General features: G+C 31.8%; 5 protein-coding genes across 7 annotated transcripts; 2 read left to right on the forward strand and 3 right to left on the reverse strand.

Annotated features, from left to right (window-relative positions):
* Positions 1-1,624: 1,624 nt before the first annotated feature.
* On the reverse strand, positions 1,625-4,401 carry LOC132744760 (N-acetyllactosaminide beta-1,6-N-acetylglucosaminyl-transferase-like). Its single transcript, XM_060733541.1, has 3 exons — positions 4,133-4,401; positions 2,393-2,631; positions 1,625-1,935 (listed from the first exon to the last, which is right to left on the reverse strand). The coding sequence occupies exons 1-3, from the start codon at positions 4,399-4,401 to the stop codon at positions 1,625-1,627; spliced, it is 819 nt and encodes a 272-aa protein (XP_060589524.1).
* Positions 4,402-8,038: 3,637 nt separating this feature from the next.
* LOC132744750 (beta-1,3-galactosyl-O-glycosyl-glycoprotein beta-1,6-N-acetylglucosaminyltransferase-like) lies at positions 8,039-15,799 on the forward strand. 2 transcript variants are annotated; one of them, XM_060733531.1, is made up of 4 exons: positions 8,039-8,509; positions 10,433-10,709; positions 11,098-11,336; positions 11,675-15,799. In XM_060733531.1, the coding sequence occupies exons 2-4, from the start codon at positions 10,441-10,443 to the stop codon at positions 11,998-12,000; spliced, it is 834 nt and encodes a 277-aa protein (XP_060589514.1). In that variant the 5' UTR covers positions 8,039-8,509; positions 10,433-10,440; the 3' UTR covers positions 12,001-15,799. The 2 variants fall into 2 exon arrangements, with proteins under 2 accessions (XP_060589514.1, XP_060589513.1); XM_060733530.1 differs by lacking the exon at positions 8,039-8,509 and having other exon boundaries at positions 9,649-10,709.
* Positions 15,800-20,796: 4,997 nt separating this feature from the next.
* On the reverse strand, positions 20,797-28,844 carry LOC132744751 (N-acetyllactosaminide beta-1,6-N-acetylglucosaminyl-transferase-like). 2 transcript variants are annotated; one of them, XM_060733532.1, is made up of 4 exons: positions 27,863-28,844; positions 26,116-26,166; positions 23,656-23,894; positions 20,797-22,651 (listed from the first exon to the last, which is right to left on the reverse strand). In XM_060733532.1, exons 1-4 carry the CDS (start codon positions 28,678-28,680, stop codon positions 22,326-22,328), a joined length of 1,434 nt encoding a protein of 477 aa, XP_060589515.1. In that variant the 5' UTR covers positions 28,681-28,844; the 3' UTR covers positions 20,797-22,325. The 2 variants fall into 2 exon arrangements, with proteins under 2 accessions (XP_060589515.1, XP_060589516.1); XM_060733533.1 differs by lacking the exon at positions 26,116-26,166 and having other exon boundaries at positions 20,798-22,651.
* Positions 28,845-36,984: 8,140 nt separating this feature from the next.
* Positions 36,985-39,742, forward strand: LOC132744761 (beta-1,3-galactosyl-O-glycosyl-glycoprotein beta-1,6-N-acetylglucosaminyltransferase-like). The gene is made up of 3 exons (XM_060733542.1): positions 36,985-37,889; positions 38,221-38,459; positions 39,432-39,742. Exons 1-3 carry the CDS (start codon positions 36,985-36,987, stop codon positions 39,740-39,742), a joined length of 1,455 nt encoding a protein of 484 aa, XP_060589525.1.
* A 5,377-nt stretch (positions 39,743-45,119) lies between these two features.
* Positions 45,120-62,207, reverse strand: LOC132744753 (rho-related GTP-binding protein RhoE-like). Its single transcript, XM_060733536.1, has 4 exons — positions 62,020-62,207; positions 47,792-47,901; positions 46,789-46,920; positions 45,120-46,101 (listed from the first exon to the last, which is right to left on the reverse strand). Exons 1-4 carry the CDS (start codon positions 62,195-62,197, stop codon positions 45,856-45,858), a joined length of 666 nt encoding a protein of 221 aa, XP_060589519.1. The 5' UTR covers positions 62,198-62,207; the 3' UTR covers positions 45,120-45,855.
* Positions 62,208-64,107: the final 1,900 nt, after the last annotated feature.

Genomic DNA, 64,107 nt, shown 5'->3' on the forward strand with positions numbered 1-64,107 from the left:
AACTATACAAGTTATGACGATATAATTTAGTATCACATATAGCAAATTATTACATAGTCATGATATCTAAATGCTGTCAGTAAGTGTGAGAAAGATCATCCGATATTACTTATCTATCAATTGAAAATGATTAATGTTCTATAACAAATTATTATTATTATTTATCACATACAGGACATGTGTATACTAAATCACTTATAACTCTGCCAACAGTTCTTAATATTCTATAAACAAAAAATATACAAATGTACAAACAAATAATTTCTATTGATTTATTAATATTTGAAATTCTTATGAAAAAAAAAACGTTTTGTTTTTTTGTAGAAGAAACCCCTTAAAGACCTCAAGACACTTGATTGGAAAAAGACTTGCTCGGACTAGTTCTGCTTGTCAGTCTTGCCGTCCATCGAACTTTCAGTTGTAACTTTGCGAAATCTAATGCCTTGTAATAACTTGTATCGACTCGCAGGTTTTTCAGATACTCTTCCCGTGTTTGTTCTTCTTCTAAGCAGTAGAGTGTTAAATGTTCAAAGTCAAGATTAAATTCATTTACAAATAATTCTTTACCATGGTAAGCTTTGTGTAGGTCTTCTTCTCCAATTATGCATAATATATTTTCCTCTGCATCGATCAATACTAGAGTATTTCCAGATAATGAAACGTAGAGAAAGATGTTAAATTCGTTTGTCTCCGCCTTGACTTTAAATTACAGTCCGACCCCGGTTATTCGACAACCCATTATTCGAATACCCGGCATTATCCGAAGTAGATCGGCGGTCCCGTTTTTATCTCTATATAAATCAATATAAATACGAGCGTATTATTCGAAATGCATTATCCAAATACCTCCTATTTTTCGAAGTAAAATTTCGGTCCCGATTATACAATTATGAAAGAATTTCACACCTATTATTCGAAGCAAGCCTAATTATTATTCGAAGCCAGACTAATTGGCGCAGATCCACTCGCTGACCGGGCGACTTGTGAAAAATATCAACAGTCATGCGTGTATTTAGACAATCATGATAATAACTCTTTGTGTGTTCTTTAATCAGCTTTAATTACCGAAAATGAAAAGCAATGCACCGTGTTCGATTTTGTAACTGTTATTGCAATAATTTTCATACATACAGTATATGTAAATTTGTCAAAACATCCAAAACATTTTTTTTTCATTAATTGTAACGCTACATGAGAGTCTGTATCCTAATCGAAAATACCAGAGTTTAGCTGTAAATACCGTAGTGACAACACGGCCATTATCAAGGCTTTGCGCGAAACGAAACGATACATAATGTAGAATAAAATGCAAGTATTTATGTTTTTAATGTCAATACAACAATCTTTTCTTTAATATATTTTTCTCAATTGATTACAGGAAGTAAGTGTGTTGTAAAAGGTAGTTTTGCTATGATATTAGTCTAAGTGGGGTAGTTTTCGTCTATCACAATATTCCGATTTCGATTATTCGAACCCACCGATTATTCGAAGTAAATATTCAGTCCAAGGCACTTCGAATAAACGGGGTTGGACTTTAGTTATACATTGAACTGATAACATTTGTGCTCTTAAATAACAATTAAGGTTTAATTGTTTTGTCAGAAACGAAGATATCACATGTTCATCACACTTTCAGTTGTAACTTTGCGTAATCTAATGTCCTGTAATAACTTGTATTGACAGGCAGGTCTTTCATATACTCTACCCATGTCTTTTCATATAACACTTCTTCTAAGCAGTCTAGTGCTATATGTTCAAAGTCAAGATGAAATTTATTTACAAATAATTCTGTACTATTGTAAGCTTTGTGTAGGTCTATTAGTCCGATAATGCACACTTCTCTAACAAATTTTCCATTGCATGGTATACGACCAGGATATTGCCAGATAACGTAACGCAAAAAGTATGGTTTTAAATCGTATGCTTCCGCCTTTCCTTTAAAAAATTATTAAAAGTATCATCAATTATTCGTTATAAAACTTATGTATATTTTGTTTTTATAATAAACCAATAATAAACAAAATTGTCAATAAGCCGAGTAAAAATCCATCGAAAGACAACAACATACTTTATTTTAATTTATCTATTCGAATATTTATACTGTGCATAAGATTGCTTTTGTATAATACATATAGAGAATAAAGAAATAAAACAGACTTGTAGATAACTATATGTGGAATGTTTCAAGATATAATCAATGTTAGATGGCCTTACATATTAAAGATACTCATATCGATATTCTTTCATTTATTGAACTTTTCGTAAAACGAGACATTTTAGATCATGATTTTTTTTTTTTTCAAAAATTAAATATGAAGTCTTTTTAATAAATAATTGTTAAATCATAAATTATAATACTTACAAAACCTACTTTTTTGAATTTTTAACTTACCTGTAAAAGAACCTTTGATTCCTAGATGTGGGTTATGGTTCAAGGATGAAAAGTAAAACTCATCTGGTATTTTAGTTTGCTTTAACCAAACTAAAAAGTCAAGAGACCTTTGATCATGAAGACAGAAATCAACAAAATATCTGTTAACAGCGACATGCATGGATCCCTTAGCAAGTGTAATATTATGAGGTGGGGGTGACTTAGCCATTTTATATCGTTTTGCAAAGACAGTCCTTGCTCTGAAAATAAAGAATAAAATACTTGAAGACGATAAACAAATCTTTTGGAACATTCACATAATATTTGTAAAGGTACACTGGATTGTCTTACAAAGAATTTTATAGTGTTCTATTGGAAACTTCCAAATGCATTCGCGTGTATATATATTGTCTTTGGAACCATTTAGCGTGAAATTAAAATAAATCGACGTGTTAGGACCTTTGATATATGATTACAAAGTCAACAAAATAGTTCTTTTAAATTTTGAAGTCATCCGTGGTGTAGCAATTTACATTCAAAGTATGTATTTTGTTATTTTGTACATGAAGTGTCATTTCTGATTAAGGTTGGTTTTTGTGTATCTTTGCAGGGTGGAAGGTTTTAGGAAGTATTATGTACCAAAATACAGCTTAGTTGTTATATTGATTATTTAACAATTATTACACAAGTAAAAACCTGCAGAAAGTCACCAATGGCTAATGTATTATTTTTGTGCAAATTTTACTTGGATGCATCGAATTCCATAATTACAAATGTATTCTCAATCGTATCTGTGTTGGTCAAAATCAGCACATAGCAATACTGAAATAAACTTTTAAGCAGTCACAAACACTTTGTTAATCAAAATTGAATAGGGGAGATCCCCAGAAGACGTTGTAAATAACAGCAAACAAAAATATAATGTGAAAATCGTAGGGTCGGATTATGGAATCAGTTTATATGAGTGTATTGAAACTGAAACTATTCACACACCCACTATCATAGACTTACGCACAATTCAATCTACAACAAAAGTTCTGGAATCATTAGAAACTATAATGAATTTAAGATACAAAAACAATACAAAACAAAGTCGAACAATCGGTGACAACTAGATATCAAATGACATTATTTTCCTGATAGCGGAACCCGTAAAAGGGCTTTTATTTCTTAAAACCAAAATCTTGCACTTTCCCTTATCTTTATTTAAATAAAGTCCCCAAAATACATGTATCTTTTTTTACCAATACCCCACTTTTAATAAAAAGCAAACATTGTATTTTTTTTGTGTTTTTGTCAACATAATGAATGTTGGTAAAATAAATCATTATGTTATTGCACACCTAAGAACAAACGTTGGTGACATTCAAATTTAAAACTTCACTCTTCATAGATGATGAGCCAGTAGTATAACGTTTGATGCGTGGCATTTGGGGTATGGTTTCTTTACAGTGAATACTGAAGATTAAAGTGATATTTTGATTTGTAGGGTGCAAGAAAATGCATGCCATGCAAACCACTATATCTAGCTTATCCTGAATGGAAGCTGTATTACTGTATGTTATTGAGGGGAAAGTCATTATTGTCAAACCGCGTGATCAGTAAATGCACAAGGTTGAAACATAATTCAAATTTCCAGACTTCAACATTTACACCTCACACTGCAAGCTTCAGAAATCTATGTACACACTAAACACTATGATGTGTGAAGTCTGATATCTGAATGTCACTACTGGTGTTTCGTTCAAACGTTACACTTACTTTTCAGCATTACCACTAACTATATTGGCACCGTCTAATTCTTTTAAAATAGCGACAATCTGACGGTTGGTCTTCAGCGGAAATTCTTGTCCTGTGAGATTGATGTAGTATTTCCAATTCTTATATAGCCAAAGAGTTTTCATGCAAGCCAATTCTGCGTTTATTAATGAAATGTTTCCCCATTTCACATCAATAGATTCATTGGCAATAAACACATTTGATAAGCAATTTGCAATATTTCTTAAAGTTCTTTGGTCATTCTTAGACATCTTAAAATCTATATGAAGGCAGTAGAAGTTATGAGGCCTGTATATTAAACGTAAAAGACGTTCTGTCAACTCAATGTCTGTATAGGTCAGTATTGAAAAAGCAAGAGGAAATTCATATTCATCTTCAGACAGGGGATGATTGATGTAACCCCTTTCATGCCGAAATTTAGAACAATTTCTTGTAATATTCAAATAAAACGTTGTTGTTAACTTCTGTCTTTGATGTTCTAAAATTTCTCATTAATCTTTTAGACTTTGTTATCTCATTTTGATCATTTTTTAAAATCTTAAGACAATTTACTCCATCATAATTTTTTATCCTTTGATAGTTTTTCATGTACACATATTTTCGAAATTCAACGATCTCTTGATTTTTAATTTTGTGTTGACTGCTTTTTTTTAAAACTTTTTATTATATCTACATTCCGATCAGCTCCGGAGGAATTCCTTATTGGTTCAGTGTTAATCCTATTGACGTGTTTTGAGAATTCAGAAATCTTTTTCAAATCATCATAGTTTCTTTTTCTCTCTTTTATCCTTTTTGCAGTATTTAATTGAACTTCAGCCGTTGTATTGACGGGGTCATGATTAGTCAGATTCACATTCTTTCTTTTTTCGCTATCATTTTCACCTTGTCGTCTAGTTATTTCCTTCATTACAGACCGATTCTGATCACCATATAATGGTGTTAATGGTATTATTTCAAAGACATGTAAACAGAAGAACACTAAAGTGATGGAACATAAAATTTCAAAGATAGCAGAATAGTTTTTCTGTCTTGATATATTCCAGGATTTCATTTGAGTCAGTTAAATGTATAAAACACGAAATACTCAATTTTTAAGGCATCAGAATAGTTTTCCTGTTTTGATATATTCCAGCCTTTATGAGTCATTTAAATAAGATAAAGACGAAATATTAAATGTTCAATGTATTAAAGTTAAAGCGGGGAAAGGTATTAGGATACAACACATGTTGTATCGAAGTTCTTAGGCATTTTTTAATTGATTATGTAACAGCTTTGAATACAAATATGTAACAGTTTAGTTCAAAATATTTTTATAAGATAGGATTCTCATAAACGGGGGATATATGTGGATAGAATATACAAGGTATCGTGTTTATCTTTGATTATTTGATATAACTTAACTTCTGTTTATGATAACTGCAATTGAATATTGTGTAAATGGTAAGCTTCAAAATGAATCTGAGTCAAATATTTACATTTTAGATTAATTTGATACAAAATGAATAAAGGGTTTTTTTTTAGTTCACCATGCATACATTCTTTTTAAACTTTTATTCATTGTCCAATGGCTTGAATTTGAGAATACATTGTGATTCTTTTTTATAAATGAAGATCACAAAAATAACAAATGATTTTGGAGATTTTGTTAAACATGTAAAAATATCTTAAAAGGAAGCAAGGAAATAACAAAGTACAGGAAAATTGCAGATTCGGTTGATTGTGTCTTTTCATAAGGGATAATGAAAAAAGTGAAACGTTAAACCACGTTCACTAGCACTGGCTTAAGCTGTATTCAATTTTCAGCACTTAAAGTGCTGGAATCAATATGACAACAATGACGTGATTTAAGGGGCTGCAGGTTAGGCAAACAATCAAGCCCGTGGCCGAGTGGTTAACTCGTTGGACAAGTAAATGATTGCTGGCCGCATGGGTTCAAACTGCGTCTGGGACAAACCGTTGTTTCATTGAACGAGAAACTTTGCATGCATTGCTTAGTACTGGTTGGTTTCAGGACCAGATTTGGGAGTGTTCCAATAAGCTTATTGCGTCTGACACAATCGAACTATAATAAATTTATATAAACTTTACTGACAGACAGGAAAGATTACAATTTGAGCATATTTCTCTGAATACTTCTTTACAGTTGATGATAAGAGGTACCGGTATTACAGGCATTAAACTCATAAAATCTCGTCAATTTTAGCTAAAACTACAATTGTTCCGATTTTTTTTTACCATCGGTTTGATTAGTACTTTATAGTGATATTTTTTGATTATATGTGAACTTGTAAAACACAGAAGACTGCTTTTAAAATCTTGTTTTTCCCACATGTTATAATAAACCGATGAACAAATTTATCTTATGTATGCATATTGAACAAATAAAGTTTTACGAAGATACTCTCAAGTCCAGACATAATATAACTGCTAAGAACTATTATCTAACATTCTATGTTTAAGCACAGTATGCCGAGTTATCGATATGGGGAAAAGTGAACAATATGACATGAAGGTAAAATCGCAGGGAACACATACGTTGAGTATAAATATACTTTTTATTAGGACTCAATGCATATTATATCAGAATTCAGAAATCACATGTACCTGTTTTATTATCTTTTTACAGACACACTTTCATTGACCATGTTAATGATACGACCGTGCTGAATCTGATATCTTAATGAGAAGCTGTTATCATCAATAGATGGCTGTCTACAGTGTGTGCTTGTCAATATTGGGTATTTTAGCACTTGATATCTTCTTTGGCAAAAATTAAAAATATTCTACAAAAAGATAATGATTACAATAGCACAGTTGCAATAGCGAAGAATTCTACGATGATGCCATCAATCGAAAGAACAACTACATGGCTTACAATCGACCAATACGAATAAAAACTTTACACAAATTATGCTAAAAAATGAAATAGAAAATTAGAGCTGAAAAGTCTCAAAGGAAATCAGATTTTTAAGGAAAAAAATTACTTCAGAATTTTACTTTAATAGTACACGTAACTGCTCTTTGTTTCGTGACACGAGAAGCTGTATATATACAGCAATCACAAAAACATGAATTTTCAGCTGCATTTTAAGTACATGTATATACTGACATTGAACAAGTTGAAAGATTTTTAAGTATCATGTATAGACCTCAAAACTACTATTGCATTCACATATATATAGGAGGGTAAATAGCTTTAAGACACATTTCAAATTGTTTCAAAAAAGTGTTTATTACAAAAGACAGTATGAGAGGAGTTTACACCATTTTAAGCAGAACATGAATTTATGAACATTTTATAGTTATTTTACAAAGGGAAGTATTACATCAATTTATCAGGGCAGGAATTTCATTGAATGACAAACCATCAAATTGTTTCAATCCTAAAAGAACTTAACGGTGCAAATATCGTCAAAAGATCATTAAGAAGGTATAGGTTTTTTTTTACTTTTAGATACGAATAAATCTGAAAACTTCATTATTTTTAGTACTTAGAAACACAATGTCATAACTGAAACGTTTTGAGTCTGTTCAGAGCTGTACCATCGATCGTTAGTGCCGAATACACAATATCATTTATCTTTCGTACCAAATACACTATATCAAAATACTTAATACCGTATTTAATGTACCGTTTAATGGGGTTTATCATAAGTCCCGAATACACAATACCATATATCATATGTACCAAACTCACTGTATCATTTCTCATAAGTAAAGAAAACACTTCATTTCATATCCTATAAAATATAATCAATTCACTTAAACATTTGAACTACGCGATGTTCCAATATAAATAATTATATAATATTTAATAATTATTAGATATAATCTCGTTTTTATTTCCAGAGTCCAAAATGTTTATATCAAATCCATATCGTACCCGTTATATTCCATAGTCCAAAAGGTTCATATCAAATCCATACAGTACCCCATCTAGTCTCGATTTCATTTTTTGTGAGTTCAAAATCCATATTAAACATTAATTGTAAGTTAAGTAATTGTAATCGCTAGCGCCACGTTCAGTATAGTTTTGACAGCTCTGTACCCGTCAAAGAGAATTAAGCATTTTAACTTAACAATGTATAATAAGCTCTTTATCAATAAGATTGTTTCAACTCCTTTTTCAGAGGGAGGAAAGTTTCAGATAGCCTTCATAATTTTTCGGAGATTGTTCCGCCGCATAAGATCCAAATTGTTGTAGGATCAATGAATATTAGATAATTGTTGATTTCTGCATACACGACAAAAGAGCAAAGGAATTCACAGAATGGCTCATTGGGACAAAGGTTCCGGAGGAAATCATTTTTTCTTCTTTGAATTATAATCCACATCTTGGAATCCCAGGATCATTTCTTGGTAAGTAAGAAAATATAGAATTGTAACTAATGGGCTTATTATATAGAGTGTACTTTTCTTAAATTGCAATAATTACATATATCTGTTTGTTCAGTATAAGTTCGAAATATGATACTAAATAAAATACTTCACCAGTATCGTACCCTTGAGAAAAATTTAAGCAGCTAATATTCAAGACTTAAAGAGAAGTTGATAGTAAATGTGAAAGAAAAAACATGCCCTAAATGTGTAGTGCATTTTAGGGATATTGTCATCAATTCATGATGGAATACAAATTCAAAAGATTATTTTTTGCAACACGTTAACAAGGAGTAAACAAATGTTTATGATTAATGATTTACATTTCAACTATGGATTATGCGTTTGATTAAATTTTCATTTAATTCTGAATTTTTATATGAAATCAAATTTGGAAAGTGTCACTAAAGATTATCAAATACAATATATAATTAATTGTTATATTTAAGTTGTGTACTAAAACCCATTCAATGAAAATATAATTTGATTGTATGCATTATTAATAACAGTAAATATATATTCTAGTGGTGATTAAAACAGTGGGTGGATCCTATATGGAAATTAAATCTAAAAATAATTATATATCGATATTGATATATTAGCAAAATAAAAGCTATTTACAGAAAATTAATATTTTATGAATAGTTTATTCCTTGGATTTTGGCTATGTCATTTAAAATTAAGTAAATGAAAGAAATAATAGCAATTGGAATTTGAATATTACATATGTACAAAATAAAAAAACATGTCATTTTTACTTAATATGAATTGTGTATATAAGCAGAGACCTATTGCTTGGAGCCATTCTTCATTCATGTTTCCCCACATGTTCCTAGTGTGAGATATTGTCATGTAAACCTATTATGGAGAATTAAATGCATATTTTGCACTGAAAACTTGTACAGGGCTTACAAAAGCTTTGCTTTATTTGCTTACCAATTTGATATGCACTATGATCCTGTAGCTCTGTACAGTTGAGAGGTATATCTTTAAATTGTTTCTGGGTATTGGAAACCGTATACGTAACATGAAGTGTGTTTAATTATCATACGTGAAAAATTTGTTTATAAAAGTTTGTCTTTTGACAACAAAATTGATTTTAAAGTGCATTCTCAAACAAATAACAAGTTACACACTGACGGGAAAACATGCAGAATAAATGTGCAAGTATTACGTCTCTGGTGGCAGAATTCATTGTGTTTATCTCACTGTTAAATATCCAAATCTGGTATGAACATTAAGGGGATATATAAATGGAAAGGATGAAATGTTGATGGAAATATTCAAATTGATTGAACTTTGAAACAACTATGGCAACAAATGATATAACTGTTCTTTGTAAAATCGTAAAATATTTACCGTTTATGGTCACAAGAGAAGACTTATGTAAATTATCAATTATTTTGCTCATTTCTATATTTTCACAGTCTATTTGGTATCTTAAAGAACAAATATACTTTGAAAAAGCAACCGATATTTTCTCACAGAAATTAAGTCGAAAAACGTTTGACGTAGAAATAAGCAAAGAGAAAACAATTGAGTTAGCACAGGACGCAAAGTACCGAAACGACATTTTTACAAAATACTACCGACCAATCAGAAATTCAGATGGTGTTAATTGCTCAAAACTTATACATAATGACAGATATGAGATATTAAAAGCAAAGACAATAATGAATTCTGGTCATAACGCGAAATTATATCTTAACTCGGACTTTTTCTTAAATATAACGCGTAGCTGCTCTTTTTTTCGTAACATGAGGGGGTATATACAGCATCCCCTTTCAGAAGAAGAACGTACATTTCCCATTGCTTTTTCTATTCTTGCTTATACTGACATTGAACAGGTGGAAAGACTCCTGCGTCTAATTTACAGACCTCAAAATTACTATTGTATTCATATAGATCTCAAGATGCGTCCAGCAGAAAAAACAGCTTTAAAAAACATTGCCAGTTGTTTTAAAAATGTGGTTATTGCTAAACAATCAGTTAATGTCACTTGGGGAAATTTCTCACTCTTACAAGCAGAATTAGTGTGCATGGAAACACTGTGGCCTTTTAAAGCTTGGAAATATTACATGAATCTGGCTGGACAAGAATTTCCTTTGAAAACTAATCGTTATATTGTGGCAGCTCTCAAGGCTTTAGACGGGGCAAATATTGCGTCAGGAAAAGAAGTAGCGTAAGAGCCATTTTGTTTTAAAAATAGATGTATTTTTAACGTGGACTAACATTGCTATTTAAAGATTAAAATTAAAATTGTAATAGTATTTACTTTCTTGATGCAATGGAAGCTATGGTTCCAATTAACTATGTATTTTGTATTTGTACCAGATATATATTCAACAAGTAAACAGTTCCTTATATATGTTGTTTTTATTCATATGAATATGTTTTATCGATTAAATGCTTTTAGAAATATTCAATTTGTTCCCGCATTTTAGTATGATTTTACAATAAAAAAAGTTCAGGTTAATTATTTCTTTAATAAATGTACGAAGTTTTATCTTATTAGCTTCTTAACAGTTAAGCAATAGATATAACAAAAATGCATAATTTTTGAAATTCAGGAATACACCACAGTTGCAGGCTCGAATCGCTATGAAACAAACGCCTGCGCCCCATGGTATAAGGGTTACTTCTGGGTCAATGCATATTGCAGCCAATAGGTTCTTTGTCGATTTCTGTATTCATGATACAAGAGCACGTGACTTTTTAGAATGGTTGAAGTCAACACATATTCCGGATGAACTTTTCTTTTCTTCAATAAATTACAACCCACATTTAGGTATTCCAGGTACCTACCTTGGTAAGTACTAAAAAAATATGGTAGCTAGTGTTATGTATATAAGGTACTTCCCATTATTAGATATAATGATTATTTGTCGTGAACAGGCACACTCATACTGAACAGCTCATTTTTATCCGGAGGTCTCATATTTATACGATTTCTTTTTTTCTTTATTTCTTCAATTTCATTATCTTTTAAATCAATAATTGTATTCTTGTTTTATACCCTACAATATGACGAGATAAGCAGTTTCGTATTTAAATGGTAAACACAAGCTTGGGAATTATTTCATTTTATCACTGTAATGATTGAAGCGTTTTTCTCTTTTGACCTATATGACAACATATATGTTTCAGGTAAAGTTGCTGGGTCTCCACTTAGGAAATTATTTCTTCGTTATGTTATATGGCACGGGCAAAATAACAACATGTGTCGAGGATTTTTTGTCAGAAATGTGTGCATTTTAGGTGTTGAAGATTTATCAAAGGCTTACAGTGGTCTTCACTTATTTGCTAACAAGTTTCATCTAAATTTTGAGCATTTTGCACTGGACTGTTTAGAAGAAGTATTATATGAATTGACTTGGGGGGAATTTGTTGATGATATCCATATTAATGCTTCATATTACAAACGTTTAGATTACGTCACAAAGCAATTAAAAACTAACGGAACATATTCATAACTAACAATTGCTGATTAACGCCAAATCGTATTTGCAAATGTAAATGCACATATGCAAAATAAAATCGCGAAGAAACGACAAACTTTGACTTAGTATTCACATGTTTGCATTATCAAGGATAAAAAGTGAACGACTGACGAAAGAAAGGCGTGCTGTGTTTGTAATGTCGCAGCAAATATGAAAATATGCTAAACACAAAGATACGAAAAAGTCTAAGTTTGAAGTATTTTCGAATGTTTTTACATTGTTGCGATTTCCTTTTTTTTTCATTGTTACACCGTTGCATTTTGCGTTTGTTAGTACATGTACAAGGGCATGGGAACATTAAATGCAACGGTGAAAGCTTATAAAATGTGAAAAAATATAATTGTAATGGTTAACTTCATTATTCCTTTCGATAAGACATAAGACATATTTAAAATTTTCACATGCGTTACCTTAACGCAAAGATGCGACAAGGCATCACTAAAAAGAAGCGAAAATATAAAACACTGCGAAATAACAACAATACGACAATGCGCAAAAGCAAACAAATAGTATTGCCAAAAAGCGAAACAACGCAAAAGCAGTAACGAGAAATGGAATTATACGAACAAAAGAAAGAAGAAAAATGCAAAAACAGGTTGCATTTTATCAATAGTTTTTGCCTTATTTGTCATCTTTGTATTTACGCGGAATACGACATGGATTCCTACATCAATTGTTTAAGAAACTATTAAAGTATTACAATATCATCTCTAATTTATTCCATTTAATTTTATATACATATAGTTATAATATGACAAATTACATGTAATTAGAAGTAATACAGAATTTCGACTCAAAAATAACAATAAACAAATGAGTTTTCAATTTCAATTTTAAAGTGTGTATGCTATATTTTGTTAACTGGTTAATTAACTGTTTTCCATAAATCTGTACATACATTTATATTTTAAATCTAATTATAATAGTCCATCCTACCTATTGAAATACAATATAATGATTTCTAGTTTTTAGTACTAGATATTCAACTTACACGACATTTATATTGTATATATGGAGTCGCCATATGATATATATATATATTGTGTTGGTGCGAAGTAAAACCCAACCAAAAATGATGACATAATAATAATTTGGAATATGATTAAAAAATATGTTTTCATCTTATTAGATATATTGTCTTGCTTTGTTATTTATATATTTTTTAGAAAAATAAATGTTTATAGCTATATCAAACTATCTCTTTCTCTAAATTTTTCATTTACACATCTAGAAATGGGGAGATCCTTGGCAAGCATTGAACGTTGCAGACTCGGTTTAAATGAGTATAACATAACTCAAGGCCCTGTCACCAGATTAAACAGACACAAAATGTGCTGGGAACAATGATCCCAATGGAGAAGAGAAATGTAACAACAGTGTAGTGAAAGTATAGGAACACTTTTTAAACAGCTACCATACCTAATATAGTGAGGCATAGAATCTGAAAAAAGGTGATCCAATGAACGTTTGTAAAGTTTATCTAGTTGATTTCTTGTCATAATTTACGATTCTTATTATTATACATGTATCTGATATTCATAATATGTTCAAACACAATATATCATTGCAAAGCTGTTGTCAAGAGTGATTTTTTTTCATATTTTTATCTTTTTATTTTATGTTTGTTTAAGCGGCACGAATCTTATGAAATTCATTTTGATATCAGTTTAAAGATATTTTGCTAAACTTTTATTTGTATTTTTATTTCATGTTGCAAGTTATAAAAATTTAAGTGCATCAAAGAAAAAAACGAGAATAAAGATCAACAAGGCAAATGCAACGTTCACAGGATTCAATCCCCCGACACACTCAAGCAGGGCACCCAGAAAGCACCAAACCAAAACCGGGAGTTGACATAAGGGCGGCGAAAGGAAAGGTACAAGTAATGTGTGAAATAAAAAAAAACTTAAACGGGCCAACGTGGGAATTAAAGAGATAAGGGCTGTAAGGGTGAAAAAGGAGGGGGTAGCGCCAATCCAACAAGACAGACATCACAAAACATGGAAACATTCAAAACAGGTAACAATACAGACATGAAAAACACACTTTTGTTTTATTTAACTACGACGTTATTTATATTGTGACATCGCGGTAATTGTTTTCTATCAGGTTCGTGCCGTTGCTATATATATTGAGAGAAATAAAGAAGCAAGTATCTAGAGGGAAGCAAGTCCTGAAGCGCAGCAAGTAAAGAAGTACAGCATGTCAAGAAGCGCAGAAAGTCCTAAAGCGCAGCGAGTCAAGAAGCGCAGCAAGTCAAGAAGAGCAGCGAGTCTAGAAGAACAGCGAGTTTAGAATTGCAGCGAGTCTAGAAGTGCAGCAAGTCCCGAAGCGCCGCATGTCTAGAAGTGCAGCAAATCTAGAAGCGCAGCGAGTCAAAAAGCACAGCGAGTCAAAAAGCACAGCATGTCCAGAAGCACAGCATGTCCAAAAGCGCAGCAAGTCCTGAAGCGCAGCAAGAAAGGCATTAGTCCCTCTGTCAAACAAGTCCCTTTCAAGTCAGCTTAAGTAGTAGACCCACACACACTAACGTCTGACAGCTGTATGTAACTTCAGATATACTTGTAAAATTACTCTCAAATCACATTTATCAAGTTTTCATTTACAAATATTAATTAATATAAAACATTTCAGCAAAGAATTTTCATTTTTTATGGGCTTTATTTTGAGTCTTAACTTAGTATGCATAATATATAAACAAATTATATATAAATGATATATAGACCATTGTTTCATAAACATTTGTAAGTTTTGATTCTGCAATTATTATAAAACGTGACAGACACATGATATACTGTTGTTCGCTCACGCTCATTTATTCACCTTTGCCTTTTCCAGCTCTCAAGCAGTTATTTGCATCATATACAAACTTGCCAGTTGTTGCAAAAAAGTGGTAGCAAGACTTTATCTGTTTCTTGGATATCGATTTAAGAAAAACCGATGATTCGAATAGCCGCTATGACTTTAAAGTAAACTAACACATCTAGGCATTTTAATAATACATTTACACATAAATATCAGATATATTCATTACAAAACGTGAAAAATTAGTATAAAAATATATACACATGTAAATGATTACAGGAAACAGCCTTAAATATTACTTTAGTATAGTTTACAATGTTTTGTCTTATTATAAATGCTTCTCGTATCAATTTGCATAGTTCAATTACTACAGAATAGTTTACAGATTGCATAAGTTCTATAAATTTAACAACACTTGGTCTGTAAAAATAAAATTTGTTAATATAACGTTTTCGGATTTGATTGTATGATGACCAAATACAAATAAAATGATATTCATCGTCTATGTCACCACTGTTACAAATCGTACAGTGCCTCCTTTGGTTACGTTCAATTTGAAATTCTTTACTTTTACTAAAACCTAATATCTCGCTTGCATAATGTAACACGTTACATGTTAAATGGTTTGACATATGGTAGGTTTAACAGTTAACTTAAATACTTTGGTGTCAAAAGATGTGTTGAAGTATATACTGTGGCAAAGCTAAGATATTAGTGAAATAAATTTTAAAAGCGGACATTAAATTAAAACAAACTAGCGGTTTAAAAACTGTTTTATGTGTATTGTTTTAGCATAACCCATTACTGCAAAAATGGCTGTTTTCATTGAAAAGGCTCAATTTGCTATAAAAACTATAAAAGATGCTTTATTATTCACCAAACTTGGCACAAATGTTGACTGAACCATAGCCTTTGTAACATCATACTCAATCATAAATTTCCTGTTACCATGGGAACGAGGGGACATAAAAAAACTGCCAAAAATTACTATTTTGCGTTTATTTTTTTTTCTATCCAAACTGATTTCAAAGTGCGTGCTGCATCTTCTCAATGGATTGAGATATTGTCATAGACTTTTCAGCGTTGGTTACACGCTACCTTATAATTGACTTGAGACCAATTTAAGTCTCTCACAATTCCAAAATTTTCTTGTCGATGAGGGAGACTGCTGTCCCCTTCAAACTCCTAAGAAGAAGTTGCACATTCCCTCTGGCACCCCCTGATGTATCTTTCTGATATAGAGCAGTGTGAAAAATGTCATCAACTGATCTGCTGATGCCCGTTTAAATTAGAGAAAGGTTTATATAACTTTTTGGCCTCAATCGCCCTATAGATTTTAACGAAACTCTATAAAAATGATCATTTGGAAGTTTTTTTCTATAGTTGCTAAAATTGTACCGGAGAACTCAATAAAATAGCTGCCAAAGCTAAAAATGGGTCAACAACACATCTCCTCTTTAACTATCTGTTAAAAATTATTAGTTATGAAACAACATGCTTAAACTAAAACAATATTGCATGATTTTCTATAAAAAAAATCCCTAGATTGTTCCGGTCTGCAAAATGACTGTCAGACTGTCAGAGGTGAAAAAAGAAAATCCTGTAAACGATATCACCTTAACTTTTGATGAAATTATACATAAATGTTGGTAGGATGGCCGTCTTTAAAACCCAGAGCTAGAAATAGAAAATCGTTTAAAAGACATCTCCTCCTTTTAACTTTTGATGACACTATACATAAATGGTCGTTTGATTGACCTCTTTAAGAAATGCTCAAATGGTTCCAGTCTGCTGGTCAAGATTGCCGCCAGAGCTTTAAATAAAAACTGAACAATAATTCTAGTCACCATTTCAAATTTGTTCAGTGTAAATATACTTTGTTTAGAGACCATTTCGTAACAATCTTATGAACGTATCAATTCAACAAATTAATATTTTTAGTAAACCATCCCCTGCCCACTAAATTTGTAAAATTGTTTGTACCAATGTTCAGAAAACTCAACTTTTTTCACGTCAAACATTGGAGTTAAACAGGGAGATCCCAGTTCCAGTCTGATGTTCTTATTTTTCGTAAATGACATTCTTTTGAATATAAATAATAACATAGACGGCATCGACGTCAAATTATATGTATTGCTTTTTGCCGATGATGCTGTCATTTTTACAGAAACACCACATGCATTACAGTCAATACTTAATGACTTACAATTATACTGCGGTCTGTGGGATTTAAGAGTAAATACATCTAAAACAAAAATAATGATTTTCGAAAAAGGACGAAAAACAACGCATTCTTTCATTTTTAATAACGTAGTGTTAGAAATCGTGGATTCGTTCAAATACTTAGGAATAACCCTATCTAAAACGGCAACTGGAATAGAACACAAAAACACATAGCAAAACACTCTCTATATGCACTTCATAATTTACTTATCATTTATAAGCAATTGAATCTCATAAGAAAAATGTAACTTATTCGATAGTCTTGTTGGATCAATTTTGAATTATGGCTCAGAAATATTTGGATACCATAGTGCAAATGATATAGAAGTTATTCATAATAAATTCATGCGAAAAATATTACACGTTCGTAAAAGTACAAACCTTGTTGCATTATATGGTGAATTAGGAAGGTATCCTATGATGATAAAGCGTAAAATAAATTTAACTAGATTTTGGATACGAATATTAAAATCAGATGATAAAACATTACTTAAAATGACATACAATATGCTTAAAGATGATTGGCTTAATTGGGTCGGACATGTTCAACAAATTTTGGATGAAATAGGTACTAGTATGTCAAACATTTGGCTATCCAAAAATGCTGACATCGTATCTTTACAAATTATTAAACAAAGATTAATTGGTATATATAAACACTCATGGGATGCTGATATTAGAGCTTCAAATAGATCACAGTCATATAGCTGGTATAAGAAAGAATTAAAAGTAGAACGATATTTAAATGTAATACCAAATAGTAAATTTAAAATAGCACTGACAAGATTCCGACTATCATCCCATGATTAAATGATTGAAAAAGGAAGACATTTAAATATTCCCAGAAATGAAAGAATATGTTCAAATTGTAATATGAATGTTATAGAAAACGAGTACCACTTTCTTTTAGTATGCCCAAAATACACTAACTTAAGAAAAACCTACTTCAATCCATATTTTTGCCATTGGCCTACTAAGTAAAAATTTATCTCACTTATGAATTTAGACTCTGTTAAAAGTATTTTGAATGTCAGCAAATTTATATACAAAGCTTTCTATATGCAATAATTCTTCTTTACTCCAAAACGAATTTCATTATAATAACCTGATGTTTACTGCTTTGTTTTCTTTTAAACTTTTGTAAGTATTTTAAGTTAATGTAAACACAATGAAATTGATCTCAATATTTGAATTATTTTACAAAATGTATTCAATTAACACAAATGTTGCTCGTAACAAGAGAAAATATTCTTTGTCATATGTTTTACTATAGAAATGACACAACAGATAAATGATAATGATGAGAAATATTGATAAGGAAATACTTTAAAAATCAATTATGTTCACTCTGTTAAAAATAATTTAATATTAATTTGTATAAATCATTTGTATATAATTCTCTGTTAACCATGTACTTGCCCTTACATGTTTGTATTATATATTGAAATGGCTATAAATGTTGTAACATTTAATGCTGAATAAATATTATGTTATGTTATGTTTTGATAATGTAATCTTGAACTATCTACTCAGATGGGCGATTTAGGGCCATCATAATCCTATAACAACTTGCAGCTTATAAATATTTCAGACAGTCCTTATATTTTCATACGATTCAAAAATCAAATACGATCGCCATACGACCAAATACGGTTTAAGTATTGCTGACACGGTATATGCATCACACGGAATTAAGCCTCTACCTCAAATATTACGTGACAACGAAAACCACAACTACCTGCTGCCACCTTCAATTTAGATCTACCCAAAGTACTTTTGCTGCATCATACTAGAATGTATCCAAAGAAGAAGGTTCCCATGCAAACAAGGAATGCAAGAATGGCCATCCAGGCCCGCCGACAACTACAACCTTCTTCACCCTGCCGAGCCTGGTGAGCAGGGGGACTCACCAATGTCTATCAGTCTTATCATGATTTCTAATTCCCTTATCCTGTCATCTGTTGCATCTGGCATTGTTTTATATAACCAATATTCACATATATAGGTGTTCTTCGTTGAAAGTTTGAAAATGTACGAAGCCAAGCCATCAGAATGGGTCAATTTATAATAAAACATACACGAATATGTGATAATTCGAGCATAACTCGAACAAAAGTCGGCGGGACCCTATGTTAACCCTGTGAAAGTCGAGTAAATCGAGTAAAAGTCGTGTTAAATCGTACCAGGCCGTACTAGACCGTACTTGGAACCGTGCAACAATCGTATGTATTCTGATGCAAATCGTGTTCAAACCTTGCTTGACCGAGTATATCCGTCCTTTATTCGTACGTGCTCGTGCTTCATTCGAGTCTAACTCCTACCAACTAATCCCCAGGCACGGTTGGAGCTAAATACTCGTACCAGTCAATCCGTGTATAACCGAGTATACCGTATGGGAACCGTGTGCCCACCCGTGTTTTGTGTGAGACGGGCTTAAATGTTAACACAATGAAATGGATCTCAATATTTGAATTGTTTTACAAAATGTATTCAATTAACACAAATGTTGCTCGTAACAAGAGAAAATATTCTTTGTAATATGTTTTACTATAGAAATGACACAACAGATAAATGATAATAATAATGAGAAATATTGTTAAGGAAATACTTTAAAAATCAATTATGTTCACTCTGTTAAAAAATAATTTAAGATTAATTTGTATAAATCATTTGTATATAATTCTCTGTTAACCATGTACTTGCCCTTACATGTTTGTATTATATATTGAAATGGCTATAAATGTTGTAACATTTAATGCTGAATAAATATTATGTTATGTTATGTTTTGATAATGTAATCTTGAACTATCTACTCAGATGGGCGATTTAGGGCCATCATAATCCTCTTGCAGCTTATATTTCAGACAGTTTATATTTTATATAAAATAATGCATTTAGTATTGACTAATGCATGAATTAATGTACGTAACGACTTTTTTGGTCGGATCCAGCGAATAATCGACCTAAATAAAATTTTAGCAAGATAGTTTTGCGTAATTTATAGGATACAACCATTCAAATAAGGTAAACGGAACTAAAAAAATAAATGCAAGAAGAATTGGCTAAACCTTATTTGAATGATTAAGGAGGGACACATTTGACACAGACTAGCAAATATCGGATACTAACCCAGTTTCTCCAGACAGCATGAAAGAAACTAGTCAATATCTAGACAAAAAAACTCCATTTTCAAAAATAAAACGCACGTCAGCAAGGTAACATATGTATCTGTCAAGGTACGCATGCGGACGAAAGAAACGTACAATGTATTTAGACTTTTTTTCTCTATCAGTTATCTGTTATGATGCAGCTCAGCTCTTTAGTTTTTTTTTGTGTTGTAATCACGTGTTTATCTCAAATTTACTTCGATATTTTGACAATATATTCATATTTAAAGAAATGTACAGTAACTAGGAAGGTACATTGATTGGTTGTGTTTTAAACGCATGAAGACTTGGATCAATACATTTAAGTACAGTAAAGTTAAGAAATGTGATCTTGTTTTCTACCTTTTCTGACACATTCATTATATGACATCAATCATAACGCCAGAGGAATCAGATAAATATCTATTCTTTTATAAAAAAAACAATTAAGCGTATTTTGTTGTGAACGTGCCTTTTTGGTGTGTGCGCGTGTGCGCGCGCGCGCGCGCGTGTGTGTGTGTGTGTGTGTGTGTGTGTGTGTGTGTGTGTGTGTGTGTGCAGTTAATTCCACTTGGATGAAAACTATTGGGTTTTAAGGTTCATTTCTGTTCTTTTCCAATTTCCTCCGTAACCTAGTAATAGAGCATTTTATACAAATAAAACACCAACTGGAACGAAATTTGAAATAAAACTGAACATAAGAAAAGTATGTTTGGTATAAAAAGGGAGGTAAAAAAGAACTGATGGTTGTCGTGAATTGTCATATCAATATACCAAAACGACAGCGCTTACACAAACTTAATATTATATTTATTTATTTTATTCTTTATCAAAGGATCATCAATGTGAAACAATATATACAACATATCATAAATATAAAGCATATTAAAACATAATTAAAAGAGCACATTGTCACTATCTACATTATACGAGATTAATGATATGATAGCAAAGTTGTTTTTTTCCATTTTTTAATTCCATTGTTTGTTTAGTCTTTACTTTACATTATAAAATTAAATCGCTTCGAAATATAACTATAAATAATTTACATAATTTAAAGAAGTAACTATGGCTTTGTTGCCAAAAACAACATGAATAAAATATGTGCATTTCGCATCAAACAAAATCTCCAACACTCTTTAATCCACAAATAACTTACAAAATACTAAGTAAGATAAAATTCAAAAGAATGGTAATAATATTGAACTTAATTTACATACATATATTCAATAAATCGGGATTTAGTAAATATATTGTGTATAGTACCATCATATAATTTTTAATTTATGATTGATGACGCTCTTGTAAGAAAATAGTTACAGGTTCCCCTCGGGACGGATATTCAGATCCGAACCGCAACATATGACAGATATTATTAATCCGTATCAGTTAATATAATTTTATTAGAAAAAATCTACGGCAATTTTAGCCTAAGCAGCGTAATAATGTCATCCTAAATATAAAACTCATTCACAAAGGCGCTACAATGACGTTATTACTATATTACAACGATATCTTTTTTTCCATCCATTCTGACATGCTTAATAGAGTTAATCAAGATGCATTGTACTACATTGAGCGTATAAATAATTTTCCTGACGTCGCTTTGGTTTTTTGACATTATATCCCATGTCATAAGGCGTGCAAACCTTCGAAGACATTTTTAATTTTGCGGGTCAGTTATAACCTTCTGGCCCTACTCTGTCGTAAATTGATATCTTAATATTGCATATCTATTTCATTAGATAATAGCCTGAAGCGGTTTAGAATGATTTATTGAACACTGGCACGCAAAGTTAAATTGTTGAAAATTTGATTAGAAAAATTATCTCATTTATGAAAAATTGGATGAACTATTTCTTCTTATTATTTCTTATTGTTAAATAACTATCATACCTTAGCGACATAAAGGTGCAAATAGAACAACTCAATAAGAAAATCGGCAGCGGAAATAGCTTCCGCTTGAAAATATAACGTAAGTTGGTTCCCTTATTTTGTCATGTTAGAATTGAAATGATATCGGTCTCAACAGTGTTTATTGACTACTTTACTCAGGTCTGGAGATTTGATGCGGAGGAATTGACTTCGAAGGCCGTGTTATTTCTTAATCATAACTGCAAGGGTTTATGAATATATTTCGTTAGATTTCAGTTGCATTTTAACATAATGTAAATGTTTGTAATAAGAAGCATCAATATGGATATCATCAACAAATTCTTTCCACGTCAACTCATATAACACTTCCTCTAAACAATCCAAAGCTAAATGTTCATAACCGAGATGAAACTTGTTAACAAATAAATCCATACCATTGTAAGCTCTGTATAAATCTTCGACACCAAGTACACATACATTTCTCACATAATAGCCATGGCAATTGCCATCTCCTTTATTTCCCCAAATGACAAAACGAAGAAAAAATGGTTTCAGACAAGACGTTCCATCTTCTCCTGCAAGAAATACATCAGTTTTTAACTTCCCTCGAAATCGATGGAATTCAATCGTGTTATATAAAAGATGAAAATCATTTATATGATTAAAGAATTCTTGTGCTTGCACAAACAGAAAGAAACCAGTATCCAGTGTTAAACATAAATGTGAAATAACAAGAATACCTTCATCAATGATGGATGCTACCAACGTAGTACACTGAAATTCTATAACTGTGTGAGTGAAAATGATGAAGATGGAGAAACATTTAAAATGTCAATTTTGAAAGTACACTTGGTGGAGTTATAATTTTCACACACTTTATTCCTCTTTATGTATATGATATTTGTAAAAATCTTCAATAAAATGCTAGTTAAAAAGCTTTGTAGTTGTGTTTTGAACAAAAAAATTAACACCTGAATGTTCTATGAAGTTAAGCTGCCTATGAGAATATCCGATGAATTCCATTGAAAAATAGTCCAGACAACAAAAACATTGGGTGCACAGACATCTAGTACGGACATAATTTCAGAACAGGCAAATTAAAGCACGGACGGAAAAAGCAGAGGATATACGCAAATCAATTTGAGAACATAAACATTGTAGTTGAATGATTATCATTCAGTTTAACTATTTGACCAATTACTTATTGACCAATTATCAGTGCTTATCTTTTTCATCTGTTGCTTCTAGGTAATTTGTACAGTGACAGCGATTAAGTATTGTGTATGGAAGTCAAAATACTACTTGGTGTACATTTTGCTACGTTTATGACGAATTATTTCACATTTATCACTAATTTCATTAGGTTACAAGCATCTTACACACTCTAAAATCATTATTTACATGTTATGAAATTCATATTTGACCTTTCTATAGAAGTAAAACTTCCTTCGTTTCTGAGCCATAATGTGCTTTTAAAATAAATACATTTTGAATATATTTTAAAGTGAATGGTAATGTAAAATGTATAAAATACATAATAATTTGTCTAGTTTTACACAATACCTGAATCAGTACTTACCAATATAGGAACCTGGTATACCTAAATGAGGATTGTGATTAAGTGAAGAAAAGAAAAGTTCATCGGGAATCCGCGTTATTTTTAACCATTCTAAATATTCACGTGCTCTTGTGTCGTGAAGACAGAAGTCTACAAAGAACCTATTTGCGGCAATATGCATTGATCCTTTAGTAATTTGAATACCATAAGGTGGGGGCGTCTTTTTCATACCAATTCGCTTCTGCATGCTAACGTTTGACCTGAATTGAAAAGTTAGAAACATCAACTCAGCTGCATTTTGATATACGATAAAACTCCAAGGCTGCAATCATAATTTGATAGTAATTTCAGCCAGATATTGATAACTAGGGTTGGTTTACAAACGTTTACTGTATTTATCATTTAAAAAGTTTAATATACTATGCTATATACTAGTAAAATAACTGCATCTAGAACTACGTGTATAATTCAATGGATTATATAACAGGAAGAGGTGCTCTAAAATATGAGGAGACAGTAATTGAAGCAGTAGTCACAAGCTTCATGCTTATTTTTAAAGAATTATTGAAAGCAAGATATTTTGAAGTGACCAAAGAAAGATTTTTATCATTGCAAACATTGCTTTCAATCCATGTAAATTACTAAATTACTAAAAAAAAAGACGTCAAAATAAGCAAAATATTTGCCCCGAATGTGTTAGCCACGCATGTGAAATATAATAAATAATAAAAAAATCAACCATGTAACGCACTAAATATTTGAATTATTACTAGAAACTTCAATGTTTTTACTTTTCTTAAATTCTATTTAATTTTTAGTTTGGTCTTCTTTAAATATTTATTTTACTCATCTTGAGGCATGCATCTTTATTGTATAGAAAATATACACCGTTCCTAATTTAGCCATTTTGAGTGCATTTATGAAATTGCTGTTCATACAGCGCCGATCACTAGAATTAGTAGAACTCAAAAGAGTTGCCACAAGTGAGTTAAATTATTCATAGAATACAACTGCCTTTTAGTAATTTATTAAGGTTTTGGATGCAACTGAGGCAAAGAGTTCTCGAAGTGATTTGACTCGATAATATCTTTCACAAACATGTGCAAAATCTTTGCATACGAGAAATAAAGCATCAACTCTTGTTAAAAGGTAAGAGTGAGTGACTGTAGTATCTTAATAAAAAAACTTAATTATGACGTTAAAGAGAGATAGAGATGGTGATTAAACAAGACAAGGGATAATATCAGGAAGTTTGTTAAATACAGCTTTGTCCAAATTTCTATTTCATTCAGAAGAAAGAAGTTTACTTATTGAGGGTTTAAAATAACTGTTTGGTAAAGATAATTGCATGCTTTAAATGGTGTCATTCCCGCACACATGTTTGAATTAATAGCGTTCTTAGGACAACGTCATTTTGTCGTTATGAATGAAGTTATGAATTCATACGCTACTGCGGGCAAAAAAGTAATTAATGAAAATAGTTTTTATTAATTCTGTTCGAAATATAATGACCTATAACATGCAAGGAAAAAATCAAACACGGACTGTCGTCTCAGACAAGAAAATTTATCTCTCTCGTAACTGTTTTGCAGAAACTGAACAGAGCCTCGTTACCGCCGTAACACTTACCCTCTAGTAAGTTATTCCGGTCTGTATCGGCAGCCGGTGTAAGATTCTTTAACTCAAGTTCTCTTCATTTCTAAACGTTGCTGAATTATTGTAATAAATTCGTCTACAGTCAATCAAAATTTAAATCATTTCAATGGCAAAATATATTAAAATAGCAATCATCATAGTATTGCAAGCAATCCATTCAACCCTAGCAACATTCTGAAGGGCCATGAAATATGCCATTGAAAGAATGATTGATTGACATGTCTTTTCGAGTTGTTAGTTTGTTTGTATCATAGTAATGCGTTAAGTTTCCCTACCTAGTAAGGGAATTATGTTCATACAACAGATAGTCAAATTATCCAGTTTGCTCAGGATGAATACATTTAACTAATGTTCCAACTTTTCTCTATTTTAAGTTCATTCGTTGGAAAAGTAAAAGTGATCTCAGGAAACAGTTTTTAGGAACAGACAGACAGACGAACTCTGGGGGTAACATTTTAAAAATCCCTGGTTGTTACTAGAAATAATATTTTTAAAAGCAAAATTCTGAAACTAAATAGAAGAGAACACTTGAAATAAAGATACTAGACTTATTGACATTGTCATACATGATGTGAGTGTAACAAAGAACAATAATTTTAAGTTTAAAGAAGATACCATTTATAGTCACCAAGAAGAAAACAAGAACATTGTTTCATGAAAATTCAGGGGGTGGGGGAGGTAGTTCAAATAATTTTTGTGTTAGAGTTGTAAACCTTGTCACATATGATGTTGTTGATGATCAGAAACATATATTTGAAGTTTGAAGTAAATACCCTCAGAAATAAAAACATATAGTAAAAAAGCGTAAAAACATGAATCACAAACCTTGACGAGGTCGCCGACGCTTGGTGAATAGGACAGCTCTCATTATATTCCCTATAGTCAAGATGAAAATGGTTTATACAAACTCCATACTGCTATCTAATATTATTTCAAGTTTCATAAAAATGTTTATCACATACCCGTGCCGATTTTGCGACTCCGTAAATATGGTATTGCACGGCCGTGAATATATTTTGACGTGACGTCATTAGCGCTAAATGTTAGCTTTTTACTATAGGCGCGTCAATGAAAAATGACTCTTATTTCATTTTAAACTGTCTTTATTTTGGGTATGTGATAAATAAAATATTAAATTCATGTATGTTCATTACTGAATTTATTGAACTCGTCGAATAATAAGATATTATGCTCGCCAGAGGCTCGCATAATATAATTTTATTCAACTCGTGCATTGAACTTACACTCATTCAATATCCTCTATTTTCGTACTTTTTATGTAATCGCAAATAGTTATTATATTTGCCATATGTAAAACCTATTTGTTGCCATTGCAACCAAATTTTTCAACATAGGAAGTAAAGAAAATGGCGTGCATAATCTCTAGACTGCCAATTTTCATAAGAATATTTTCAGTACTTTTTGCGTTATCACGGGATCCAGTTTTGTAGACAGACGGACAGACGTAGGACATGCCAACATTTAGGTTTATGTGCTTTTTCTTGGATCTTTATGTGGCACTTTTCCACATAAACCAGTAAAAAAAAAAATTAACCAGTCGGTTTATTGGATGATTATCTTCTTTTTTAAGTAAGATTATAGACGGAATGAAGCTCAATAACCATTGGATGTTTGCCCGGACGACAGACTGACAGACGGAGGCCACTCCGGTTAATCCAGTAGGCGGCTAATTAAATGATTAATAGTTACGCCTGGTCAGACTGCATGGATATCATGGCTGACAAGGTTTAAGACTGACGGCAAAGGCTAACTGCGTTTAGTTCCGAGAGAATATGGTAAATTTTAGTCAATATCGCACTATTGGTGTCACCACTGATTTATATTAAGATAGTGTTACTCACAAAAGGTAAAGTGGAGCGTGTTATAACAACACGTGTTCATTACACTGTAAAGTGTCTCTCTGGAAAGTTAATGTAAATTTTCATACTTAAGAAACTTTCATCGTTTAGGAATTCATAGAGAAAATTTTCAGGTGCTGTTTACAACCAATCAATAAGTTATGAAAATAATGGTTGAAAAAGAAAATTATGAAAGGTAAAATTAAAGATGTTGCAGGCTCGCTTTGATGGACGGCAGTGATTAGTGCAAGCCATCTACGCCTCATAACAAGGGCTAAAGCAGAATTCAATATAATAGAAAAATACAGAATCGCTCCCGAAATGACAAAACTGAAAATGTTGCAGGCGGTTTTAGCCTGTTCATGGATATTCAGGTATAAAAATTATGAAATGTATATTTACAGACAAATAGAGACAGAAAAAAAATCATAAGAAATTTTTTTTAAAGCACAACATGCATTCTTGTTATATGTATATCCATTATAAAAATATGGTATACATGTAATTTATAAATGACCAAAGTTTCGAAAATCTTAAAAGGCGGTTATGTTCCCTCAGGGGCAATGAAATATAAAAAAAAGTATAGACTGTAGTCGTAGTAGACCCTATGAGAAGGGCGATGATAGTGCAACATCTCTAACAACAGTGACACGACATAAGCGTTTCTCAATTCTTTTCACGAAATGTGTTTAAAAATGACTAATTATTCTTACGTCTTCCTGTTCCCTTGTACCACATTTGCCCCATTTAAAACTTTGAGAATTGCCACGATTTGTCGATTAGTTTTCAAAGGAAATTCTTGCCCAGCAAGGTTTATATAGTATTTCCAAGCCTTAAAAGGCCACATAGTTTCCATGCATACTAATTCTGCTTCTAATAGTGTAAAGTTTCCCCATGTTACATCAATGGATTTTCCAGCAATAAACACATTCGATAAACAATAAGCAATCATTTTTAAGGCTTTCTTTTCAGTCGGGCTCATTTTAGAATCCATATGTATACAATAGTAATTGTGGGGTCTATATATAATACGTAAGAGTCTCTCAATTTGCTCAATATCGGTATATGCAAGTATTGAAAACGCAATTGGAAATGCACGTTCTTCTTCAGTAAGGGGATGCTGTATATAACCCCTAGTTTTACGAAACAAAGAGCAGTTACGTGTAATATTTAAATAAAAGTCTGAAGTTAGATTAGATTTTGTGTTACGACCAGAACTCATTATTGTCTTTGCTTTAAATATCTCATATTTATCATTATCTATAAGTTTTGAGCAATTAACACCAAATGAATTTCTGATTGGTCGGTAGAATGAGTCATAAACGTGCTTACGATGCATTGCATCCACAACTTCTGTCACTTTGTCTAATTTTGTCTCAAACGGATTTCGGCTTCTTAAATATTTCGAGGAAATATTTGAGATTATTGATTTTTTTGTATAATCATCAGAATATGATAATATCAAAAATGAAAATATTACTCCAAATGCAAGTGAATATGTTAATGATACCAAAACAAAGAAAATTTTCATTTTAAGATACACTATTTTCCTTATAGTTTCATATCTTTTAGTCTAATTCAATATTCAATAGTCCAGTTATGTATAATTTCACTATCAAATCTATTTAATTGTAGTATCCGTAGATTTGGATAATAACCTGAGCACAACATTTCAAAGACATTTTGCAGCCAGATTTAAATTCATATTGCTTTAGAAAAAAGCATGTCGTGTAGCATCATAAACGCTCGTCAACTATAGATTTCCTTGAACAGATGGCTGATGCATATGAAAATCAATACTTCATGTTTCTTTATCAGTAAATAAGCTTTACGTTTACAGCAGATAATTCATAATAGAAAATTTAAAGCAATTTTATTAATCGCAATTAAACTATCAACTTAACTAGTGATGATTTATTGTCATGGTTTAAAATACCCTGTATGTTGTAATAAAGGATGTAACAACATTTAAGTGAAATTTTATATATAGGTATATATATTCTTCTAAAACAATTTCCAAACATCCAAGAATATGTTAAATATGCACTGCAAAAGTTTATACGCATTACAAGTAATCATTAAACTATATGCATTAATTTCTTCTTGGACTTTATCAAAATAAATTTCTAATTGTCTCCCTTTATTTACATAGAATGCAAATTCGGTAATATAAATAATGTTTCTTAGAACTTACAATATTGATAAATCTTTATTTGATTATCATATTTATGATATAAAACCATAAAAAATGAGTTACTAGATCTTTAAAGTTTTAAATTCTAGAATATGATGTGTTACTCATCTTGTCAATAAGAAAATAAAAAAGCTGCATCATATCTTAATATAGGATACTTATAAACTTACAAACGTATTAAAATGTCTAAGTTTACAATCTTATATTGGCCTTTTGGCCTGAAATCAGTGTGACAAGTAGGTGACATGTAGAACTCATCAGGGTCTTCTCACATATGATATTTCAGTGTTATGGCTTTTTAGTATTGACGTTAATGCCCATAAGCAAAAAGCAAAAATAAATAAACCTGACGCCGACGAGTGGGTCATGACAATAACTCCACTATTTCACTTCAAAAAGTAGAGCTAAAAATAAATACAGTTTCATTTACTTTACACGTTTTTCTTTAAAGTATCTGCAAATGACATGTCCGCGCTATCAGAACGCTCATCACATCACCCTCTTAAAAACAAATAATAACCTGCACGAGTAGTGCAAACACAATAACAGTGGCCCGCGCAAGAGAACAGAAAAAAATGTTTACAATTTACATGTACACACATGCTCAGTTCTGATATACTAGTATTATAACTCTATCAACTGAAAATTAGCTTTTTTAATGAATTCAGCGACCATGCTGCCTTAAATTTTGACATTTCGTGTAACTCGGTCAACGCAAATTGTTCAAAAGCATTTAATTACGAGTATATTAAATGGAGTGATAATGATAAAGAATTATATCGTTCTGGAATTATAGCAAAATTGCCTGTTTTAAATGATATATTATTGAAATGTAATGTAAATGATGTAAATAGTGTAAATAATACGGTGAATTTATTCACAAGTGCTGTGAGGGAAGTGGCAGATCCTCTTTTTTTAAAACATGGTTGTACATTTCCAAGATTTGATGTAACTGAAATTGATGATTCCTGTAAATGGTTTGATTTAGATTGTAGGGAAACAAAACAATTGTACAAAAATGCATTAAAACAGTTTAATATGTCACACGCAGAGACTGATAGATTAGAATTAGTTCAACGTAAAGCTAGGTATAAATATGTTGTTAAGAAAAAACGTCGTTCTTTTAAATGGCAACAAACTAAAAATTTTGAAAATTTAAAAAAGAGTAAACCACGTGATTTTTGGCGCTATTTTAAAAAGAAACAGGGACGTAATAATTGTGAAATACCTTTGCACGATTTTAAAACATATTTTGAAACTATGTTCTCTGAAGTAAATTTTCCTTGAATGAAAGAGCAGAAGATATTAACAATGATTTTAATGATTTTAACCCTGTTTTTTCTGAATTAGATGGAAATATTACTTTACAGGAAGTACTTAAGGCAATTTCTATGCTTAAACGAAATAAAGCGGCGGGGATAGATAATCTTTTAAACGAATATTTTATAGAAGCAAGTAATATTTTGTCTGGACATATAACAGAACTATTTAACAATATTTTAGAATCTGGCATTTTCCCCGAAATCTGGACAAGAGGTTGTATAATACCATTACATAAAAAAGGAAATAAAGAAAATGTACACAATTACAGAGGAATAACTTTATTAAGTCATCTTGGTAAATTGTTTACTAGTATTTTAAATCAACGAATAACTAAATGGTGTGATGAAAATAATGTTATCTCTGATTAGATGCGCAGTTTGGTTTTAAAAAAGGTAGTTCGACTACAGAAGCTGTTTTTATATTGCATTCTATAATTGAAAAATATTTGAACCAGAATAAAAGATTGTATTGTGCTTTTATTGATTTAAAACGCTGTTTTGATTCTATATACAGGAATGCACTTTGGTTTAAGATGTATTATACTGGTTTGAATTGTAAATTATTAAGAATAATAAGAAGTATGTATAGCTCTGTTAAATCTTGTGTAAAGTCCTGTGGTAACTATTCTGATTTTTTTTTATATTTCGATTGGATTACGTCAAGGGGAGATAATTTCCCCAGTTATGTTTTCCTTGTTTTTTGAAGACCTAGAACTTTATTTGCAAAATAACTTAAATTCTGGTATAGGTCTTCAAGACATTTGCCTAATTTTACTTTTGTTTGCTGATGATATGGTATCAATTGATGAAAATCCTCTGGATCTTCAAAATACATTACATAAGCTTCATGAATACTGCAATAAATGGGGATTAGAAGTTAATGTAAACAAAACCAAAATCGTAGTTTTTCGTAAGAGAGGTGGTTTAAGAGCAGGAGAAAACTGGTTATATGGTCAAGATAATATAGAAATTGTAAATGATTTTAATTATCTAGGTGTCACATTGAATTATACAGGAAATTTTAACTTAAATACTCAAACTTTATATGGTAAAAGTTTAAAAGCCCTAAATAATTTAGTGGCAAATTTGAAAAAATATGAAACAAAACCAAAAATAGCCCTACAGTTGTTCGACTCTTTTATTGGTTCTATTTTAATGTATGCAAGTGAAGTATGGGGTTTTCACAAATCAAAAAAGTTAGAAAATATTCATTTGAAATTTTGTAAAACTATTCTTGGTGTTAGAAAATCTACTAGTAACGTAGCTGTGTATGGTGAACTTGGAAGATATCCGTTGTATATAAACAGATATGTTCGAATTGTGAAATTTTGGTTTAAGATAATAAGTTCAAGTAATATTATTATAACTACAATTTTTAATTCATGTATGTCTGATATAAATATAGGGTATACAAACTGGTTTGCAAATGTACGAAGTCTTTTAGAAAAATACGTTTTTTTATGTATGGTTAAACTATTTAAGCGTTAATCAAAATTGTTTTATTGTCATTTTTAAACAGAGATTAATAGATGAATATTTACAAGAATGGAGAGCTAGTATAAATTGTAATGATGTATTATTTTTATATAAATCAGTAAAGAACAGTTTTGAAATGTCACCTTATTTAGAAAATATTGTATCAAGAAAATTAAGAATAGCTTTGACAAAACTGCGTATTTCAGCTCATAATCTTAGAATACAGACAGGTAGATATTCACGTGAAAGAGTAGAGCGAAATTTAAGATATTGTTTAATTTGCAATACAAATGAAATTGAGGACGAGTTCCATTTTGTGTTTAAGTGTCCTGCATATGAAAATTTAAGAAATATATATATTAAGAATTATTATAGAAATAGACCAAGTATGTTTAAGTTTACTCAATTATTAAAAAGTGATAAAAATAAAGAAACAATTATGCTCTGTCAATATATTAATGAAGCTTTCAAACTACGATATCAGATTATTAATGCTTATTAATATGTATTTCAACCTACTTTTATGTATACCTAACAGGTCCAAACTAATGAAAAGTTTTATTGTGTTTACTACTGTGTATGTAATAGCCATTATCCTTTAATATTTGTGTCACAACTCTATTTTGTTTCGTCCATCCAATATAATTATTATGTTTACTTTCATGTCATTGTATTTTTCATGTCATTATATATGTATGCTTGTATATATGTTAATCACGAGAAACTTATAGTTTAAGTGAAATAAACGTTCTTCTTCTTCTTCTTCTTCTTCTTATAAACTTACAAACGTATTAAAATGTTTAAGTTTACAATCTCATATTGTCGTTTATAGCAGAAAAAGATTTGTAAAAGATATGTCTTAATCAAGAGTTGTCGGTACGACGACGTGCTCGACTATATACAGTGTCTGATAATAAAAGATGAGACAGGACAAAGTTGAAAGCAAAGAGCCATTATGTCTAAATCAATGTAAAACTTAAGGGCCTTGGATAGTTTCATCCTTTCATTCTCCGAAATAAGTTTCATCCCATTCCCTTCAGTTGTTTTGGAGATACAAGCTTGCACACAAAAACTTAAACACCAAAAATTCCGGCGCCGATGAGAGCTCTCAAGTCGTCTTCGAATAACCGAGCTATAGATCGGGTAAAGTGATATTTACTCAAGATTTGTAAAAACAAGGGTTGATTTACAAAAATTGATACTATTACTGATATAATGTCTTTGACAGTGAAATAAACCGATTTGTGTCAAAATAAAATTAAAGAACGATTAAAATAGGGGAAATTTAAGTATTGATAGAGTATAAAATATTGTTTCCAATATCCTCCTGAACTGTAATATATTTTTTTCTTAAACATGTAAAAGTGTTTAACATGATCATTAAAATTGTTCCTATAACAAAAATATTGAATTTAGAAAACTTCTGTGTACAACCACTGTTTTGGGAGCTTTAGGTCCGTAAAAAGTAATTGGTAATCTTCATCTTCACACTATCGAACATAATTTGTAAGTTAAGCGAGAGGTGATGAAACAACCATGTTAAGAGGTTAAAAGCTTTATCTTATGAAATATTTTCATAAAATGTATCAACAGTAAAATTACATTTTTTTCAATAACCTTATGATTCTCGTAAGAACTGTAAACAATAAATGTCTCCTTTATTTAACACACAAAAAATATATATGCATGAAGAAAATATAAATGCTGGTATTTAAAGTAGAGCTTTAACCGTTAATCTTTAACCATGACTTCGTGCATGGGTCATTTCGCTTTTGAGGTAATATACTAGTCCACCATGCATATCTCATACATGCAGCAGATACATAGCTAAATAACTATCTCTTTAATGTGTCTATGTATTGCCCTTTTTGAATTTCCTCCCTTATACTCGTATTTGATCACAGACCACCATTTCATACATTATTGCCATTGCACATATGTGATGTGTTCTTTTCAGGAATAAGATAAATTGAAATCTATCAGTTTTAAACAAAGCCATTATTCAAATCACATTTATATTTTCTTACGTTAAACTTTTAACGTCTTTTTATCACGAAATACCAACCTTCATGCGTGTCAGTCAAAATATCATTCTCTTTACATGTTGCTACATTTATGACAAAGCATTGCATATTCAACACTTCTTTCTTCTGATTAACTAGTGAAATATTGTTGCAAACAGTGCTCATATAAGGCAAGTATAAACAATGTATGGAAAGGAGAAAATATAATAAAGTTTCCTTGGCTTGACCTTGAGAAAAGAAAAGAATGAAAATATTGAACACAAGATAACCTTCAAATGATGACAGGTGAATGGTGTGAAAATGATCTTCTTTAGTGGCATACAATCATTATTAGTTCATCCGAGTGTGACAAAATTATATTTAAGTGATTTAAGTGACAACCAATTCAATTAAAGCACATCCAGATTTATTTGGATGGTTTGTCTAAAACAATGCGTCTACTTTGATATTCAAATCACGGTGCAAAATATATGTAAAATTTCGAATCTCTTGCCTGGATAGGGACAAGGAGTCTAAACATGAACAACGAGACATGTCCTTATGGAAATTGGGCTCACATGAAATCAGTCTGTGTTGCCATTTAGAACGCATGGTACGTATGATGTTGGTTTTAAATTAGAAAAATGTAGTTTAAAAAACAACGATTTTTATAGTAAAAATAGTAAAAAACGATATCCCTAAAGAACTTCCGAATCGATGAAATTTATTTTGTTGCAAACTATTACAATTTGATTGCATCTGTTTATGGACAATAGTGGTAATTGTACGCCTTAACTTGGCAAACCGTTAGTTCATGGACAACCTGGTGAAGTGTTTTTTCACAGTGGACCATTAATTTTGAGAAAAACTCAAACAAAGAAATTGAAGTGGCCATTGAAATTTATAGCTGTAATAACTTAATCCAACCGCATACTAGTACTTGTGTAAAAAAGGACTTAAGTACATCTTCATAATTAAAAAATCTTGATAAAGTGTGATCCCTCGAAACCTTCCGGTAACGTTTCTGGTAGCGTCGGTCTTAATTACCAAGGATTGCTGACCCTGCGGGTTCAAACCCCGTCAGACTCAAGCCGTTGTTTCCATGGGCGAGAAACTTTTCACTCATTGCTTAAATAAATTAGATACCTTTGCAAAACATAACTTAAGGATTATCTGCACTTTGGATATTCCATCAAAAACTGACAATAAACAAGTAAATCAAGTTCAAAATGAATACCTTTGGCAGTTCCTGTGAAAATCGACCTCAATTTATTGCCTGTTAAAGGTCTCAGGAACCTTGACCTTTGGCCTTTTGGCCTGAAATCAGTGTGACAAGTAGGTGACATGTAGAACTCATCAGGGTCTTCCCACATATGATATTTCAATGTTATGGCTTTTTAGTATTGACATTAGTGCCCATAAGCAAAAAGCAAAAATAAATAAACCTGACGCCGACGAGTGGGTCATGACAATAACTCCACTATTTCACTTCAAAAAGTTGAGCTAAAAATAAATACAATTTCATTTACTTTACACGTTTTTCTTTAAAGTATCTGCAAATGACATGTCCGCGCTATCAGAACGCTCATCACATCACCCTCTTAAAAACTCTTAATAACCTGCACGAGTAGTGCAAACACAATAACAGTGGCCCGCGCAAGAGAACAGAAAATGTTTACAATTTACATGTACACACACGCTCAGTTCTGATATACTAGTATTATAACTCTATCAACTGAAACTTAGCTTTCGATTCTGTAAGGTAGTAAGTACTTTAAAAGAATGGTGTTGACGTGTATGATTCTGATATTTAAGTACATAAGATAAAATACCCAAGGCCATTCACCGTTTTATTGTTCAAAACTGGTCAGAAATGAATAAAAACGAACCAGATCGATCCAATCACTCCTACATCTGTCACCGATATTAATTCATTAAATGTTCACCTAAGGCTTTGTAATAAAAACATCTTTAAGTCCTGAATTAATTGACGTTTATTCTTCAGTTCTTTTGTACTGAATGAAAGCAATGTCAATGACATGTATATTCAATTGCCTTACCACATGCTTAAATTGTCACTGTAAATGTAATGCTTGCTTAAATGAAGGCGGAACATGTTGTTTACATTGTAATTATTTACACAGCTTAGTAGAGGTTCACTGAGCAACCCCTCACCTTTATGTCCTCTCTGTACTTGACCGGTATATTTCATTTCTTCTTTTATGCACTTCCCTTTCGCTCAATCAATAAACAATTTGTGTTGTTCATACCGTAAACACCGTCAAAATGTCTTTGTTTGAAACCAGAAGTATATAGAGCAGCTTTTGGTAATTGTTACCAGTTGTATAAAACAATTCGTTCACGATTCTTGGTACATCTTACAGATCGGATTCAGATAAAGATACATACGTTGATAGCTAAATAACTATTTTAAAAAGGAAGTTAATGTCATAATTAAATCAACAATTAAAACTGCGCTGAAATGGGCATCATATGGATATGGTAGATGTCTTTTAGCTGATAAAGTTAACGTAATAAAAAGGGATTAGAAAAAAATTCACTACATTGTCCAATGAACTAACATAGTTTCTACATATGTAGATACTAAGCCTTTGTGCCGAGGTCATATTTAGAGCAAGAACTGAAGAAAGTTATTTGTTGTCTCAGACCAAAAGTTAGCACTTTCATACTGTCAGAAATTTTGATTTAATGTTAGGAGATACGCATGCATAAAAATGAAGGTGTGTTACTTAGGTAAAACAGTTGATTTTCATGTGTTCAAAAATATAACTTTATGTAAAATGAAAACAAGGAAAGCAGCAAAAGTTAAATATTTCGGTATGAGGATCAAACTTTTATGTTTAATTGTACTAGTTTTCTTCTGTTTACCACCGTATGATGGGAATTCATTCGAAAGCGTCCATGGTTATCGCGATGAACGTATACTAACGAAGTTATCAGAAGAATTTGACAAATATATAGAAATCGGGAACTACTCTAGTAATACAAAAGACGTAAAGATGGAAACCTATAAACCTAGCAGCAATTCTTCTCAACTTCATTTAAATGTTGATATTACAAAGCAGATAAATCAGAGTGTTAAAAAAGAATTTGGATTTGAGAAGAATGCAGTATTCCGATACATTGTGTACAAGAAAAACTATCGCTCGATCAAGAATAATGATGGAGTAAATTGTCTTAAGATAGTTAATGATGATCTAAATGAGATAGGAAAATCAAAAGAATTGATGAGAAGTTTAGACTTTTCAAGACAGCAATTGACTACAACGTTTTATTTGAATATTACAAGAAATTGTTCTAAATTTCGACATGAAAGGGGTTATATCAATCATCCCCTGTCTGAAAATGAATATGATTTTCCTCTTGCATTTTCAATACTGACCTATACAGACATTGAGTTGACAGAACGTCTTTTACGTTTAATATACAGGCCTCATAACTTCTACTGTGTTCATATAGATTCTAATATGTCTCAGAATGACCAAAGAACTTTAAGAAATATTGCAAATTGCTTATCTAATGTGTTTATTGCAAATGAATCCATTGATGTTAAATGGGGAGGGTTTTCACTGTTAGAGGCAGAACTGTCGTGCATGAAAACTCTTTGGCCTTACAAGAATTGGAAATACTACCTCAACCTCGCAGGACAAGAATTTCCGCTGAAGACCAACCGTCAGATTGTCGCTATTCTAAAAGTACTAGACGGTGCAAATGTAGTTGAAAGGTTAATTCAATTTCTTGATATTGCGGCTTTGAAAAAAATTTACACCAATGTAGTGCTAAATTAAATTATGTTGTTTTTCCTTTGTTTAGAATAAATAGTTTAACTTGTTCTAAATGAAAGTGACGTTACATCTCCATTCAGAATTGTTTTATAAAAAAAACACGGTCAAGATTTCATTTTCTTTTTTTCATTTTTCATTATTTTTAATCGGAAAAAGAAGAACCCTCTTGTATAGTAAGAAACACACAGGATAAACTTATAACGCATGATCAAAGAAATAAATATAATAACTGTATTTAAGTTTTTTAAGATTGTTTATCTTCATTTTCAGATCTAGGACTGTCTATGAAAATCGATATAAAATGGCTAAGTCACCCCCACCTCATAATATTACGCTGGCTAAGGGATCCATGCATGTCGCTGTTAACAGATATTTTGTTGATTTTTGTCTTCATGATCAAAGGTCTCTTGACTTTTTGGATTGGCTAAAGCAAACTAAAATACCAGATGAGACATTTTTTTCTTCTTTGAACTATAACCCTCATCTCGGAATTAAGGGTTCCTTCATAGGTAAGTACAACAAAAAAGTAAAGGTTTTGTAAGCATCTTCTTTGACAATAAATTACTTTATATTTATGAGAGATCTCTATGGAAAATGATACAAAACTAAACCCGTCAATTTCATATGTGATGGAACGTTCAAATAAGATACACTGTAAGTTCTGGCAACTATTATTAGCTTACTATTGCCGTACATGGACAGGCTTGTTTGTGCTCCACCTTATCGGGCCTCGGCTTTGTATCTTTCAATGTGGACCATGGTAAACCAATGATTTTTAATATAATTCCTCTCATCCGAACACCAAACAGTGATGTTATTGAGGGATAAAATCACTGTTTTGGATATATTATTTCTTAAATATCATGGTCCGTCTAATATTGATCGTCACCTTTTACTATGCATGCAGTCACTACATATTTTGGAATGTTCAGGAAAATTGACGAACAGCCTTGCTCAGATTGAAATATAGCATGTTATGAGTTTATCATTACAAAATATGAACATGTACACGTATTCTAATTTTTACCATCTAATTTGGTATTTTGAAATCCTCATGAATATTGATAACTGTCACTATAGAAGATAATTGCATTCAAATTTGATTTTAATAAAACTTCGTTATAAATTGGTTTTCGTACCATATCAAATGAGTGGACTCAAATAAGTAGGTTTTGCTAAAGAAAAAGCTTTCTGACAATAGAAGAAGAATATGATTATATCAGTTTGTATCCAGAATAATTGCTGTAAGATTAATTGTTCTAAAAAATGAAACAGGTTTTTAAATATTGACAAAAGTCTTTGTTTTTCTCTATAAAACTGAAAGAGAAATTAAATATTAATAATGTTTGACAGGGAGATGGCGTTGCAAAGTGCATTTCCTAACATATTAAAACGTTTTGGATTTGTAATTGGATGTTTGTAACTGATATATACGATTTAATTATTTATTGTTTGTAATTTTGATTTCATTTTTTTCTAAGGTGATGCGGAGACAAACAAATTAACACATTTTTTTCTACGTTTCGTTATCTGGAAATATCCTGGTATTAATCGATGCAGAGGAAAATATATTAGAGGTATATGCATAATTGGAGTAGAAGACCTACACAAAGCTTATCATGGTAAAGAATTATTTGTAAATAAATTTAATCTTGACTTTGAACATATAGCACTAGACTGCTTAGAAGAAGTGTTATATGAAAAGACATGGGTAGAGTATATGAAAGACCTGCCTGTCAATACAAGTTATTACAGGACATTAGATTACGCAAAGTTACAACTGAAAGTGTGATGAACATGTGATATCTTCGTTTCTAACAAACAGACAACCGTATGTAGTTTTGTTAGAGCACACATGTGTTCAGTTCAATGTATAACTAGTTCAACATATTGTACAAATGTAAGTAACATAATAACCGTATGTAATTTTCGAAAAGTGTAAAAATTAAATACAGTAAAACCAAGCAAAACGTGTTGCTTTTCAACAAGCAATGACAATTGATAAAGAAACAAATAGAGTGGTTTACACACAACAAGGAGAAAAAAATTCTTTACAAGATTTAATTAGATGAAACCAGAAGTAATGCAAAACTGAAAATAGTACGACAGGAATACGACCATGGTGTCAAAGGCCATGTTCTAAAAGTCAAATATGGAAAACAATGTATAATCCGTATAATTGTTATATACCCCAATATATATGATTTGATTTAAGAAACGTAAAATTGGCAACTGATTGTAGAGTTTATTCTGATAAAAAGAGGCGCTACAGAAATGTATCATACAAATATCAATCTGACAAAGAATCAGATCTACTTATTTCTTACAGTCATGTAGATCTGAAATCAACCTTATTTGTTTTGCCTTCATTCAGATTCGGATTTCCCGAGTTTGCTAATTTTAGCCATCCATTGTAATATCACTTTACATTTACATTTAAGTAGGGAAAAACATAAAACATGTTCCAGTTCAAACTTACTTACAACCGATAATTATGCAAATGGACGACGCCATGTTTGTTCCAGTGGGAACAGATATTTCACACCTAGACACTTCACCCTTAAAATTTTAAAGACACTTTACCCCTAAGACACGTCAACCCTCAAAATCAGTATTACACTTAACCCCTCATCTTATATTTTTTTATTTAAGGCCCATTATGTCTCAGAAATGCTCTCATTTTTATTTCTCATTATCCTTTTTATCTTGTTACAGTTTCATAAAAAAAAACTCATTTGCCTTATACAGTAGAATCCCTACTAAAGACCATCTCGGTTTAAGACCACCCCGCTTTAAAGACCAGTTTTTAAAAGAACGGATTTTTCTGTTCTTTATGTCAATGGTTACATGATCCAGAATTAAGACCACCTCACTTTTCCACTTTTAAGACCACCAAATTCAGTCCCAATTCATTATTTTGTTCTTTATTTGACCTCACTATTGAGACCACTTATATTAAAATTAACACCTTCCTAGATCTAAAATGTTTTGTTATGTTGTTATTATCTGCTTGATTGCTCTTAGGCATGACACTTGATTACACAAGGTGTCAAAAACTGTTATTTATGGGATATTTAACGAAAAAAGGTGAGAATGTTAATTCCATAGTGGTTTAATGTTTTGTGACGAAATAATGTCTGAAATGTGAATTATGTATATCATACAATAATTACTATTGAAATCAGAACAAAGAAAATTTGATATAAAATTTCTTCAGAAATATGTTTTCTTCCCATCAGATGTAACATTATAACATACTTTCATATTGTATTTGCAGGTTAAGATACTTATTGTTTGTTCATACAAAATGACTAAAATAGGCCCTAGTCATAACGTGTGTAAGCAATAATAAGAATATCCAGAATTAAAACCACCCCGCAATATAGACCACTTTGGTCTAGTCCCGATGGTGGTCTTAATTGAGGGTTTTTACTGTATATGAAATATCTTTCGCTTTGTTTGCAATTGGTATAATGATGGTGAATAAGTATTTTGTATGGAAGTCGAAATACTTATTTGTTTACATTTTGCAACCTTTACGACACAATAGTGCACATTACTGCACATTTAGCCTACTTTTCTCAGCTGTTAAACATCTAACATGTTCTTAATCAATTAATAAAACATTATAAACACATGTTGCACATTTCTAAAGAATTTGATAAATACAGATTTCTGAGGCATAACATGCCTTAAATTAAATAATTCAATAACAAATAAATCTTTTATATGTTTATTTTAACTATTTGTTGTAACTTTTGTTTAACATTAAGCATGGGGATTGGTTGTTTGTTTATTCAACAGTTATCTCATAATTAATTAATTTATTGGATTTAAGAGGTATTTCTGAACCAACCAACGAATGAATGGATGAATTAGTTTTTGACATAATGGTTGATCTATGTTTTAAATACAACGATATTAGTTCAAAGAACTTTGATACTATAGTAGGAACAATACTTATTCTTATTGATTAATTAGTTAACTTATTAATTAATTAATTGATTTAATAATTCACCATCAATTAATTAATTAATTTAAATTATTCACCATTAATCTGTATCTTTCATAAGAATGTGAATTAATTCAACTATTACATAATGAAACAATCATTACAGCTAATTAATAGCTTTGTATTTATGTCTAAATATAAATTTATTTACTATTTAAAAAAATATCTTTGTGATATGGACCTTGTTGGGGGATGAAGTATATTAATCAAAGTTCTTCAATGAGGGATGAAGTATCTGTAAATCGTTCCAGCGCAATATCTCGCAATCATGATGATTATCTTCCCTATATTCGTTTTCCAGCGTTTAAAAATAGAAACATAATAGTCAGAATTATGAAAGCTCGCCGATGATTGGCTGTTAGAAAGGTCTCGAGAAATGACGTTTTATTTGGTCACGGTCAGGTCTAAAAGCGGAGCGTTATTTAGAGCTGATTTTAATCAAATTGATACGGTGGCACAAAGGTGACGTGTGTGTGTTTTTATTTGTCTCGTGGCCACGAGATACTATGTCGTGGCCACGAGTTACTAAGTCGTGGCCACGAGATAGCTTAGTCGTGGCCACGAGATACTATGTCGTGGCCACGAGTTACCAAGTCTTGGCCACGAGTTACTAAGTCGTGGCCACGAAATAGCTAAGTCGTGGCCACGAGATACTATGGCGTGGCCACGAGTTACTAAGTCGTGGTCACGAGTTACTAAGTCGTGGCTACGAGATAGCTAAGTCGTGGTCACGAGATACTATGTCGTGACCACGAGTTACTAAGTCGTGGCCACGAGTTACTAAATCGTGGCCACGATATAGCTAAGTCGTGGCCACGAGATACTATGTCGTGGCCACGAGTTACAAAGTCGTGGCCACGAGATAGCTAAGTGGTGGCCACGAGATAAATAACCAATCAGATTACACCATTTATATGAATTTCCCTAATTAACTAGACATGTGCTATAGTACAAGGATTCCCCTACTTCACCAGCCTGTAAAAGTGACATTTATACAACTTATTGACTGGTTAATAATTTTACATCTAGCGTCACTGTGACCCTGATTTTTTACCCAAAGACCTCGAAATTATTAGATGTCATCTACTGATCAGGTGCAATGATCTGTCTGGGTTATATAAACCATGGCGTATCCCTTCTACAGTATTCATCAGACAAGGATTTTACCTTATAGGCCATCTACTGTCCATGGGCAATGTCCCTTCCAAATAAATAAACCAAGACTTATTCCTTCTCATGTTGTAGTATAAACAAGGTTAACAGGCCGTAGTACGTACAAACTGACTAATTCGATCACAAAATTGTCCCAACAAAGAGCAAAATAATATCTGATGGGCCTTGGAAGGTGACTTTCTAATATGATCCCAAAGACAAGTTCAAAGTGAATATCTTCAGTATTTTTAAAGATTAATGTTGCATGTAAAAGTAAGATGTAAAAGTAAGTTGTTAAGTTTAAAAAAATTCATAATATATATATAGTGTATTCTGATTGGTTAATTATCTCGTGGCCACGACTTAGCTATCTCATTCCCACGACTTAGTAACTCGTGGCCACGACATAGTATCTCGTGGCCACGACATTAGATCTCGTGGCCACAACTTAGCTATCTCTTGGCCATGACATAGTATCTCGTGGCCACTTCTTAGCTAAATCGTGGCCACCACTTAGTAACTCGTGGCCACGACATAGTATCTCGTGGCCACGAGATAAATAAAAACATACACATGTCACCTTTATTACATAAAGAGATAAATAAAAACATACACATGTCACTTTTGTTATGGTCATTGGGTTTACTTATATATGTTTCTACATGATCATTTTGATGTTTTACTTATTTAACCTTTTGTAACCATAACAACTGTTAGAATTTCACTTGGCGGGGATTCATTTTATTTACACTGTCTTGTTTATAGGAACATGGTGGGGCTAAGAGCGAGGTTTGGTGCACCATTAACCGGTTTAAACTCCCCAGCAGTATTTATGCTGCTGACCGTTCCAAGGCGGCGCCCCTCTATGTTCCTCAGATGTATGTCTATGTTGTTTTATACTGTTATGGTGACACTTTTGTGTCTCTTGTTGTTTCTCGTCTACGGTAAGTATCTTCCCCTTTGCCCCTAGTTTTTATTTATTTTATTTATCCCCCCCCCCCTTCCCCGGGTCTCATGTCCCCTTCCCCTGTGCCTTTTGACTTTATGGGCCTAATATTCAATCATTTATTTGTTTTCTTTTAGTTCCTTATCAGTTACTAATTATCTATTCTTATGTAGTGGTTTGCCTGCCCGTGCTCTGCCTTATGCCCTGTCCTATTTCTGTTTAGGGTCCTCCTGGGCTCCTTGCCACTGACGCTTGTTACTGGGTCGGGTTAGGCCTGCGTTCATTGAACGCCGCCTTTCCTTGTCGAATTTGTTTATCATATTTTATGCCACCGTAGATTGATATAAATATTTACTAAAAAATAAAATTTTCAACTTGTTCGCCGCTCTTTGTAACTACCATTGTATTCCCTATTGAAAAGGTAAGTAAAATGTTCACTAGAAGATATCACCTTCATAACATATGACTAACCATAGTTTTCGGTGCTGTACCTTTTAAAACAACATTACTCGGAATTTTTAAAAAAAATTCTCATACTCGACTTCAGACAAAAGTTTAATAAAAGTTGTAAATTACAATCCAATATGATAAGTAAGAGCTGAATTTCAAAGCAGATCTCGACTATTAAATTAATGCACTTTTTTAAGATATAAGTGAAAACTTTTTAGACAAAATTATCTCAGAGTAGATCGGACAATTTCATTTTGAAACTAGGTTAAAATTTTCTCATATGACACAAAGAGTGTGGGACAATTATGTCTTCGAGTAATAATTAAAACTACAAGTAAGCAATGGAGGGTACCGTATAAATAACGGTTTAATATTTAGGTTTGATCACAAAAGAGTGAATAGTTTATTCATTTCAATTTTATTTATAAAACGTGACATTGTATATACAGTTTAAAGAAAAGACAAAACAAGTATAAAGAACAATAACAACAAGTCATTAAAAAGTGTGTACAATTATAAGTAAATTAATTTATACCATTGCGCTTACATTATTTGATAAGGTATGAATACAATGCAGGTCTACATATCGTTTTTATATGAAACGGTCGATAGTTACATGACAAATATCAGAATGAAACATGTACACCAAATTTAATATGTGCATTTGTCTTGTCGCTTCTTGTTTTAAGTTAATTTTACCCTTTAATTGCAGCCTTATTAATAGTTTAATGTTTCCCCTTAACGAGTCTAGAGAATAGAGAAGCTGCAGTGAATATTTCTTAAATCCAACACTTACTTTGTAAACATCAAATTTAGAGACGTTATTTCATATATTTTGGAATTCACATTTGTCTTTTTTGTAAGTAAAATTTGTATAGATGTTTTTCAGATAACATGATTTATTTAAGAAGGTTGCTGCGCAAACGATTTGATGCAAGTATCTAACCAGTAATTCACTTTCGCTTAGTTACAGATACCCTTTTGAATATTGTCGCTATCATTACTTTCTTTTGATTTGTTTGGCTCTAAGTCTAACTGACATCATTCAGGTGGTATTGCGACTTTCAAGCAGCAGCATATAGATAGTTTAATATTTTCCTCACATAAAATACATTTGTTTCTACGTTTGTACAGAACTTTTGACTTTTAATAATCAAGAAAAATGACACCCAAATAGCTCTATCTTTTGAGGGAGATACATTGTGCGACAATCTTAAATCATTTATTAGAAATTCCCTTTTGTAAAATATTTAGAACAATTATTTATATGTTTCTTAGTTGCTAAAAGACAAGATAGTAAGGACTATTTCTAGCATTGATGTTAATTCATAATATTCCTTACTTATCACATAATAGCACAACTTTTAGCGGCTTCGTTCCTTAGCACTTTTTTCGCGTCTCCAATCTCACTGAAACGTTTTCGCTGAAAGGAAGCTCTTCTGCGCCTGAAGGTGGAACTTTTCTTCTCTAGTTTACATCCAGCAGATGACATGGCAGCCACTTCAATAACGTCTTTCACACTCTTATGTGAAGTTTTTGCAGAAACCTCTGAATACATCACGGCATCTATAAGTTTTGCAGTTTTGACTCCCTGTAATAAAAAAATGCATGTTTTTCCCACAGGACTAAAACTTATGTTCGTAATGTCAGCCATAGAAAGTAAATGTTGACGTCTGCGTGATCCTCGGAGGGATCTGATATCTATATCTAAATCGTACATTATCCTGCAATAACAACAATAATAAGAAAACACTGCGACTTATCTTTAAATTTAATTTAATCTTAAAATTTTGCAATGCTGAATGCAATATATTTTGCATTCAATACAGATCTGTGATTTCCAAAAAGTCCATTTTGAACGCAATTATGTCATTGCTGTTTGTTATATCATTCTGTTCTTATCTGATATCGACATGAGGGTAAAATGTTAGTATCAAAGTGTGCAACTAACATTTGTTTAATCATCCAAAACAGGCAAAATCACGTGATATAAAATAAGAATAGTCGTCACAAATTTCAATAAAAAGTAGAAATTTGTTTTTGACGTTGGGTACAATTGCTGTAATTTTGAGTTAACTTTCCCTCCTGTATTTTAAAAATTGGCAGCTTAACTTTACTAAGGATATTTTACATCACTGTGTATGACAAATATCGAACAAACAGAGTTATAACATTGTTCTCATTTTCAACATTTGCTTAATCGAAAGGAAGTTTTGTAACGTCACAAAAGATTGCCTTTTTGAAGCAAACATTTTATAAAGTAGCATTAAATATGTACCTGTTCATATGAGACAACATTTGGATCTTTCTTCTTCAATTTCTCCGATGATTTGTTTTCTCTGAGATCTTTTTGACAACCGACCAATATGATTGGCTGATTTGGACAATTCTCGCGGATTTCAGGGTACCACTGAAATTGAGAAATCGCAAATAATTAATTTTTAGTTACTGCATGATGAGAATAACAATGCATGGTTATTAAAACATGTTTGTTATTTGAATCAAAATCATTTAGTGGAGTACAATGACATTGGTCTATGTTCTTCAGGTATGAAATGTATAGAACAGAACAGATTTAATTACAAAAGCACATATATACAACATACATTAGATACAGCGAGTACAAACATACATACAAATTTAGCATTGGTATTAACAGTTATAAACATTATTCATTTCTTCCTGTCTGATACTAAATGATTTATCATAAATTATTGCTTATCTATTTAATGTATTCGTATTAAATGCATATGAGAGATGAATTTATTTATTTATTTATTTATTTATTTATTTATTTATTTATTTATTTATTTATTTATTTATTTCCTCGAAGGACTTGTCAGGTGTTCAGGAATGAATAGTCATGATAAAATACAGTTTCCAGCAGCTGTAGAAAATTTCCCGGTACTTCTGTGTTGTTTGTGTTGTAATATTTTCCATGAATCACTTATTCCGATATGATAAGTGTTGTAGGTGAAAAAGTGCTTAAGCCGGTGCTAGGGAGCATAGGAAATGTTGCATTTTTATTATTGCTTTATTTTTTTAGAATTATGTTTATTATATCTCTCATGAGTGATTTTAGTTCATTTTTGTGTGTTAAACTAAATAAGAAACATTTTGAAAATACGTTATAGCACATTGATTGAATTCCTTAAAATACATTAGTCTACAAATTATTTTGAAGATACAGAGTTGTAGAGTACTTTTTTATTTTGAGTTCGTAGTTATATCAAATTGACCTTATAAACAATACTGTACATTTTTGTAACGGAATAAATTACCTTGGAAACGACTCTGTCTAGAGATTCCGGAACTCCGACGGAAAAACACAATAAGATTATGTCAGCATCGTTGTATGACAACGGTCGTACCCGGCTGTATTCATCTTTCCCTGAAGAAAAAAAACCAATGACATTTTATAAAACAGACAGTAATATCTAAACATTTATAAATACCCCTACTTTCATAAAATCAGCTGAAAGGCATTTTAATGGAAGGGAAGTGCTTTTGCGGAACTAGTACAATGTTTCAAATTATGAATAAAAAGAACCAAGTCTAATTATTTATAAAAATGGTGAATTCGAGATTAATAATAAATTAGGTACAGTGAGCTTATTTTTCATCAATTTTTCTTTTCTGAAACTTACTATCCTAGATAATGGACAATTTCATTATTCAATATTTATTCTATACGTGTATATATAATCATTTTCCTTATCACGTAAAAGATGTTGCGTGCCTAAGATGTTGATCCAAACCCATTTGTACGAATATCTCTTAAAAAATCTATATAGTTTAATTAAATGAAAGAGAAAAAAAAACATCTGGCGCCTACACATAAAAAGCTGTCGTCACACATTTTTCTAATAAGCGTAACAGAACAGAACAACATTTTTAATACGACTTGTTTATAGTACATTATCTACAAATCATTATATTGACATACGAGGTGCGTTCAATTGTACATTCAGAGAATTGCCTTTCCTTTCTGTATTCGATATTTTCTTACTATAGTGCAAGCAGTTTCAAAAACAGTATCTTTCTCATACATTTTCAAGTACACAGGGTTCGATTACGATAACTTGAATGTTATTCACAATCTTTAGAACATGGATGGTAATACTTCAAGTGATTCTAGTTAAGGTTGTCATTGATTCATAACAAGGCATATTGACGATACATCGATATCGGATTACAAATATCGTCGATACATCGATATATCGACATATACTCCTAATTTCTTGCATATAATTCACTTTTATACCTGTTTAAACGATTTCAGTAAAATAATGTTCTGTTCATTCAAATATGTCGTGTCTTGTTTATAAATGTCCTTTGCATGTTTTTTTCTAACCATTTTTTTGTCATCACTGCTATAAAATGTGTCCATTATGAAACGATAGCTTAGTGTTAGACATGGTCACCTGCTTTTGTATATATTTTTGGTGAATTTCTATAATTCATACACATTAAAATAATTTATCAAAATTATCGATATATAACCAGGTTTTTCTTTTTATGTTCTCTTTATGTTAAAAAGTAAAATGGCATATATTTTTTATTACAGTATGATCATTTATAACATATCATATGATAACATAAGACATATTCTATTCGACATAAAACATATTTTTATATATTAATATTTATACAATTAATGGTAATACAGTTTAAATGTAATGTTGTGTGAAGTTTTATAAGATATTATTTTCCTCATACAGTTAGTTAGCTGAGAGGTTTTCTTGACAAGTATAACAAGAATTTGTAAATAACACAATTATAAGTATGTTACTTTAAGTTGACAAAATATTGCATTAAGCTACTTACACATACGAATCAAAATTGAAAGATATTTCCATTAAACGGCAAATATTATTTTTCTAAGATGACATTACCGTTGTATGTACTAAGCAAATTATTGTTGTGATTATCTCCCTTTTACCAGCATTGGCGAGAAAGCTAAACAATTTATCATGTTGTTTGTTCTTGATATAAACATGTATGTGTTTCGAACTTCTACATTGTAGTCCATTTACAAAAAGATATGGTTTGAAAAAAACTTTCCACGTAAATTGTAATATTTTTGGCATACTAATCTGTTTTTAACCAAATTTAATAAACGATTCCGACATTTTCTATTTTTCGTTGTAATTCCTTTGTAATTGTTTGTACATTCCTTTACCTTTTTCCAGATTGGGAGCTTTGAGTCTGAAATTTATAACGCTTAAATATTTTCACATTTAAATTCTTGTTAATATAGGCTGTATGGTAAAAGTCTGCTAGAATTATTATTCTTTGAATACAAAATTTGTTTGTAAATATATAAATTTCTTTGTTTGATTACATATAATACCAATACTTATTTATTATCTTGCTAAAGCTATTTATATTTGGTTCAAGATATAAATTATTTTATAAGCTGGGTTTTTTCTGTTGCATGATATGATAACTCATTATCTGCATCTTCTTATAGCGTGTTGTATATTTTTCTAAAAATAGAATATTTATGTTTTACAACCATAATATTCAAACACTTCATCGCTATAATCCATTTTTGACAATAAGTATTTTAATCATTAACAATGACTGTAATGCGTCAGGTGCATTGCATTAACAGTTTCATTGGCAAAACGTCGTACACAGTTTCATTGGCAAAACGTCGTTTACAGTTTCATTGGCAAAACGTAGTAAACAGTTTCATTGACAAAACGTAGTAAACAGTTTCATTGACAAAACGAAGTAAACAGTTTCATTGGCAAAACGTAGTAAACAGTTTCATTGGCAAAACGTAGTAAACTGTTTCATTGGCAAAACGTACTGAATAGTTTCATTGACAAAACGTAGTAAATGGTTTCATTGACAAAACGTAGTAAACAGTTTCATTGGCAAAACGTAGTAAACAGTTTCATTGGCAAAACGTAGTAAACAGTTTCATTGGCAAAACGTAGTAAACAGTTTCATTGGCAAAACGTAGTAAACAGTTTCATTGGCAAAACGTAGTAAACAGTTTCATTGGCAAAACGTAGTAAACAGTTTCATTGGCAAAACGTAGTAAACAGTTTCATTGGCAAAACGTAGTAAACAGTTTCATTGGCAAAACGTAGTAAACAGTTTCATTGGCAAAACGAAAGTAAACAGTTTCATTGGCAAAACGTAGTAAACAGCTTCATTGGCAAAACGTAGTAAACAGTTTCATTGGCAAAACGTAGAAAACAGTTTCATTGGCAAAACGTAGTAAACAGTTTCATTGACAAAACGTAGTAAACAGTTTCATCGACAAAACGTAGTAAACAGTTTCATTGGCAAAACGTAGTAAACAGTTTCATTGACAAAACGTAGTAAACAGTTTCATTGGAATTGGCAAAACGTAGTAAACAGTTTCATTGGCAAAACGTAGTAAACAGTTTCATTGACAAAACGTAGTAAACAGTTTCATTGACAAAACGTAATAAACAGTTTCATTGTCATTGACAAAACGTAGTAAACAGTTTCGTTGTCATTGACAAAACGTAGTAAACAGTTTCATTGGCAAAAAGTAGTAAACAGTTTCATTGTTATTGACAAAACGTAGTAAACAGTTTCGTTGTCATTTGTAAAAAGTAGTAATCAGTTTCATTGACAAAACTTATTAAACAGTTTCATTGGCTTTGGCAAAGCGTAGTAAACAGTTTAATTGGCAAACCGTAGTAAACAATTTCATTGACAAAACGTAGTAAACAGTTTCATTGTCATTGACAAAACTTAGTAAGTAGGAAACAGTTTCGTTGTCATTGACAAAACGTAGTAAACAGTTTCATTTGCAAAAAGTAGTAAACAGTTTCATTGTTATTGACAAAACGTAGTAAACAGTTTCGTTGTCATTGGCAAAAAGTAGAAAACAGTTTCATTGAAATAACGTAGTTAACAGTTTCATTGGCATTGGCAAAACGTAGTAAACAGTTTCGTTGCCATTGACAAAACGTAGTAAACAGTTTTGTTGTCATTGACAAAACGTTGTAAACAGTTTCATTGACAAAACGTGGTAAACAGTTTCATTGTCATTGGCAAAAATTAGTAAGCAGTTTCATTGACAAAACGTAGTAAACAGTTTCATTGACAAAACGTGGTAAACAGTTTCATTGTCATTGGCAAAAATAAGTAAACAGTTTCATTGACAAAATGTAGTAAACAGTTTCATTGGCAAACCGTAGTAAACAGTTTCATTGGCAAAACGTAGTTAACAGTTTCATTGACAAAACGTAGTAAACTGTTTCACTGGCAAAACGTAGTAAACAGTTTCGTTGGCAAAACGTAGTAAACAGTTTCATTGGCAAAACGTAGTAAACAGTTTTGTTGGCAAAACGTAGTAAACAGTTTCATTGGCAAAACGTAGTTAACAGTTTCATTGACAAAACGTAGTAAACAGTTTCATTGACAAAACGTAGTAAACAGTTTCATTGGCAAAACGTAGTAAACAGTTTCATTGGCAAAACGTACGTGTAGTTAACAGTTTCATTGACAAAACGTATTAAACAATTTCATTGACAAAACGTAGTAAACAAGCATAAACGTAGCATAAATTATTTGAAGTCATATATGGCCAAAATTCTGTCATTGTTACAATAAATGTTACGATAATTATATCGTTTACGAAAAATAAAAGTGGGGTCACCTTGTTTTGTACCTATGTTCGAGTTAAAAGTCGGAAAGTTAAAATGCTGTGTTTTATATGTTGGTGTATGTTTTAAAATGTTCATATTGATATTGGGTTGAAAATGGTTTAGGTCTTCTTGTATTTTTTTAAGTATTGACTTCTTATGTTATTCCAAAATTAACATGCTTCGGTTTTACTCATTTCATTTCTTATTTAAAAAACTTTCATTCATCGAAAAAAAAAGAAAAATATTAGTGTCTGTTACCCTGCAACTAGAAGACGTTTTATAATTATAGCATGAACACACGTTGTCATTGACATCAAAATAAAGTTTGTAATAAAAGTTATATCCATAATGTTCCATCTTGGTGAGTTTCTACAATGTTTATATATTTATGTTTATATTGTTTAAAATATATTTATATACCACCACTGAACCTGCCTTTCCGAACATTCCGAGTTTTATTTCTCTGACAGTTATACAAATTTAAGTGCACAATTTTTGATAAAAAATATGTTTCTGAAACTAAATAAATAAACCAAAGTAAATGATAACGATGGCCATATGCTGCATGGGGCAACTATTTCACAGTATCACGTCACGTATAAATTGATGTAATTATTTGATAAATATGTTGTTACTGTCTTGCTGTATCATTTATAAAAGTCATGGTCTCAATCGTAGTGTGATTTGTTTATATATGTATTTATGTAACTAATGAAATAAACATTGTTTAGAATAACGGATGTGGTGAGTTTGTGCAAATTGTGACCAGTGTCTCTTCACGAAAAGATTTTGTAAATTTCATATATAGGTTTTCTCAACCTCATACATATATACTACACGTTTATAACGTCGGTTTTCACAGTTCAATCAGTACGTTTACATTGTTATTGTAAATCATTTAATTCGTTCATTTTTTAATCAAACAAAGCAATATTATGAGCACGTTAAATACTTTTGAACTGTATATGGTCGTGTATAAATATCAGTGTGTCGTTTAGCACTCGGATCTTTTATGCGTACACTTGGTCATAAATTCTCTCAAATTACGTGTATTTATAATCAGTATTACAAGTCGTAAGTATACATAATAGAAGTCAGGGCAATTGCATAATATGCAATCTTACTTAAGTACAAAAAGTGGTTTAAATTTACATAAGGCCTCCTAATACTGTAATCTATAAAGATTTTTGACGGATTATATGGTCCTATATAACCAAGCCGCTAACAACCGTTTATATACGGCCAAAAAAACTGTAAAGACTCTTTAACAACTTCCTTGAAATAAGTTCATTAACTGGCTTCAGCCATGTATATAGTTTAGATAAACTACAACGTTAGCTTGCAATATTATAAAGGTACATTGCACTTAAAATTGGAATTCGATAGAATCATATTTGCTAGATTTCTGTAATAATCTGTATTTTAACGTGACAGGAATGCACACTTCACCGCATGATTATGGGTATGGTGAAAAACATTCACTGGTTAATACCAAACATAACTGCAAAAAAAAAGACTTCGTCAACAAGTAAATCATAATAGAGGAATAATCTACAAAACAGAATTAATCTCTCATTAAACAACATTTGTGGATTAATAAAATCACCACTCTTCTGCCAAAATGAAAGTTTCTTTCTTATAACTTTACAGACAAATGTTTTTGATTATGAAATCATGTAACAGGTTTCACCGGAGGGAAAGAAATCGATTTTACTGCATGACAAACTGAACACCACCGACACGATTCCCCGTTGATAGATTGTAGTTATCTACAATTATTGCTCAAAAATAGATTTTAATAATCATAGTTATTTGCATTGCGTTTTTGTATATATATTGAATTTCTTAAACATAACACTAATTGTAACAAAGTAGAACTGTGTTGAACAACATAAGAAACTGTCTTTCTCTTTCAGACCCATTAAGCTCTTTATATTTGGTACTCTATTATATGTTCTTAAATACAAAAACTTCGTCGGCCATCTTTTGCTTGCTTCACTATAAATATTAGTACAGTTATAATTAAATAGTATTTTGTATGGAAGTCTAAATACCAATATGAAATATATACCCTTAAATACACGCAAATACGCTTCAACGGATAGAAATTTCCGTATTATTTTAGTGACAAATACGGTACCATATATGGAAGTGCCAAAAAATTTTGTTGTAGTAGCTTTCTGAGACTATGTATTTTTCTACTCGCAACGTTGGAAAATTGATATCTCGCGCGACCTTCGGTCTCGCGAGATATCAATTTTCCACCGCTGCTCGTAGCAAAATACAGCCTCATAAAGCTACTTCAACATAGCATTCCGTATGTATATAATAAACAATGGTATTTCACGTTGTACGTAACTTGTACACGTTTTACGTAAGTTGTCTAATTATTGAGGGGAGGTGATACAGTGGCGACTATAAATTAACGTACATCACATATACAACTTCAAACTTAATACAATTTAATAATATGAAATTAGGCAAAGCCTATGAACGGGGAAGTCGTTAAAAATCCTTTCATTCTTTCCGTTTTAAAGATTTCATTCGGTATTACATGCACCGCTTCCGTTTTCACTCGGAACACTCGACGATTATCATTTATCCGAAAAGTTGAGATTTGTTCCGTTATCGGAATACCCCGCCTATTAAGGGGGCAGGGGACCTAAAAATGAACAATTTTGTATTTCAGTGTGACCAGAAACACAATTCCAAATATTTCAAAATCTGTTTCACAGGCAGATAACCAGTTGCACAGTATTATTCAATTATATATGACATACATTGAAGAAAATAATAGTTTGCATTCATTGCTCCTTCAAAAAATGACTGACAGCAATTTATATTTACCCCCACCCAGCCAAAATCACACCTAAAATTTACCAATATGGGCAATCTTCATGAAGGTGCACATACTCCAGAATCCGCCCGATTCCTTTAAAAATATCAGTAACACGCAGTGCAAGCTATGGCATTTTTAGAAATGACCAATAAAGTGTCTGTCATACGTTTAGATTTTTCACAAAATTTATCTGAAATTTCTTACTTGTTTGGCGCCAACTGTCCAAGCTTGATTTTTAACTTTTTCACCTCCATTCGGAGAGTCAGAAATACATTTAAAGCTACCAAAATGCTTAGTTTCGGGTAAAAACCAAAAAATACTTCTCATTTCCTACACACAAACAAGAAAGAATTACAATGACAGAGAAATATCAGAAGTTATCAGTACCTTCAAAACACCATGTCTGAGTTATTAAAAAATTTGACCGGGGCCATCATTCGAATATGTCCCCTGCCCCCTTTATCATTGAGTTACATTGTAAATGGCGGCGCCCGACTGGAACTGACACTGAAAATTTCATTGATAGGTATAGAATTCTATATATTTTTTAATTGTTTTTTATTTGATTTTCTTTAAAATATATACGTGTAGTCTATAGCCGGGCAAGCCAAAGCCAGGACCCACTTCGCGGGCCCGGTCTTTGACTTCCCCGTATTAATATAATACTATAAAAGTAATTTTGGTCTATAATGTAAATCTATTTAAATTGCTGTGCATTAAAATTGCAGGCGTTTTCTAGCGTTGTTTTCCCGGGTCTTAATGAACAAGAATGTCACTGTCAGTGTCTCAAAATTTAACGGTGCATCAAGAAAACTACTTGGATGAGACTTCATTTTCAATTGCATTAAAAACCTATCCCTTTGTTTATATTTTGATTCCCTGAATAAGACAAACAATATTAGTTTCACAAAAGTGATGATTTTAGCATAAATTTATATAAAATTTCACATTTGTTACTTCTTTTTTATCTCAAATCATAAAAAGGTTCCGAAAATAAACTAAAAAAATAAATATAAACAAAGATACGAGGTTTATGATTGACAGGTGCCGCTGGGGAGATAATCTGATCTTGGTTGATGTATTTAATCTCGTCCGAGTTGGGGATATCCGCTCGAGCTAAACAGTTTATTACCGTGGTTATGTCGAAAGGGCGAGATTATAATGACTTCGAGGTTAATATACTTCCAGTGATTCATAAAGTTTATCTTTTGCAAAAAATATTTTAGAGCTGTTTTGATAAAACATTTTAAACCTTTTTTTTTATTCTTAGGATATTTGTTGATACCAAAGGTGGTTTATCTATTATAGAATTAATTTAATGTATAAATACTGTTGCATGAGTCAAAGTCTATTTTGTGGTTAATGTTCTCTTCAAATATCGTCTTAAAGTGCAAACTATTAAACACTTAACATTTGCATTTCTTCAAGTTTCAAGTTTTATTCATATTTTCTGGCAGTTGAGTGAAATTTATGCAAATTTCACGATTAATGTGCAAACATTAATGTTGTATTCGAAATTGCGTTTCCATGGTTAGCATTTTGGAAGAAAATTTGGCAGTCAATTAAGTTGTATGTATCTACCTGCGGAATTTCTTAAATTGTCCTGTCCATTTTCCGTTCTTGTAAATGTTCATTACAAAATATTTAGAGATACCAAATTAAACTTTATAATTGGTCAGCCGTGCAGCAGTAAAGAGTCTAATCAGACAACAAGGGTGTGCGGTGTGCCGGCTGACCTGGCTCAAACTGGCGGCAAAAAGTACACACTTCCGGTTCCAGAAGGGTCAGCTAAATATAAGGTGTGCTAGAATATTTCCCAACCACAGTTGTGACAAGTGGCCATTATGAATCAAGTGTCTACGTGTATATTTCTGCTACTAGTTACACAATAGCTTATGCAAACGTTTTATTTATAATTGTTGTCACCTTTCTTGAATAAAGAGATCAGTTATAATCGATTTACACATCAAATATAAATACATTTGTATATCAGTATTTACCGTTAACATGACAATTTATTTTTTTTTATTCATTTTACAATCTGAGATCGAAGTTTTGGAAAATAAAATTTTGAAGAAAGAAAATGTTGTAGAAAAACAATGAATAGGAGGAAATAAAACACTGTCATGTTATCAATCTATGAATTTAGAATAAATCGTGCACTACAGTCCACAAATTAAAGAATTAAAAAGACATTTGTGTTCATTTGTTCATTTACGTTATATCTGTGAAGTAAATTTATAGTATTTAAACATATCATATTTTGCTTTGTTTTTATGCAGACTTCATATTTCGTTATAAATGTTTTGAAGTGCAGTTAATCAGATTACACAAGTACGCAGCATTTCTTGTTTATATAAATGATGACTTTAAAAGAGAAGTTTCATGAAATATAAATTGCAGTGTATTTCAGAATCTTAGATATATATGCCAATAAATATTTTCGGTTTTTAATTGGTTTTGTTTTTTATGTTTTTTCCTGAGAAAATAGTATTCATAAAATTAATGAATAATAAGGGCATCAAACCGCATGATTTCCTGTACGGTATTTATTTTATAGAAAAAAAAATTAAAGGCAAGGAAGATATTCCAGTTATCGGATCTCTTTTTTGTTCTTTTTTCTTTTTGTGGTTATTTATTCTTTTCAGTATTAAACAAGGAAAAACTATTAAACCTGCATTCACAAATAGCACATGAAAGCGCGTTCATGATATTTTATTTCTTTATTGCAGATGATTGAGTTTAAATAAATAATTAAATTATTTAATGATCTTATTTTCTTACATGTTTGTGGAATAAACAGTTACAATTTGATTGTACATGGGAATCTAATTTCTGTTGATTTTTTTATCAATGTTAGATAAGTGCTTCCAACACCAAGTTGACAGTAACTTGTAGACTAATGCCCCGGTCACATATTCACGGAATACGCCCACGGAAGAGCCACGGATTAATTCCGGCATCGTCCGTAGCTACCCGTACTGGTCAGTAGCTCTCCGTATTGTAACCGTAATCAATCGTAGTAGTCCTTGTATATCCGTAGCGATCCTTGACAATTTTTGAACATGCGCAAAAATTTGCTACGGAAAAATCAACCGTAGCGTATCCCTACTAGTCCGTATTAATCCGTACTGATACGTACAGGTCCGTACGAAAACCGTACTAGTCCGTACTGATTCGTAGTCCACCAACTTGTCAAGGATTTCCACGGTTTTGTACGGAGAACTACGTATTTGTACGGTTACCCTACGTATAAGCTACGTTTTTAATACGGATTATTACGGCATTGTCACGGAAAGCCACGATCGTAATACGTTGTACTACGGAGAGGCAAGGATTAGCACGGTTTTATACGGTTTATTGCGTTGCAACACGAAACGGTACGGAATGGTACGGTCCACCACTGTTTAGTACGGATGAATTAAGTATCATGTACTTTTTCAAGGGTATAAATACTACTTTCTTGTTAAAAACAGACATATTTGCAGAAAAATTTAATAAATGATAATTGCCATTTACTGGCTGCAACTTTATACTGAAATGGCTCAGAATGCGTAGGCAGTGGTCGAGCTGCTTGATGACATACATAGAAGTAAATTTATATTAATATCGTACTACAATTCATAAGTAATATAATAACATTTAATGTTAAATATTTTACAAACATTGGATCGTGAAATTGGAGTAAATATGTACATGAAACAAAGTGTCTCATAAGCCTCGGAGGCTGGCCCTTGAGTGATAATAAGATTAATTAACAAGCTTTTTACATATTTTCAAAACATAAACATCACGATAATTAATGTACGTAATTGTAAGATGAACAGCAAATCTAAAAAGTAAAAGAGAAGCGTAGCATTGATCAACATATTTCATTAATGATTACTAGTCCATATCTAATCTGGTAAGAGAAGACAGACGAGATGGTGGACTAGAGATGGGCTTTTACGAAGACCGCTTCAAGTTTAGTATGAGGCTCTCATGGCCGAACTTGTTGAGGATCCAGCGTCCTTCAAGAAATACACTTTAATCGGACCTGATGTGTCTCGGGGTCGGAGGCGATTAGGCCAAGTCCTCTCCGCCAAAATTATTGAACTCTGCAATTCGTTTTCAAGGTGTTCTTTTCTTTTAAGGCATTTTGAAAATGAGCAAGCAAGAGGTTGTGGACGGTTGTATTAGGTACGTATAGATCCGTGGCAATTCGTTATTCTCCGTATCAATACGTTCTTCTCCGTATCAGACCGTACTTATTCGTACTAACCCGTGCTTATACCGTAGCAGACCGTAATGTATCCGTAGTGCGTCCGTCCTGATTCGTGTCGCTCCGTATCAAACCGTGTCGGTCCGTAACAATCCGTGTCTCTCCGGGGGCTTTTGGTGGTAAATCCGTCGGACTCCGTACTCATACCGTTGTGTGTCCGTACTGGAACCGTAGTGGACTACGAAATTTCACATTTCCGTAGTAATCCGTGAACGATTAGACCGTAGCTCTTCCGTGGCATTATCCGTGAATATGTGACCGGGGCATAACGTCTTGTGACTAACGTCTTTTGTATACACTACGAACGGACCATTATGTTCGTATACACTATATGACGGATCATTATGTAAATGTACACTCGAAGAACGGATCATTATGTTGGTGTACACTTTACGGACGGAACGTTATGTTAGTGTACACTTTACAAACGAACAATTATGTTAGTATGTACTCTAAGAACGAACCATTATGTTAGTGTACTCTTTACGAACAAACAATTATGTCAGTACGTACTCTACGAACGAACCATTATGTTAGTGTACACTTTACGAACGAACAATTATGTTAGTATGTACTCTACGAACGAACCATTATGTTTATAGAACACTCTCTACGAACGGACCATTATGTTAGTGTACACTTTACGAACAAACAATTATGTTAGTATGTACTCTACGAACGGACCATTATGTGAGTGTACACACTACTAACGTACCATGATGTTAGTGGAGATTCTACGAACGGACCATTATGTTAGTGTACACTTTACGAAGGGACCATTATGTTAGTGCACACTCTACGAACGGACCATTATGCTAGTATACACTCTACGAATGGATCATTATGTTATTGTACACTCTACGAACAGACCAATCTGTAAGTGTACGAACGGACCATTATGTTAGAGTTCACTCTACGAACGAACCATTATGCTAGTATACACACTACAAACGGAACGGACCATGATGTTAGTGGAGATTCTACGAACGGACCATTATGTAAGTGTACACTTTACGAACGGACCATTATGTTATTGTACACTCTACAAACAGACCAATATGTTAGTGTACACTTTACGAACGGACCATTATGTTAGTATACACTCTACGAACGGACCATAATGTTAGAACACTCTACGAACGGACCATTATGTTAGTATACACTCTACAAACGGACCATTATGCTAATATACATTCTAGGAACGGACCATTATGTTAGTATACACTATGCGAACGGACCACTATGCTAGTATACACTCTACGAACGAACCATTATGTTAGTATACACACTAGGAACGGACCATTATGTTAGTATACACTCTACGAACGAACCATTTTGCCAATATACACTCTACAAACGGACCATTATGCTAATATACACTCTACGAACGGACCATTATGTTAGTGTACACTCTACGAACGGACCATTATGTTAGTATATTCTCAACGAACGGACCATTATGTAAGTGTACACTCTACGAACGGACCATTATGTTAGTGTATACTCTACAAACGGAGACACATTTGCAGGAAGCAATTTTTAATTCAACGGTTAATAAAATAATCATGTTATAGAACTGGTTGATCGCGTTACCTGCGCGCATAAGCGATATTGCGATCTTTGTTTAACTTTTATCTGTAAGAAATGGATGTTAAAGTAAAACGACATACTAGAAATTTAGTATGGACAAATTTGCCTGACATTAGGACAACAGCAGTTGTGTTACATCGTCAAGCACCAGTTTTGTTCGAAATTGTTTGTAAAAAATGCACAAGATACTCGAATTCATGAAATGCTACAGGCGGATCCATTTAAACTTAAGACGGTATGAAATCAGTTTGGAATGCATTTTAATGTTTTAAACATCTGTATTCGCATACAAGAAGTAAAATCAATGAGTTACAAAACCTAAAAATCTGTTTTTATAAGTTTAAGTGTTTGCAAATGTTAAAATTGATAGTTTGACCGAATTTTACGATTTCAAAATTATACTTTCTAATTTTTATTTTAAAGCTTGCCAATATATATAAAGGGAAATACAAAGATTTTATGTTTACACATTGCATGAAAACAATTCTCCCACAACCAAAAGATATTAGGAAAGAAATATAGCAATAACAATAAGTGATGTATTAAAATATAGGTAAACATTCCAATACACATACAATAACACATTTAACTAATGCAGACACTGTTTATTACTGAAATAATCATATAAACTTTGGAAAAAGCATTTCTCGAAAATCATTGATCATGTTTTGATAAAATACGTGTTTTCTTCATTCGTTAAGATAATGTACTATTCAAAATTTGATAATGGCCACTGTTTTCTTTTATGACAGAGTCGCCAATAAGGTTTACATGTTTATACAATATGTCTTTATTCTTTATATGTATATAAGTTATAGTTCATATTGTCATGTGTTTGCAAATTGGGTTCTGAAATAAACTAAGAACAAGCAAAGAAATTTTCAAGCACACAAATATGTGAAAAAAGTATATGTGCCGTGTCATGACAAAACCAACATAGTGCTTTTGCGACCAGCATGGATCCAGACCAGCCTGCGCATCCGCGCAGTCTGATCAGGATCCATGCTGTTCGCTTACAGACCCTATAACAAGAAGAGAAACTGAGAGGGAACAGCATTGATCCTGATCAGACTGCGCGGATGCGCAGGCTGGTCTGGATCCATGAAAGTCGCAAACCCATTATGTTGGTTTTGTCATGACACGGCTCATATGTTGTCAAAGTATGTTTTAAGTACGAACCTGAGGTATCCCATAATGACAATTTTATTGTATACGTGTCTGTAGCTTCATACGTGCTTGTATAGGTATCGAACCCAGTGGGGGTATAATCCTGAAAATACAAGAAATAACGTGAATTAACTTCAAGTACTGAAATTGGGGATTTAACGGCAACGGATGAGTTATAAATTTTTGGCATTTCCGTTCAAGATAAAGTTGGTTATGAAATGTTTTTGTAGATACGCATATCTCATTTTTTGTTGTTTTCTAACATATTTGCTCGTTTCCCCTTTTTTATTTCTTTATATCTTTCCCCGAAGTTCATTGTTATTTATGTATTTTTGTTGATTTTCTTAGCTTTTTTGCTGATGTTTCGTCGTTGTATTTTTATTTTATTTTTTGTGGTGGTGATTGTCTTTGTTTGTCAAATTGTTATTGTTGTTGTTGCTGGTGCTGCTGGTGCTGTTGTTGTTGTTGTTGTTGTTGTTACAAATGTTCGTTTTGATTTATCTTGTAATTGTCTTTTCTTCATATTTCGGTAATAGTTACTATGAATGATTTTAGTCTTTTCGAAATAATAAACTTCAAAACATTGAACAATATTTGACTTAGAGCCAATATAGTTGAATTTCGGCGTTTATTATACCTTCAATACCCAAATAGGATATATGACAGATAACTAGATTTTATTATGTAACCTGATTTTTTTTCTGTGACCAGTGACTATTAGGATGGACAATGTACAGGGATAAAAGACAAAACACATCCGAATGACGTAAACATAATAGTCATTAAAAAGATAGTGATTCAAAATTTATACTGATTCTTTTGCACTTGATAGCCTTGTGTGTTGAGAAAAGAGCCTGTACGGCGTCTGATGTCCGTGCACCTGTTTCCCGCGCCAGATTCATCAAAGCAACCACAGTACCTGGTTAGCGCCTAATTGTTTAGAGTTTTAACTCATCTTGTTATTTTAAGTTACTCGTTATCTTATTTATCCTTTATTTTTGGGCAAGGTAACCCAAACAAATTAATAAGTTACTAAGTCAGATAAATAACAGATTTACAGAACCCCGCACCATGCAACACTTATAAGCTGTAATGACTATAGAGTGAACTACTTATAATTATAAAGAAACAAGAAGGAAGGGGAAACCGAGTGCTAACGTTAATTATCAAGACTTCAATTATTCATAATTGATCATACCAAATTTCTGATATTAATTAGCTGAAGATAAGATATGTTGTGAAGATTGATGCTTAAGAATAAGTAAACATCGTGGCGTACACTCAGGTGTGTGTGCGTGTGTGCGTGCGTGCGTGCGTGCGCTTTTAGAATCAACGTGATGGCTAGAAATCGCTTATATTTATTTGGGTCAAATTATCCGCATCCTGTGGTCATTTGTCAACATGAATATTGTAAAACGTGACTTCTTACTTGAAAACGTTTTATGAAATGTTATACTACTTAGCATATTCATCTATTCATTAACGTGAACAGTAAACATTTTTTTTTTATTTTCACAAAATGGAAATAAATATTCAAGTTATTTAACTGTTATTTCGTAGTCACTTTATTTTTAACCAACATATATATCTATTTTGTTTAAATTTGTCTTGTTATGGTAATGAGCTCGAATTAGGAGAGTTACTGTGCCATCAATAAAAGTTCTGGAAGCCTGGTTCAAAATGAAGCTGCACATTTCTGGATCATTATAATATGTTATACATGAACATTTCTGTATAATTAATTAAGCTACATCCAGAACCCAAGATGCGTTTCAGAGGAACGTACATTCTCTGTCAATATCTAACCAACATCTATTATCTAACAAGCAGACGACAGAAAGCGATGCTGGAACAGTCGACAGTTTTGGCGCGAACAAACAAAAAAATATATAAGCAGAAGATACAAAGAGGAAATTTCACACAGCATGTTTCCTAAGAAATTTCGCAATTTATTTTGTTGCAAACTACTTGAGTGCGAATTAATTCAAAGGCGGTTTAAACACTTTATATGAAATTTCATAGATAGTAGCAGAACGTAAGTCTAGACAATGGCTACATGAGCTAATTCTGCGGAGCAGAAAAAAGGGAATAAAAAATTGG

The sequence above is a fragment of the Ruditapes philippinarum genome, unplaced genomic scaffold (genome assembly GCF_026571515.1).
Source record: "Ruditapes philippinarum isolate M1 unplaced genomic scaffold, ASM2657151v2 ctg2130_1_1_1_1, whole genome shotgun sequence".
NCBI lineage: Eukaryota > Metazoa > Mollusca > Bivalvia > Venerida > Veneridae > Ruditapes > Ruditapes philippinarum.

Coding starts and splice junctions, on each gene's coding strand:
- LOC132744760 (XM_060733541.1), bottom strand. CDS start 4,401: ATGTCTAAGAATGACCAAAGAACTTTAAGAAATATTGCAAATTGCTTA. Junction 2,632..4,132: donor GTTAGTGGTAATGCTGAAAA/GTAAGTGTAACG, acceptor CTTTATTTTCAG/AGCAAGGACTGTCTTTGCAA. Junction 1,936..2,392: donor AATCAAAGGTTCTTTTACAG/GTAAGTTAAAAA, acceptor AATTTTTTAAAG/GAAAGGCGGAAGCATACGAT.
- LOC132744750 (XM_060733530.1), top strand. CDS start 9,838: ATGGCAACAAATGATATAACTGTTCTTTGTAAAATCGTAAAATATTTA. Junction 10,710..11,097: donor GCGTCAGGAAAAGAAGTAGC/GTAAGAGCCATT, acceptor TTTGAAATTCAG/GAATACACCACAGTTGCAGG. Junction 11,337..11,674: donor TATTCCAGGTACCTACCTTG/GTAAGTACTAAA, acceptor TATATGTTTCAG/GTAAAGTTGCTGGGTCTCCA.
- LOC132744751 (XM_060733532.1), bottom strand. CDS start 28,680: ATGAAAATTTTCTTTGTTTTGGTATCATTAACATATTCACTTGCATTT. Junction 26,167..27,862: donor GTACAAGGGAACAGGAAGAC/GTAAGAATAATT, acceptor TCTTGACTATAG/GGAATATAATGAGAGCTGTC. Junction 23,895..26,115: donor GCGTCGGCGACCTCGTCAAG/GTTTGTGATTCA, acceptor TTTTCAATTCAG/GTCAAACGTTAGCATGCAGA.
- LOC132744761 (XM_060733542.1), top strand. CDS start 36,985: ATGAGGATCAAACTTTTATGTTTAATTGTACTAGTTTTCTTCTGTTTA. Junction 37,890..38,220: donor GGTGCAAATGTAGTTGAAAG/GTTAATTCAATT, acceptor CTTCATTTTCAG/ATCTAGGACTGTCTATGAAA. Junction 38,460..39,431: donor AATTAAGGGTTCCTTCATAG/GTAAGTACAACA, acceptor TTTTTTTCTAAG/GTGATGCGGAGACAAACAAA.
- LOC132744753 (XM_060733536.1), bottom strand. CDS start 62,197: ATGCCAAAAATTTATAACTCATCCGTTGCCGTTAAATCCCCAATTTCA. Junction 46,921..47,791: donor TAGACAGAGTCGTTTCCAAG/GTAATTTATTCC, acceptor TCTCAATTTCAG/TGGTACCCTGAAATCCGCGA. Junction 46,102..46,788: donor ATGTTGTCTCATATGAACAG/GTACATATTTAA, acceptor TTTTTATTACAG/GGAGTCAAAACTGCAAAACT.